This window comes from Erpetoichthys calabaricus, chromosome 9 (genome assembly GCF_900747795.2).
Source record: "Erpetoichthys calabaricus chromosome 9, fErpCal1.3, whole genome shotgun sequence".
Classification (NCBI taxonomy): Eukaryota; Metazoa; Chordata; class Cladistia; order Polypteriformes; family Polypteridae; genus Erpetoichthys; species Erpetoichthys calabaricus.
In genome coordinates this window covers 196,950,142-197,019,374 of record NC_041402.2, presented here as the reverse complement: position 1 = coordinate 197,019,374, position 69,233 = coordinate 196,950,142, and the positions used below count along the sequence as shown (strand labels likewise).

General features: G+C 53.9%; 3 protein-coding genes and 1 long non-coding RNA gene across 21 annotated transcripts; 2 read left to right on the top strand and 2 right to left on the bottom strand.

Moving 5' to 3' along the window:
• Window positions 1-5,647: 5,647 nt before the first annotated feature.
• LOC114642608 (torsin-1A-like) lies at window positions 5,648-10,913 on the top strand. The gene is made up of 5 exons (XM_028791473.2): window positions 5,648-5,858; window positions 6,354-6,619; window positions 7,193-7,368; window positions 7,602-7,729; window positions 9,569-10,913. Exons 1-5 carry the CDS (start codon window positions 5,708-5,710, stop codon window positions 9,838-9,840), a joined length of 993 nt encoding a protein of 330 aa, XP_028647306.2. The 5' UTR covers window positions 5,648-5,707; the 3' UTR covers window positions 9,841-10,913.
• Window positions 10,914-16,618: 5,705 nt separating this feature from the next.
• LOC114642607 (torsin-1A-like) lies at window positions 16,619-21,732 on the top strand. 2 transcript variants are annotated; one of them, XM_028791471.2, is made up of 5 exons: window positions 16,619-16,893; window positions 19,472-19,737; window positions 20,271-20,446; window positions 20,651-20,778; window positions 21,221-21,732. In XM_028791471.2, exons 1-5 carry the CDS (start codon window positions 16,695-16,697, stop codon window positions 21,469-21,471), a joined length of 1,020 nt encoding a protein of 339 aa, XP_028647304.1. In that variant the 5' UTR covers window positions 16,619-16,694; the 3' UTR covers window positions 21,472-21,732. The 2 variants fall into 2 exon arrangements, with proteins under 2 accessions (XP_028647304.1, XP_028647305.1); XM_028791472.2 differs by lacking the exon at window positions 16,619-16,893 and adding an exon at window positions 17,346-17,774.
• A 709-nt stretch (window positions 21,733-22,441) lies between these two features.
• On the bottom strand, window positions 22,442-64,405 carry LOC114642606 (formin-binding protein 1). Of its 15 annotated transcripts, XM_051932398.1 has the most exons (20): window positions 61,808-61,867; window positions 50,460-50,575; window positions 40,605-40,661; window positions 40,368-40,515; window positions 38,629-38,691; window positions 38,440-38,544; window positions 37,501-37,515; window positions 36,215-36,343; window positions 35,984-36,130; window positions 34,722-34,916; window positions 34,054-34,239; window positions 32,205-32,291; window positions 31,532-31,546; window positions 31,378-31,413; window positions 30,448-30,557; window positions 30,211-30,343; window positions 25,193-25,317; window positions 24,959-25,095; window positions 24,686-24,844; window positions 22,442-23,650 (listed from the first exon to the last, which is right to left on the bottom strand). In XM_051932398.1, the coding sequence occupies exons 1-20, from the start codon at window positions 61,850-61,852 to the stop codon at window positions 23,643-23,645; spliced, it is 2,016 nt and encodes a 671-aa protein (XP_051788358.1). In that variant the 5' UTR covers window positions 61,853-61,867; the 3' UTR covers window positions 22,442-23,642. The 15 variants fall into 15 exon arrangements, with proteins under 15 accessions (XP_051788358.1, XP_051788362.1, XP_051788356.1 ...); XM_051932402.1 differs by lacking the exon at window positions 61,808-61,867 and adding an exon at window positions 64,194-64,405 and having other exon boundaries at window positions 22,442-24,844; XM_051932396.1 differs by having other exon boundaries at window positions 22,442-24,844.
• On the bottom strand, window positions 51,839-53,111 carry LOC127529261 (uncharacterized). Of its 3 annotated transcripts, none has more exons than XR_007935935.1 (4): window positions 52,994-53,111; window positions 52,682-52,743; window positions 52,308-52,431; window positions 51,839-51,963 (listed from the first exon to the last, which is right to left on the bottom strand). It is a non-coding gene; the product is annotated as an uncharacterized LOC127529261 (long non-coding RNA). The 3 variants fall into 3 exon arrangements; XR_007935934.1 differs by having other exon boundaries at window positions 52,308-52,369; XR_007935936.1 differs by lacking the exon at window positions 52,308-52,431.
• Window positions 64,406-69,233: the final 4,828 nt, after the last annotated feature.

The following is a 69,233-nucleotide window of genomic DNA, read 5'->3' as shown; positions in this document are numbered from 1 at the left end:
TGTGGTCCTCTTTGTGAAGAAGAACTTCCTAATGTTTGTGTGAATTTTATCCTTAACAAGTTTCCAACGGTGTCCCCGTGTTCTTGAGGAACTCATTTTAAGGTCACCGTCTCGCTCCGCTGGACTAATGGCCTTCATCATTTTAAACACTTCAGTCAGTCAGGTCTCCTCTTCATCTCCTTAAGGCTCAGCTCTTTTACTCTTCCCTCATACCTCACCCCCTGTAGCCCCCTGTAATCAGACGAGTCGCTCTTCTCTGGACCTTCTCTTGTGCTGCTGTGTCTTTATGAAGACCCAAACTGCACCCAGGACTCCAGACGAGGCCTCACCAGTGTGTTATAAAGCCTGGGCAGACCCTCCTGTGACTTGTACTGCACACGTCAAGGCGCTATATAACCTGACAGTCTGTGAGCCTTCCAATGTTGCCATTGCCAGCATGTGCCTCGCGTGCCTGTGCCCCTGTCCTGTATCACGGTGTCCCAGTTGGGTCGACCTCCACAGTTTTTAAATCCTGATGCCCTTCTTATCATGGAAGATTTCTTATGGCAGTGGAGGGATTTTAAAGGTTGGCCAATTCCTGAAGATAATGGCACCTTGGTGCCTCACCACACTTCTCTATTGTATTTGATTCCTGTATATAACAGAATAGAATCGAATAGAAAACATGCATTTGATTCTTCACATCACACATCAGATGCAGTCATCTCATGCAGTGAACGTTCATGAAGAGGGCAGGCATGGCAGGATGGCTGGCAATCACAACAGCTTATGATCGGGACTCACTTGTATGCCTGGTGACATGGCACAGATGGGCATGTTCACAGCCAGTCCCCAAAACATGCCCGCTGCCCCTCTTCTTCAGTTCTGAGTGCTGGATGGTGTCTCCGCACTTCCAGGGCTACACTTGCATGGCACACGTGAATTGGAGGCATCGCCCACCTCCCTTCTGTCACCTGCCTGTGTGTTCAGACATCTTCAGGATTTGGCATGTGGCATTTATGTCATTGCCACCAGTAAGTGGAAAGCACCTGGGCACCAGTAAGGTGGCAGCATCCACAAGGGGATACTGCCACAAGCACAGAGCAGGATGAAGGTAACGGGCACCAACCAATCGTGGTCTTCAGCTCTTCCACTATGCAGTAACACTTGAATTACTGTGTGATCAAAGTGGAAAAGATGCCAAGAGAAGTCACCTGGTTTGTCATGGCACGTCCTCCACGTCTGTCTCACGTTGGCATTGGTGTTCTTGGGCGGCCTCAAGAGTTCATTTGGAGGAGCAGACACAACATGAGGGTAGAAACCCAAAAGCAAATCCAAGGATCATTCAAAGAGGCAAACGCCACATAAAGCCAAAGACCAGTTTATGGGAATCGCACGCCTGTGATCATCTAGGGAATAAAAGGGGTGCAGTCTGTGCGTGTGCCCATCGCTCTTCACAGGTGTGCCCGTTGCCCTTCTCTCCTCCTAATGCCTCTCTAATCGACACACACTCAGCGATGTTGCCATCTTCCCCAAATGTGTCATTTTCCAATCACTTCACATCCTGACCCCCCAGTATAATGTCAAGCTTTTTGGGGTCCCCCCTATTTTTGGCTCTCCAGCCTCATTTTTAGGCTGTTTGTAGGCCAAAGGAGACCCCAGTGATAAAAGAGCAGACCAACAGGTGTCTTCAGCAGAAATGAGCAGAAGGACCAAATCGACCGACCCCAGGGGGGTATGAGGGGTCACAAAACTTAAAAATAAAAGACGTGGGTGAGCGGTTCGGGCCTGTAAAATGTCACTTGACGCCGATCACGGATGTGATGTTTAATATTCAATTCTTTACACCAAATGACAAATGCCAGCCCCAAGCCTGTGGGGTACCGTCAAGGTCAGTGATTAGGGTTAGCGTGCGATTTGTGTCCCTTTACTAGCCCCCTGTGACAGAGGATGACAGATTTCGATTACAGCGGAGAATATTTAGACTTTAAACCAATCCCACGGCTTCATATTTCAAATCGACGTTTATTATGCACTTCTACCGCGTCATCACCTTTCTTATGAACAGCCAGGAGTAGGATGGCTCACTCTAATGGAGACATTTTCATTTTAAGATGGAAGCCCACCACGTCCCATAAGGTGGTGCCGGGTGTGCCAACAAGGCAGCAACTAAATGCCATCTTTGAACATCTCTCGGCTGCCATGCCACCCTTGTGTCCCGCTCGGACACTCAGTGACTTGTGTGGCTCGTCAAACCCCACAATGTGCTCGTTTTGTGCCAGTCCTCTAATGTACTGTGCCACACAGAAGGAGGCCACTAAGTCCCCCAAGTGTAATAAAAGCTGAATGTCATTAATTTGTCACAAACCATCGATGCCGTTCAGCATGGCAGCGGCTCTCGGTTTCCTTATTTCTGACAATCACCTTCCCTCATTAGCCTGCTCAGATGGCACCCCACGTATCCCAGGATTCCCTGAACTTGGCTTCATTTCCAGCTCTGACCTCAAACCATCATGTCAGTCGGGGGGTCCATCAGCAGTGGGGTCACAGAATCCTCGTGTGACGCCCAAAGCGCCCTCTTTCAGTCCAGAGTCATTTCCTTGTCTCCAGACCCTCGTTTCTGAGCAGCATTTTTACTGCCTTGGCCTCCTAATCCCCCCCTGTGGTCAAGTGTAGAGCAAATTGCTTCTGCCCTGGGACCCTGACAATGGGGAATGCACTGAGATGAAAGACCCCAGAGTCTGGGCCACCTGAAGGGCAGCTTCGCCATGATGGCAGCCCCGTGCTCTCCGAGGTCAGTCACGGCCATCAGGGTGATGTAGAAGACTTGCATCTCTTCATCTGTCTCTCGTTAGGCTCACCACATCACCCTGGAGGGGCACTACTGCTTCTCCTCAATTGCCAGGTGAGCCACACAGGACCCGCATCACCAGTGCCAGGCTTAAGCTACCCAGACGCTCTCATGCGACAGCTGCTGTTCCTCAACTTCAGAGAAGACCACCGTCCCATGTGACTGAATGCCAGCGAGTGCCCTGCCAGCTGAAGCAGCAGAGAAATATCATTATTAGAATGAAAGAGGAGGAGATGACCTGAAGTTACAAAGCCAACAAATGGTGAAGTCTGACCACAGTCCTGTGGAATCCCCTGAATCACTGACCTTGATACCTTTGACCCGCTGATGTCATATGGCGCACATGGCCTAAAAACAGAAAGGAACCGTCCAGCGAAATTCAAAAGGGCGCCATGGGGAGCAGGGTAGTGCCAGTTCACACCTGACCAGGACTCACTCCAAGTTCAGTTCACACCCATTCAAGTGAATCAACTCCCCTTCATAGGTCACCATGTCATCTTTCACTTCATTTTGTGACACTAAATGACCTGCGACTTTACTTTTTTCAGTTCTGCATGCCTTATATTAGTCTATTGCAGTGTCCTTGACTAAAATACAATAATTAGGAAGACTTTTTAATTTAAATACACTTTATTGAGTTGTACCCAGCAACACACAAGTACAACCGTATATGCTAATATCCTCCTGGTCAAAAAAGAAATGAAACAGATGCGAGTACCCATCTAAATGACCAACCGTGTGACACAAATGGTGGCTGCTGAACCAGCGTGTAGGCGAACTAATGCATCACACAAAATTCACGTCACATACTGCGTGTCCAACGGGGAAAATCTAAAGTGGCCTCGTGAAGTCCAATGTTTTCCTAAAAGCGAAAGCGGAGCTTCACCGCCTGCTCATGCCAACGGGCGGGGGGGGGGGGGCGCAGTGTAAGCACAGGCGGGCAGACACAGACGGCGCCCATTTGATTTGATTTGATTTTTTCTGAATACAAATAAAAGGCAAACAATTCATACAAAATAAACATTTATAGAAATGCACTATTTGCGCGTATCTGAATACCATTTGCATATTTGGCTCCACCCCTACATGACGGGGCAAAGCAAAACGCTTAATCTGAGCCTAAAGCAGACCCTGAGTGTCACCCACAGCTCACCCGCTCACCTTCACGCTCTTCACTCACAAATACGTTACGTCGAGTTCATCGTCCTTAGAAAGATGAGCTTGAGCAGATCTTCAGGAGTTCATGCGCCACACCGATGCTACGACAAAACACTCACATCACAAACTGACTCCTACGCTGCCCTGCATGGAGGATTTCATTTAAACTGCAAGGAAAGCGCAGAAAAAAAATAAAACCTCAATAAAGCAGCTGACCATAAAAGCGAGACACTAAGTCAGGGTCCCCAGCAGCGTCACTGCTCCAATCTAATTCTGCACTCGAGAGCTGGTGTCACATGTCCCCACGCCTCCTTCTCACCCGATCATCAATGGTGCCACCAGACAGCAACAGGCCTTGGCTAAACTGCCTTGTGAAGGCCCAAGCCCCAGGATGCCCACCTGACTCTCACAATTGTTGGTGGGGGTCCCTTCACCATCTGCACCAATGCGCGTGATGAGAGACTCTTATCGACTTCGGAAGGGCAGAGAGATAAATGTCACCCATGCAGACTGATGTGTGCAAAGCCATTGGTACTTCCTGTTCTGGACACAACAAGGAGGCCAGGAGATGAGGAAGAAGATGAAAGACGAGGTCAAAGCCAGGAAGTGCAAAGACCAAGTCACAAACTGACCTGCGGTCGTCCCGTTAGCCCTACTTGGTAAAGAAACTCACCACCGTCAGGGTCCAGCGAGGAATATCGATCCTGCAGAGCAAACAAAGGTGACAGTGACGTCACTGATCCCGAATGCCACAACAAAAAGCAAACAAGGAAAACAAAACAGTGACAAAAAACAAAAATGAAAACTAAGGACTGAAATTAAACCCTTACAATAAATAACCAGTAAAAAAGACAAAAATGCCCATCTGGGGGCGAGTCGGCCTGTGCCAGCATTACTCACTAAGGGCTCCTCTGCACTGCTGCTTTTCTGAAGGCTTTTCAATTCCAGTTGTGTGCGTGTGCCGGGCCGCTGGGCATTGGGCATCTGGCACAGGCAGTGTTTTTAAGTTGGCATCGCTCAGGGTTGAACATTGGAGATGGCAGCTTGGCACAGCGGCGACACACCAAGTGGCACTTTTACACACCATACCAGTTCACCTCCAGTGAGGCACAATCTGAAGGACCCCGAGTCGCTAACCTTCTTATCTCATCACCAGTCCTAGTCTACCAGAATGATAAAGTGAGGTCGTTTAACGCCGACCTTCTGCAGCAAAGGAGGTGCCCACCGCGGCCACCATACTGCCATTTTCGTCATGTATTTGACAGCTGGAGCGAAGCCCCGTTACGGAGGGTCATCCTTGGTGTTTAAAGTCCGGCGCCTTCGCCGCTTTACCCGCCCGCCAACTACCGCCCTCCTCGGCGCGCCTGGCGCTTGTGTGACGTGGCAGCCTCTCATTGGTCTCTGCCGGCGTTGTCAAGCAGTCCGAGGTCTGCGCGCCCTTTTTAAGACGCGAGGAATTCAACAAAGAAACTCAGAAAGAAAAGTTAAAAAGGCAGCGGAGAGAATGGCAGCCCGACCGCGGGACCACCACGACGCACATGCCGGGTGGGTAAGCACGCCGTCGTTCAGTTCAAAATGGCAGCATGTCGGGCCGCTTCTGTGCCCCGTGACGCCAACGTTGACTCGTGAAGCCGGTTTTCGTCCTCCTCCCAGCAAACACTCGGCACGCCCAGCCGGTGTCTGCCGCCGACTTCCTGCTCCATCTGCACGGACTGCGGCATGAGGCTGGATGGAGGCTTGGCGGCGGCGCTCTTAGTCTTCTGCTGGCTTCAGGCAGCCGGCAGGTCGGGAGCCTGGATGTTCGAGGGTTTGCGGAGCTACCTCGGGATGGAAAGCTGCGACAACCAGTGGATCAGTTTTAACAGCACCGGTAAGACGCACCGCCGCCAGCGACTGCGTATGAAGCTGAAGGAAGCCGCCCTTCCTTGTCGGTCCCTGGAGAGGTCGGGTACCTCTTTGACTTTATAGCGCCGTCACATGAAAGAGTGGCTTTGCAGTGACAGAAGGTCTGAACCTGTGGCACCTTGTGGACGAAGCCACTGCCTGGTACATTCGTGTAAATGTGGCTGCCCCTCTTTAGCCGTCCCCTTTGTCATTGCATGGGTCCTGACATGTCATTTCCCACCTCATTCATTCAGGATGTCAAAGACCACCTGATGTCTCGTGTCCTACTTTTACTGCTGTAAATTGTAATTTTGTAGACTACTAAATAAACAAAAATTAGTAATTGTTCAACGATAAATGAGAATTTTGTCACTTGCACTTGCGTCATAAATATTTGATGTCGGGTGACACACCTTTGAATTATTTTTTTTTGTTTTCACGCCTTCAGTTTTTCCAAGTGATCATTATGCCCTTTCCTCAGGACTCGAAGTGGAGTTGAAAGAAAAGCTGTTTGGACAACACTTGGCGAGCCATGCCATTCTGAAGGCAGTGACCGGCTTCTTGAACCGTGAGAACTCCAAGAAGCCCCTGGTTCTGTCTTTTCATGGCTGGTCGGGCACAGGCAAGAACTATGTTACCAAAATGATTGCCAACCATCTGTACAGGGAGGGCATGAGGAGCAGCTTTGTGCACCACTTAATTGCCACTATTCACTTTCTACATGTGGACAGGACTGATTTGTATAAGGTAAGCGCCATCCCCTTGCCCAGTTTAGGCCTCCTTCTAGACCTGTGCTGGGAAGTGTCGTGCAGGTTGTCTGTTCGCCACTTTGAGTTATTTTTAGATTTGCAGCTCATCTTCAATAAGACTAGAAGAGCCCAACTGTTCCATGATGATGATGATGATGATGAGCCCTCTTGTTGTGTCATGGAGTTGCCTGTCAAGCTAAGAGGACAGCTTTGGAGTGCAGGAGAAATCCTTGAAAATAGGACATTGCACGTTGTTTCTATCTAGCTCCTACAAATCTGAACCTGCACGACATGGTGACCCATCACGGTGACAAGTACTTTAATGCTGGTGATTGCCTTCATATATGAGAAAAGCACTATATAAATGTAATGAATTATTATGTATGAAGATTTCGGACATCCAGTGAAGTGAGTCTGATGGGCTCTTGCTGAATCCTGATGGCATGTATGATGTCTGGTCTCTTTTGGAATTACTAAAAGTTGTTGGTCTCAAATCTTCACTCCCACCGACTCTCGGTGATCCAGACGGGGATCTTCTTGATGGCTGCTGAATTTCTCTCCTTTGTTTCAGGAGCAGCTGCAGCAGTGGATCAAGGGGAATGTCAGCAGCTGTGCGCGGTCGCTCTTCATATTCGATGAGATGGACAAGCTGCATCCCGGCCTCATTGACGGCATAAAGCCATACTTGGACAGCCATGACCATGTGGACGGAGTGTCGTATCGCCAGGCCATTTTCATCTTCCACAGGTGAGGGCTGTTCGTCTCTGAGCTTACTGTTTTCCCGTTGCACCCTGGGCGTACATTTGTAATCCAATCTCCATACTGCCATTTAGTTTACCTTTTGATTTCAAACAGTCTTAAGATTTCCTTTTATCTTCTGTTGTGATGTGGCCTCATGTCACAGAAGGGCCGATTCTCCTGCTGTGACCTCCCATTGCCTTCCCTCCTAAGTGACGTTTTCGGTGCGTTTTCTTTCTCAGCAATGCAGGTGGAGAGAAAATCAACAAGGTGGCTTTGGACTTCTGGAAAGATGGCAGACAACGTGAGGAGATCCAGCTGAGTGACCTTGAGGCGGCCGTGTCGCTGGACGTCTTCAATAGCAACCAGAGTAAGGCGCCTGCTTTCTTTCTACGTTACGTGCACAATTATTAGTCATGCCAGTATTCTGACTTTTTATGCACATTTTATAAAACTGAATGCTCATTGGTTGTGAATTTTTAGGTCCCTTCTATTGGGTTAATGAAGGAGGGTATGGCGTCAAGTGCTTAACACCTAATTGGGCAGCTTTATTACCTCATGTAAAAGAATTAGGACACTGAAAAGTTAAAAATTGTAAAATGCAGATGAATTCAGCACTCTTGAAATTTCAAACTGTTTGTCTTGTGTTCGTTCCTCAGTAACACAAAAAGTGTAAATAAACTACAAAGTGCTTTAAAAGGATTAAACGTGAAGATACCAGGACCCCATTAGCCTCCAGTGCCACCATAGTCTACAGGTGTACCCCACCTCTGGTGTCCAGGATTACAAGGTGACAAGTGCTCAGAGGTTGAAACGCAACCCCACTGAATAAAATTCACAAGTCGGAGGGTCAGGATTGGTCCAATGACCCCCCCCCCCAACCAAACTCCAAGGCTATATGAACAGATGAAATAAGAGGGGCACTTGATGGAGCAGAGACAAACCTCCGCTTCTCCTTTAAACATCACATACTGTTGTCCTAATTTAGAACAATCTGGACGAGAACTGACCGTTCAGCCAGTGCTGTCCACTAAATTCCTCCATGAGAGCATCAAGTTAAGATTTGATGACCCCTAAAGTCTTCAAGCCCTGCTGTTTGTGTAGAATTCCAGCGGTCACCCCCCGACCCCCGTGTCCTTTTTAAGGTCACCATCTCAGTCCACTGCACTAATTCCCTTCATAATTTTAAACACGTCAGTCAGGTCTCCTCTTCGTCTCCTTTTGCTGAGCTCTTCATCTTTCTTCATAACTCATCCCCTGTAGCACAGGAATCCGTCGATTTGCTCTTCTCTGTTTTTATGGAGACCCTCTGTGCCCCCAGGACTCCAGATGAGGCCTCACCAGTGGGTTATAAAGCTTGTGTGACTTGTACTGCACGCGTCAAGGCGCTATATAACTTGACAGTTTTAATGGCTTCTGAACTCTGTTTGACACTTGATAGTATTGAGTCCACCGCGACTCCTAAATCCTTCTCTTAAGGTGGACTCTCAATTTTCAGACCCCCATTGTGTATTCAAACCACCTCTTTTGACTTCCTACATGTAGTTTTTTTTTACATTTCCTGACATTAAAGTTCATCGTCCACAAATCTGCCCAGGCCTGTCTGCTGTCCAAGTCCCTCTGTGATGATTCAACGGATTCTTGATTATTTGCCAGCCCATCTAGCTTGGTGTCATCTAATAATTGTGCATGCAGTGCAGTTGTTTTGTGCCGAACCCCACGTCCATGGCACAGAGGGTCCAGTGTGTGGAAAGCCCATGACCTCCAGTGTCGTCGTGGCACAGTGGTAATGCTGCTGCCTTGTAGTAAAGAGACTGAGTTTGTGTGTGGGGGTCCTCCCTGTGTGGGGTCTGCATGTTCTCCCTGTGGGTTTCCTCCTGTTGTTCAGGTTTCTTCTGGCTATCCAAAGACCTGCAGGTTAGGTGGATTGGTGACTCCTAATTGTCCTGTGTGTGTTTGCCCTGTGATGGACTGGTGCCCTCTCCAGGGTTTGTTCCTGCCTTGCACCCTCCTGCGCCCATGGTTTCGATTAGGCAGGTTAGAAAATGTCATGGTGTAAATGCCAGCATGTGCAGGGCTGGTCACGTCCTGCTTTAACAAGCCTTCTGTTGTGGTTCTGAAACTTTGTCCCCCAAGTTTTGCATTTGGGGGCCCCTGCTAGTGACCTTTTCAGCTTGTGCCATCTCTCTTCTTTCCCTCCCTTTTGCAGGTGGTCTCTTTCACTCCGACATCATTCAACACAGCCTGGTGAGTGTGTTTGTGCCATTCCTGCCTCTTGAGATCAAACACGTCTGCCAGTGCGTGAGAGCGGAGCTCGGCTCCCGTGGCAGGAAAGTCAACGAGAAGATTGTGAGTCAAGTGGCCAGAAGCATGAGCTACACTCCCAAGGATGTACGTGTGTTTTCTGTTGATGGCTGCAAGATCGTGGAGACGAAGGTGGACCTTAACACTGATGAAACGGAGCTAAGAGATGAGCTCTGAGCAGCATGGACCACCGAGGCGCAGCACTCTGGTATGTGTGGGGAGGCTGCCATCTGCTGCCATGTGCCTTGTGTGTCATTTGAAGCAGGTGGAATTTTATTGGCATTTCTGCCAATTGGCACCCACTTCCACCAAGTGCTTTGGGAATGGGATAGCAATGCAGAGTGGTGGCCTGCTGTGGCAGTCGGGCACTCGGATGGGGGGCTTTGCAGGGTCACCTTTGCACACCTGTATGGCGTTGTGGTTGGCACTTCTTTTACACTCTGGTCTCATCTGAGCCCCTGTTGCTTTTCGACTGGTTGTTTGCTACTAAAATGCTCCAAGGATCTCTTAGGGTCGTCTTTTGCCTTATCTGCTGTATTCCTCCCTGATGTCCTTCTCACTGGTTGAGCTCCTGTTCACATCGGCGTTATTAGCTGTCCGTTTTATCCTTTATGAACCCACTGTAGAGGTGTGTTTTTAATTTCCTGCTAATTCCAAATGTAATGCGGGACAGGGCCACACCGATGTTTCTTACCTGCTCCTCGACTCTCTCCACACCTTTTCCCAGTCCATCCTACTTCGACTTTGACACATCTGCTCATCATTTGTCCTACCAAAGTGAAACTTAACAGTTTTAGTCTTTGCATCCGCACTCTTCTAAAACATGGAGAATCGTGGTATAGTCTGGTCACGTGACCCGCCTGGTCCAATCACTTTGACACCCACAGTTCTGTCCTGATCACCCAGACAGGCTTCACCCCACGTTGTTGTGCTCAAACACACTTGCTGATTACGTCAGGTTATCCCAGTTAATGGTGGTGGTGGGGGGGTAGTTAATGTCCCCCATGGCTGTAATATCCCCTTGTAAAGTCGCTTTTCAATATTAAATGACTCGGGCAAAGCCAGATGTCCTCACTAAGATGGGGCTTATCGTCCAAGTGACGAGGCCTTGTGTTTAAAGCCACTGCCACCTCTTTCTGTTCTGTCTCTCCTTCCTGTACCCCTCCATGTTCTACTCATCCCCATCATAACTCTGCTCCCTTGTTTAATGTTTGTTACTTGTAGCATGAAGGCGGTGATTCTGCATGTGTTCCTCATTTTACTTTAAATGGTGACATGGAATTGACGTTACTATGCATGTTTATTTTTACATGTTTGTTTATGTACTCTTCTAAACCCCCTACAGTTTAAACAATCCTCAACTGACCTCCTCCCACACTTTGATGCCCCTCTGTTTCATCTGTAACCCACCACATCTGCTCCAAAAGGAGTTCCAATGCCCCATAAACGTGTACCCTGCTCTCCTGCACCAAGATGTGTGCCATGCGTTAAGCCTGCTAATCTCCTCAATCTTACCTGGACGGGCATGTGGCACCTTGTCAGTTCTGTCCTTCAGCCTGGCACCTGCCTCTTTAACTGTGGATAGCAGATCTGACACAATGAACGGGAATCGCGTGGCCGCCACTGAAGACATCTGCACCAAGAGAACACGTCAGTGACCCGAACAGCAGAACGGGGCGGATGCATCATGAATACACACAAGAAAACGAGATTTTCTGTTCACTTCACTGTCCCCCTGCCTGGAGGCACTAAAATGCCAATACACCAAAAAAGGTTGGTGCAGGACTTGTGGATAATCCGAATGTTCCATAACGTTAAACCAAATTTCATGGCAAGCTTGTGTTTTATTAATCCCAATGTTTGTGTGAGAAATCGCATAATGCAGTTTTCATCTACAAGACTCCAGGATTTCTGGAACAGATGAGGCAAAAGTAAAGTTCTGAGCTCACAGCACCAGAAGACGCGTGCAGCAAAACCTAAAGAGAAGGTTTAGTTGGAAGAACCTGAGTGCGGCTGTAAAGCTTGGTGGTGGAAACCCTTGGGTTTGGGCTGCCTTGCCCTATCTGGGCCTCCATCGCCACCACAGAATCCACAAGGAACTCTTCACTTCAGGACAATGGGGGACCACCCGTCACAAGATTTAAGCTCAACTGCAAGTGGACTTTTGCAGCATGACGACACATTCCAATAACTCCCCCACCGAATGGCTGAAAAGAAATGGAAAGTTCTGGAATGGCCAAGTCAGTCCCCCGGATCTGAGGTGCTGTGGGGGGATTTGAAATGAGCCGAATGGCCAAGGTCCCCCTCAAACCCTACCCTGATGCTATTCTCAGAAATGACTGCATGCGTTTATGGCTGGTAGGACTGACTACTGCAAGGTGGCATTCACTGGAAGTTCAAAATGTTCTTTAGTTAGCTTACCAGTTAATCCAAAATGCTGCTGCCAGAATTATTACAAGAAGAACGAAAATCCAACCCATAACTGCAGCTCTTAACTCCTTACACTGGCGCTCAGTTAAGTTTAGGGCAGATTTCAAAATCCTCCTTTTAACAAATAAAGCCTTAAATGGCCGAGGTCCGGCTTACTTGTCTGAACTTATCATGACTTACAAACCTGAGCGCACATTAACATCTCAAGGTGTTGGTCTGCTTATCATTCCAAGGATTAATAAAATAACAGTGGGAGGTTGAGCTTTTAGTTACACGGTCCCCCTAAACTGTGGAGTGGTCTGCCTGCTACCATAAGAGATGCCCCATCGGTCTCAGCCTTCAAATCTCAGCTGAAGTCTCACGCCTTCAGTTTAGCACACCCTGACTAGAGCTGCTGATTAACTGTGCAGACTGTCATTAGCACTAAAACATAAGGAATATGATTATTTAGAATTTTTTACTCACCCTCACCTATTCTGTTTCTATTCTCGGTACTCAAATGTGCCACTTGGTGCCACGGCCCACCTGCCTGCCTAAAGTAAAGTCATCCCTGATGGAGGATCTCGGGAATTGTGGGGTAGAGGGGTCCTTTCATTGGATTGGCTGGCCCAGCAGTGACTCGGCTATGGAATGGCCAATAGGGGGCGAGGTCTCCAGGACTCTGAACAAATCCAAATCCTCACCAACGCCGCTCTGCACTTGTCATGTATTGTATTGAGGATGACTTCTGTCCTGTTCTGGGTATCGTGTTGTATTAACCCCCTTTGTTTGACACCAACTGCACGCCCAGCCTACCTGGAAAGGGGTCTCTCTCTTTGAACTGCCTTTCCTGAGGTTTCTTTTATTTTTTTTTCCCTGGGGAGTTTTTTCTTAGAGTCAATGCTGGGGGCTGTCAAAAGGCAGGGTCTGTTAAAGCCCATTGCAGACCTCCTTGTGTGATTTTGGGCTACTGTACATAAAAATAAATTGTATTGTACTGTACCCAGCTGCACAGAGGAAAGCAAAGAGCCTTCTGCCAGTTAACACCACCTTTAGGGGCGATGCCAGCTGTGAGAGCCATAGGGGGCACTTACTTTTTATTCTTTTTAAATTTGCCTTTTTGTTTTTTTTAATGGTCTACACACTCTGAATGTGGCCGAATGCCTGCTGTACTCCATGACCTCGATCTGTACATCCTGTTTAAATGAACAGCAAATCCCCTCGAGTTCACAAACAACAAGAAAGAAACAGCACTTCATATGGGGGGGCACTTACTTTTTCACAAGATGCCACTTCCAAACCCAAGCACACATTGAGAGCTCAGGATGCCAGCCGACTTAGGATTCCAAGCTTTAATAAAATAACAGCAGGGGCCACAAACGGGGGGCTTGAGGCTGCGGACTGACCTGCGTGCTCATATAGGAGAAGCCCCTTCAGCCTGCCATGTCTGATTGGCATCTCCGCTTGTTCAAGATGGTCGCCTTTTATATACAATCATCTTCATGAAAACAGAAGAGCGAGACAATAAAACAAGAAAAGGACCTGCAATGAGGCACCAATGTCAGCTGGGTGGGCACCTGCTGCGTGCTGTGTCCTGCCAAAGTGTCAGCACAATTGAGCCACACTCGCTCTGCCTGTCATTTCTTGTTTGCCCATGTTTTGACTGCCTTCCCTTGCCAATCACTGATGGCAGCTGGAAACGTGCAGCTGTTGCCACCCAAAGCTTTTCATCAGTGATGGACGACAGTAAGACTCTGACCTGGACAAACAAAATCTCACCCTCCATAATTTAGAGTAGTGCTTGTCTGGGCACACCTGACCCCCTGTGCCACCCACTTCAACCTCCTTGGGCATTTTGCCTTCATGGCAAACTGTGAGCCAGTGACACAAGTGTGATGGGCTGTGTACAATCATGCAATACTCTGACAGGATAGGAGGTAGATGTGCTGCGCTGTGAAAAATGTCAGAACCTACAGAGAATGCAATTTGTTGTGTTTTACTGAAACGTGGCTAACTACCACCATCCCAGATGCTAACGTGGAGCTACCCGGGTTTAGCACAGTTAGAGCGGACAGAGACGCAAGTACCTGCGGGAAGCACAAAGGAGGAGGACTCGCTCTCTATGTGAACACACGGTGGTGTATCTCTGGACATGTTAACGTCAAAGTCTCTTCTTGCTGCAGGGACATCGAACTGTTGGCCGTAAGTTTGCGTCCCTATTACTTGCCCAGAGAGTTTGGACACGTCATTGTTGTCATCGTGTACATCCCTCCTTGGGCAGACATGGAGACAGCGAGTGACATCATCCACTCAGCTGTTGCCAAACTGCAAACGCAGCACCCCGAGGCACTTGTGCTAATCGCTGGAGACTTTAACCATGAGACGCTGGACAAAACATTACCTGCCTTCTCCCAGTATGTGGATTGTAACACCCGGGGAAATAGGACTATTGACTTACTGTATGCAGACGTTAAAGACGCATACAGCGCCACCCCGCTGCCTGCGCTTGGGAAAGCAGATCATAACCTGGTTCTGCTTCAGCCTCACTACAAACCAAGAGTGAGGGTCCAACCTACAACCACTCGCTCATTCGGGAAGTGGACCCCTGAGGCAGAGCAGGCACTGAGAGACCAGAACTACAGACTGGGATGTCCTGCAGGGGTCACATAGTGAGAACATTGAGGAGGTTGTTGACTGCACTACTGACTACATCAACTTCTGTATGGACATTGTAGTTCCAGTAAGAACTGTACGCTGCTATGCTAACAACAAGCCATGGATTACAAGTGACATCAAGGGCCTTTTGAACCAGAAGAAAAGGGCTTTTAAAGACGGTGATCAGCATGAGCTCAAGCGCGTGCAGATAGATAGATACTTTATTAATCCCAAGGGGAAATTCACATACTCCAGCAGCACCTTACTGATACAAAAAACAATATTAAATTAAAGAGTAATAAAAACGCAGGTATAACAGACAATAACTTTGTATAATGTTAACGTTTACCCCCCACGGGTGGTATTGAAGAGTCGCATAGTGTGGGGGAGGAACAATCTCCTCAGTCTGTCAGTGGAGCAGGACGGTGACAGCAGTCTGTCGCTGAAGCTGCTCCTCTGTCTGGAGATGATCCTGTTCAGTGGATTCTCCATGATTGACAGGAGCCTGCTCAGCGCCCGTCGCTCTGCCACAGATGTCAAACTGTCCAGCTCCGTGCCTACAACAGAGCCTGCCTTCCTCACCAGTTTGTCCAGGCGTGAGGCATCTTTCTTCTTAATGCTGCCTCCCCAGCACACCACCGCGTAGAAGAGGGCGCTCGCCACAACTGTCTGATAGAACATCTGCAGCATCTTATAGCAGATGTTGAAGGACGCCAGCCTTCTAATGAAGATAGTCGGCTCTGTCCTTTCTTACACAGCTCTTTAGTTTAATATTGTTATTATCAGTATGCTGCTGCTGGAGTATGGGAATTTCCCCTTGGGATTAATAAAGTATCTATCTATCTATCTGAAAGGTTCAAGCCCTCCCATCTGGGCCACCTACTTCGACCCACAGTGCCAGGTGGAGGACCATGCTGCCCTCTCAAAGGAATGGACAGCCCCAGACATTTGATTTGGCTCTCAGGCCAACAGAAGGGCACGCTTAGTTCAGGTGAGCATTAAATGAGAGCAGGTCTGCCATGACCCTGGCAGAGACTCTGGGCAGCATGGGCTTGGGGGGGGGGTTGGGGGCACCTTATGGCCAGGGCCTCATTGAGGTGAAAATGGCACAAGGAAGAGAGGCCAGTGACAAACAAACAACAGCACTAACGATTCATGTCTTGTATGGCCCAAAGTCACACAAGGAGTGCCACAACGGGCTTTACTGGCTCTGTTTTTGGACAGCCCCCCAGCCTTGACCCCCAACAAAGACAGGAAAAACCTCCCAAAAAATACCCTTGCAGGGAAAAAAAAAAGAAGAAATCTTGGGAATTCAGAGAGAGACCCCTTTCCAGGTAGGGTGGGTGTGTAATGGGTGTCAAACAATGGGGTAAATACAACCTGGAAAATAGAGCAGAAACAAACCTGACAGACTGACATTGATTTTATATAGCGCCTTACCCTACTGGACTCCATGCCAAGGCAACTTTACAGGTTCAGACATACAGGGCAGCTGCTGTATTGGGTTGCTGGAGCCCAGGCAGGTGAAGGGGCATACTTGGGGGGGGCGCAACTGAACAAACCACCCTTCTGGACAGATGCCCAGAGAGTTTGTACTGATTGGCTGGAGTTCTATTTATCTGGCACTTAGGTTGCCCCCTCTGCTCATCCCTCCCCATGTTGTTGTTTAAGTTTTTGCCCACCCATGAGGGGCTGCCACTGAATATTCGGCCAATATGAGCCTTCCCAAGGGTCTCCATTGCCTGCCAGCCACCGACGGGGTGCCTTGGAACCCTTGCTAGCCCCGCCCCTTCACTTATTGAGGCTCCTTTCATTCGAATGGCCAAAAACTCCCGACGGACGCTGCCGATTGGCTCATCCTTCCGCCGTCCCTCGCGGTCACGTGTCTCTTAACAATCGATTAGCGGGAAGTCGCGAGGCAGGCGGGCGCCGGTGCGGCATCACTGGGTGAAGAGCGCGCCTTCAGAATGGGGCCGGGGCGCCTTGCCGCCCTCGCCTGGCTCGTCTTCACGACGCTCTCCTCGACTGCGGCCATCGAGCCCATCAGCACCAGCATTGCCGTGGGCATGGCAGCGGCGCTCACCGGGCTGCTCGCCGCCTACCCCAACCTGCTTTACTTTTTCCAGGAGTGCTGCCGAGACGAGTGGGTCTCGCTGAACGCCACAGGTAGGATGACGCGGCGCCGGCATCCGGACTTTGTACTGCCGCAAACCGAAAAGTTATGTTGGCTATCGGCCCCCGGGGGGGGGGGGGAATACAGCGCTACGTGCTGATTGGCTGTCCGCACTCGTCAGGGGGCGTCTCTCAATGCGCGCACACCGGGCGGACAGGCGGCTGCCTTTCAGAGTCGCGTGTGTTGTCATTTGGAGCTGCTCGGCCGGTGAATGCCGTGCGGTGTCGGAGCACTGTCAGCTCACTCAGTGTGGTTTGCAGGACATCCCCGAGCCCCCGAGTGACAAAACGCTTCGCTTCAGAATTTGTTGTCCTTTCATTTCGTGAAGATGAGCCGCAGTCCCAGCGCTGCTTGTGCCACGGCGGGCTTTCCGATTCTCTTTATTCTCTCTGCTGACTCGACGAGACCTCGCTGGCCGCGTTCACTCGGGGCGGCGTTGGCGTGCAGATTGAGTTCGGTTCGCTTCGCACGTGAGGACTGCAGAGCCGACCGGGCCGGGGAAACTCGGGGCATACACTTGGGCGACGCTCCCTACGAGCCCGGCGTCATAACTCTCGCCACTTCCGGCTGCTGTTTTCTACTTCCGCGTTCGCTCTCCCACCCGCGCGCCAGACGACCGAACCGCCCGAACTGTGAGGTGCGCCGACCCGGGAGAAGGCAGGCAGGCGCTGGACGGCCATGAGGCTGAAGGGCGGCGTTACCGAAGCCGCTGCGCTGCTCTTTCTGGTCCTGCGGCTTGACGTATCGTACGCTTTTGAGCCCATCACCACCACGGTGGTCCTCGGAGGCCTGGGGGCTTCGCTGCTCTGGGGGAGCGTGCAGAATTACTTCAGGGAGGGCTGCAACGCCAAGTGGATCGAGTTCAACGGCACCGGTAAGGCCGCCTCGGGCTGGACTTTGGCCTGTCGTGTCACTGCGTGCTGGCGAACAGGGCGCTTTGCGAAGTGCAGAAATCCAAAGGTCGCGCGTGACAGTGGTGTGGCCGCATATGGCACCTGAGACAGCCGCCCCGCGCCTGGTCTGTCTTTAGGTCGTCTTCCATGTTAGACAGTTTGACATCTGTGGCAGAGTGACGGGCGCTCAGCAGGCTCCTATCAATTATGGAAAATCCACTGCATCCACTAAACGGTGTCATCTCTAGGCAGAGGAGCAGCTTCAGTGACAGACTGCTGTCACCGTCCTGCTCCACTGACAGACTGAGGAGATCGTTACTCCCCCAAACTGTGCGATTCTTCAGTTCCACCCGGGGGGGTAAACATTAACATTATATAAAGTTATTGTCTGTTTTTTACCTGCATTATTATCAATCTTTAATATTGTTTTTTGTAAGGTGCTGCTGGAGTAAGTGAATTTCCCTTTGGGATTAATAAGGTATCTATCCATCTGTCTTATCTATGTTAGTGCCAGGGGGCCCATTCGGTCAGGGTGCATCACTTAAGTGGCACAGGGGGCGCCCCACAAGGGCATCAGCCCAGAATCTTGTGGGGTGCCCCGTCACGAGTGTAGGGGACTTGGTGACGGGGACACAGTTTCAGTCACACAGCTGCCCCACTTTCATGACAAATTACCGGTAAGACAGCGAGGTGCCAAGCTGAGGGGCACAACTGACCAAGTTTTGGTCTCTAGAAGTGCCATATGAAGTCTTAGTTTGTAACAGGCCCCCTCTGTTGCCAGTTTACCCGGGTTTCATTGTTTCAGGCGTTCACTTTCTGGTGTGTTTTTGCTGAGCCACCTTTGCCCTTTTTGTTTCAGACCCCCCTTACTCATCACCACCTGCTGAGACGTGACTCGAGTGTCGTGTCCACTGCGATGCTCCTCTGCAGGACGCATTTCTCAATGGCGGTGACGTCACGGCTCGCTTAGCAGTTGTTTGCACCCGTGTCTGTGCATTGCTAATCATCAGCATTTGGATTCAATGACAGAAGCAGACTCCGCAGTAAAGGGTGAATTAAGATGGTGAGGGCCGAGGAGACGCGGGCGTTCAACACTGATGGGCTGCTTGGGGTTGACCAAAAACTGAGGTCAAGTCAAAGAGCTGACGAGAGCTGAAGCTCAAGTTGTCATCGTCACATCACCAGGACACGCTGGAAACGTCAGGTGACTGAGAAACAAAGCGTGGAGGGCGTCATGGTGGAAGTGGCGTGGCACAGCGGTCACTACAGCTGCCCAGCCTGCTCACCTCCTGGTTGTCTCCTGTACGGCCCTGAGGTTTGGCGCCATTTCGGGTTTAATTGATGACGAGGTCCATCGTAGGATGGCATGGGCTTTTCTAGTCACTAGCAGTTTTGCTATGGCGGTGACATGCTGTCACTTTAAAAGCTGCCATCTCATTTACCCCATAGCAGTCCCCATTTGGTCTTGGTGAAGCTAAGAGGTTCCTCCGTGGTGTTTTTCCTTTACGTCTTCTCCTATTGTCACTTTTTTCCTGGTCATTGGCTGTTCTCGCCTTTGTGACATTTGGCTGAGGATAGGCTCTGGCCAGAGTGACTGTGAACAGGCGACTAAACGGGTCTCGTAGTGGCTGGGTGGCGTCGTCCCTCCTGTGTCATCGTTTCTGGTTTGCTCTTTTAGGACTGAAGGTGGACTTGGAGGAGAAGCTGTTTGGACAGCACTTGGCGAGCCGCGTCATTCTGAAGGCAGTGACGGGCTTTCTGAGCCACGAGAACCCCAAGAAGCCCCTAGTTCTGTCTCTGCATGGCTGGTCGGGCACGGGCAAGAACTACGTGAGCCAAATGATCGCCAACAATCTGTACAGGAAGGGCATGAGGAGCGGCTTTGTGCACCAGTTCATCGCCACGGCCCACTTTCCACACGCTGAGAACGTCGACGTGTACAAGGTGAGGGCCGCCGTGACTTCACTCGAGGGTCCGAGGCGGTGGGACGCGACAGGGCAGGGTGGGTGTCACTCGGCAGGTTTGTGGCCTTTGCAGTCGTGGCGCCACGTGGTGGCTGCGTTTTGGTCCTCCCAGTCAGTTTGTCAGCTAGTCGTTTTACTCTGAATTGTCACATTGCTGTCCTTAAATAAGGAGGCCACTTCATTTAAGGACAGCAGTGTGACAATTCTAAGGGGATAATGAGAAATAATTGCGCGTATGTCCTGGTCTGAAGTTCTTTTGTCGTTTTTCCTGTTAATTTCACTTTTTTCCATGGAGTTTGCCCCCCAATTGTATCCTAGCAGAGCAGACATGCGGGCAAACGATACTGAGGGGTGAAAGGCGGCACCATTGTGTGACGCTGGACTGACTGGCACAGCACCTGAGAAGTTGTGGCAGAAGGAGGATGATGAAGCCCTGGCACTTGGCAGTAACATTTACTGGCGTCGGACCCTCCAGCAGAACACCCGCTGAATTTCTCTCGTCGTCTGTTTCAGGAGCAGCTGCAGCAGTGGATCAAGGGCAACGTGAGTAGCTGTCCGCGGTCGCTCTTCATATTTGATGAGATGGACAAGCTGCATCCCGGCCTCATCGATGGCATAAAGCCGTACCTGGACTACTACGAGCACGTGGACGGGGTCTCGTATCGCCAGGCCATTTTCATCTTCCTCAGGTGAGGGCCGCTGCTCTTGTCGTGTGCCACGTCTTACCTGGGGCCTCTGATGTGTCCTTTTGATGGCATCGTGTGTCCTTCTGAGTTGACGTGTTGACCTTTGGGTGCTCCGCCTTGTCTCACAGACTTCCTTTATGATGTGGCTCCATGTGACAGAGTGGCCGATTGTCCTAAGTGACGTTTTCTGTGCTTTTTCTTTCTCAGCAATGCAGGTGGAGAGAAAATCAACAAGGTGGCTTTGGACTTCTGGAATGATGGCAGACAGCGTGAGGAGATCCAGCTGAGTGACCTCGAGGCGGCCGTATCGCTGGACGTCTTCAATAGCAAGCAGAGTAAGGCACCCACTGAACCCCCCATGCCCACCGACATCATTGATTTTGTCAAAACACACGCCAGCCCTGCAGGTGGGCGCTGCCCCAGGTCTGTTGCCATAGCCTCCATTTTGTATGCGGCCTCATTTTATTCTGTTTGTCATCAAGATGGCCAGTAACCCCCCCCCCCCCCCAAAAAAACCCCCCACCCTCTTGGCACAGTTGCTGTCTGATGTTACGGCACCCTTGTGTGGCAGGAGTGGCACCGAGCGAGCGTCCCGAGATGGTGACTGCTGAGCTCAGGGTGACACGCCAAGTGTCCATAAAGGTAGACCTTTGAGAATCCTCTCCCTGTTTAGATGCCCAGCGTGTGCCCGGTCGTCACCTGAGTCTTGAGGCCGTCGTGACGTGGGTCACGGGGCAGATGGTGGCCTGCTGCTGAAGCCATGCCCTCTCTTTGCAGGTGGCTTCTGGCACACGAGCATCATCGACAAGAACCTGGTGGACTTCTTCGTGCCATTCCTGCCCCTCGAGTATAAGCACGTGCAGAAGTGTGTGAGGGAGGAGCTTAAAGTCCGCGGCAAGGCGGTCAACGAGGACACGGTGAGCGTTGTGGCCAAAGAAATGACCTACTTCCCCAAACAAGAGCGCGTCTTCTCTGACAAAGGCTGCAAAATCGTGGAGAAGAAGCTGGACTACTACTTGGAGGACTAGCCGGGGGGCACGGGTGAGGAGGACTAGCCAGGGGGCACGGGTGAGGAGGACGGGCCCAGGCTGGACTTACGCTTTCGGGACCGCTGGTGCACAGCTCGAGTGGACCTTCAGCGGCCCGTTGGCACACACCGCGGGGTCGAGGCCACAGTGATGGAGGACAAGGTTGGCTCCTTGGTGGCACAGCGTCGAGTCTGCTCGACTTTAAATGGACGCCAGTTTGATTTAAGTATTAAAGTTGGACTTGGATTGGCGATTCTAAAATTGGCCCTAGTCTGTGCTTGGTGTGTGGGTGTGTTTGTGTGTGTGTCCTGCGGTGGGTTGGCACCCTGCCCGGATTGGTTCCTGCTTTGTGCCCTGTGTTGGCTGGGATTGGCTCCAGCAGACCCCGTGACCCTGTGTTCGGATTCAGCGGGTTGGACAATGAATGGATGGATAGTTGGGTAAACACGAGGCAGCAGTGGAGGGGTTGTGTGCTTTGTGTCCGACATGTCGGGTGGCATCCTTTCACCTTTTCTGCCCTTTGCAGGTCTGCTCCCGCTGCTGGAGCTCCTGCCTCACATGGGCCGGGCTGCTGCCAGGTTGGCTTACATGGCATCCTTCAAGGCACCCCTGGCTGGTGCCACCTACTGTCCAAAATTACAAGCCATATAGAAGGGTGAATGGCAGCGCAGCCTGCGGCCCAGGGGTGAGTTCTGCTATGTGGGTCTGCCAGTTACGCAAGGAAGACGAGATGCCAGTCTGCAGCCTTTTCTCACTTGAGTTCCCTCATTTTGGCAGTCCACGTCTCCAATGGCTGCCATTCCCATAGGGTGCCCACACTTGGTGTCTGATACTATGGCGCCCTGTTGTGGTGGGAATGCCTGCATGGCAAGGAAGTCTTGTACCATCTGTATGCATGGTGGCAGCAGGTGTGCCACCGTGTGCGCTGGGCGACATGGCGTCATAAGGAAAAGATGGGCACAGGGACGTCTTCTGAAACATTTGACATTTTATTTGCTTTTTTTTGTTTTTCACAAAGCAAAGCATGACGTGCCAAGCAAAGGCTGCCGTAACATTTAGACGGGCGGCGCATTCATGCGAGTCGCTTGCTAAGCCACTTGCAACGCACTCGCCCCCCCCCCCAGCCGCTGCAATGTGAAAGGCACTATATAACGTCGACTGGACCACGGCAGAGGTCCAGCGATGACCCGAGTGCCACCGTTCGCACACTCTCCCGTCTTGGGGGGGCCGTGCAGAGGCCCACCTCCGTGCCAGCCCACCTCCCACACTGCCAGTGGGCACGGTTTGTACCCAAGGATGTTGTCCTCTTGCGCTCGCAGAGTCCAGTCCACTGGTGGGATGGCCGCGTCTGCTCCTTGGCTGGACCCCCGAGGGGTCTTCCTGTGACCCTCACTGTCCCTCCGCGATGGCCGCTCACTTGAGGGGGCCGACACTTTTCACCTTCACATTTTGGTGACCCTGGAGGATGGAAGGGACAGGAGAGGCGCGCCGATGGCAGCAGGAAGATGATGAAGATGACGATGATGGCAACAAACTCCATTTATTCAATCAGCCGGACTTTGAGGTAACAAAACGTGTAACACTGTCGCAGAATAGAAATCTATATATTAGATATTTAAAGAGCTTCTTCAGAGTCTATCGGACCCCCGTGGCATCAAGCACACTGAGGGGGAGGGGGGCAGTGTCGTGCCCGGGGAGATTCTGGGTGACAGCTGTGCTCATGCATAGAAAGTCCAAACAAAGAGACACAACAAGAAAAACGAACAAGCAGCACTCGGTCGGGGAGCCCAGATGGCAGGCGGGTGGCAGAGGAGCCTCCAGTGAAAGTTTGGCACAGGCAAGGTGGCAGAGCGGGCACGCAGTAACGACTCGGGGGCAGAGGCCGGCCGGCCGGGCAGCAGCACCACCGCCTGCCGGCTCCAGCTAGCGTGGTGTGCCCGCCTGGTGGCAGAGCACAGGGAGGAGCGTGAAGCGGCATGCCAGACAAACACTTGACGGACAAGAGAGAACACAGGAGGACGAGCGCCGCTGGCTGGGGCTGGCAGGGCGGTTGGGAGCACCGGGTGGTCGCCACCGTCTCCTCTTTCATGGTTCTAATCCGACGGATACGGGCACGGGAGTGTGTGTCCAGGAGCCGCTTGCCCCAGGAGTCCTGTCTCGGCCTCGCCCCTTTAGGAATCTGCAATCAGAAAATGACAGAAAACACGAGAGCAAATGTTAGACTGGCACCAACGGGCAGGAGACGTGCTTGTGCCTACCAAAGGTGGCACCTCCTACAGCTCTGTGCCTCTCGACCCACCCATTTAGACAAACTCCCCCCCCCCCCCCGGTGCAACGTGACCCTTGGGGGGGGCACCATAGGTGCTTGCCGAAGAATGTAAAGCCCACCTGCAGAGCTTTGGGCAGTTCAGTGGACCCTGAAATGACAAACGGGCACAGGGCACCTGGTGTATACAATAACTTCAAATGTGCCACTTAGTGCCAGCCACCCCCCCCCCCCCCCATTATTATGGGGTCAGTCGTGATGTTTACATGTGGTGGTGGTGGGGGGGGGGGGGGTGTAGGAACTCTTCTGAGTGACTGTGACGTGTGTGTCACTTGGGACAGATGACGACCGTGAGTGTGAGGTCCAGCCTACGCGTGTACAACTCGCTGATATGAAATAGGGGGCACCGGCTATGCATGTCTTTGATGGCGAGGTGGACACGGGCAGCACATGCAAACTCCACACTGTGCCCAAGTAATAGTAACCACTGTGCCCCCGAGCCACCCAGTTCAAAATCAGCTACAGACACAGGGAATACAAACGCCAGTCAGCTGGCGCCCCTCGCAGCAGGACGATGCTGAAATGGCCGGGGTTACCGACGGGCACGAGACTCAACTGTGGTTCTGACGCTCCATCCGGAGAAATCAAACCTGGGGACCCCAAAGGAGCAGCGGCAGCCGTCTCACTTGAAACCCTGGCAGGGGTGCAGTGTGGCGCTTAAGTGAGAAGCAGTGGGCACTGGCACCCCTCAGATATGTACGGTGTGTGTGACGCCAACCTCTCATCTGGCTGTCCTTGCTGCCCGATGTCATCTGGGAATTACACAGGACGGTCCCCCACGCCACAACTATGCCCTGGATGGCACCAGGCCCCTCGCTGCACACCCCCTGCCACCGCCAAGCAGTGGCACTCGTGACAGGACTTGAGACTAAATGTAAGTCATGGAACCTTTGGCATCTTTGTCCAAACAGACTTCGACGTAAGAGGAGGGCACGTAGCCCTCCTCCTCCTCGTTCCTGCGCACGCGGGTCCAGCCGTCTCCTTTGTCTTCTTCGATCACATACAGCACTTCGCCTTCGGCCACAGCGATTGTGCCCTCGTTTTGTCCTGAGAGACAGGGGGAGAGAGAAGGGGGTGTCATATTGCGCCCGCTGGCCTGGCACACCTGAGGAGGTTAGCAGATGGCTGGGTGCCACGGGAAGACGTGCAAGTCTAACGTACCTTCAAAGGGGTAGAGTGCTTTACATGTGCCAATGGTAGGCAGAGGCTCCTCGTCATCGAACTCGTCATCGAAGTCGGGGACAGGCACCTTAAGCTGTGCTTCTGAGCTCGGGTCCTCTGTGTAGCTGCCATCAGGGCTGTGCCAACAACAAGAAATGCAGAGGGCGATTAGTGCAAACGGGCAGGCTGAATGATGCCAGCCGAAGGGTCAGCCAAAGAGGAGTCGCTCTCTACCTCTCCCGGTCCTGGGCACAGCTGTTGCTCACCGGCGTGCTGTTCTGCCCGTCATACAGACCACTCTGCCGCCGTGGAGGGTCACTCCGTGTTGGCATCCGTCCCTCCACCTCAGCAAGCCAACCCTGCGGAGGGAAAATGGAGAAGGGCTGTTAAGGGGGCTTGGCACGGGCTGACAGCCTGGCCCTGATTGGTGGTCCTCCTGGTGGCTGCTCATGGGCATTGCCTGAAGTGCCTGGGGTGGTCAAAGGTAGGTAGCCCACCAGTGAAGACCCCCTGCACTGTTGGCAGTTCTGCCTCTTAAGTATCTGACTGGGCATGCGGAGCTTGAAGCCACGTCCTTCATCTTGGCGTTGGCAGTGTGGCCTCATCGTGCAGTCCTCCGTCATTCAGGACGTAGACCGCGAAGTCATCAACCCCCCCCACCCCAGTGCACAACAGGCCCCCCTGTCCTGTCACACGTCACACCTTCACGCCTAACAAAAGGAATGGCGTGTGCCACCCGCTCAGTTCTGGACCTAGTCCTTGACTAACAGCGAGTGGCGTCTCCAGCGGTGGGCGGTGCTGCATATAGGGTCAAAGTTCAACTGTGGCTGACCCTTTGGTGTGCCAGCATTGGCCCTGAATAGCCTTTAAGTGGCCCACAGCCAACAGAATGCCAGTCTAAACGAGTGGCAGAGGGCATTGAGCACTTCAGCTGTAGACGAGTGCCATGTAGGGTGGGTGTAGCAGAGACACGGGGGGGGGGGGGGGGGGGATCTGGAAATCGCCAATAATCTGAGATGAAATGTGCATAGCTGGCATTTACTGGGCATGCCCAGGGTAGGATAAACTCACATAATCGAGCTGGGGATCATGGGGGGGCAGGACTGTCATGCCAGGCCAGTTTGGGACCCAGCTGGGAAGTGGCCGACCTACTAGTCAACCTCCACGTGGACAAAGTGGGCACAAGACCTGTGCCACCATGCTGATGTACAGGTAGGTGGGGCACACAAAGTGTAAGAATGGTGTGGCCTCACGTCCCCCCCAAACCGCTCGCTAGTCCCCGATAAATCTGACATCGTTCAGATGCCACCAGAACAGCGAGTGGCACTGAAACAGTTGGCACAAGACGAGCCACTCGGTCCACCGCGTCACCTCACTTCTCCAAGAGAGCTGGGGGCCTCGGGTATAAACGGCAAGTAGGCACAAGGATGTTGTGAACACCACTTGAAGATTTACGAAAGCGAAACTTGGCATAAAGGCGTACGCACGCTTCTGCTTGGCTTTGCTAAGTGGCGGCCCCCCAGTGTCACACCAGTGCCCCTCTTTCTGTGTGGTCTTCCTTGTTTCAGATTCACATCGGTGACGAGCAATTTATCAAAGACGTCAACGCTAACGGCGAGTTTAAGGCATTCGATTGCCATCCTTCTGTGACAATCTGATGGAGGACACGATGGCCAAACGGCTCCAAGTGCCACCGCTGCCACTGTGTGTGTGAGTGAGTGTGTGTGTGAGTGTGTGTGCGCCCGCGCTCAGGGGGACAGCAATGCCGCCAGCATCACATGACCTCCACTCAGCCGAGTCGCCGTCTCCCACCCGGCAGACCCTCCCCTACAACTGGGACCGCTGTACGGACCACTGGCGCTCTGCACTGTGCTTTCATATTTTAAACTTTTCATTGTTTTATTGTATTATTATTATTATTATTATTGTTGTTTTATTGGAAAAGAAGTTTATGGATGATTTGCATACTGAATCTCATTACAAGAAGGACAATGGAAGTGTGGCGTATTTACAGACTGGCGTCCGAGTCAATTTGGATGCCCATGAGCTGTTCTGTTGACGAGTGTTAGGGGGCACACTTGCACTAAAGTGTGTCTGTTCCATTGTTCTTCGGGCTCAGACTGGCGCGTATCACAAATATATTTCAAGGGCGTTGTGAAGGGTCCGGGGGTTTGCCATTTATTACAGAGCTTATTGCGTGGCGATTGGTTATACAGACAAAGAAAATGGAAGGACACGAATCGGGGGTTTGCCAGACACAGCACGGCTGCAGTAAGTGAGCCCACTGAGGGTGGCGCCAGCTTGCCGTGCCCATGTTTAACACACAGGCTTTAGCGTTTCATCGGGAGGTCGAGTGCCCACCTTAGTGTCCTGATGTTAATGTGTGGGGTGTGGCGATGCCTGCCTGCCTGCCTGCGCTGGGTGTTCCTGGTGGCGTACGAGAAGAGCGTAGCGATTCACACGCATTGGCCGCGCCACGTTAGTTACGATGGGGTCTGAGAAGCTAGTTAATGAAACGGCCGTTTTAAGACGAAGCTTCGACGACAAAATAAACTACGAGATTAAAGTTGGCGTTTGGACCTTTTTTGTTTTTTCTGTGCCCACTGACGGTGGGCTGCGTCTCACACTTCCACGTCTGGCCACTTCTCGTCATTGACTTTCTGAACTTGAACTTTGGCGTGTCCTTCCGTCAGGCGCCTTTTGACGTTTATACCGCTGCCTAAGCCACCGAACGGCCCCCACTTCTCAGCTCGTTGTCGACTTTTCACAAACTTTAGGGGCTATCGATATTGATTTGCATATTCAAAGGGTGTGTGTGATTTGTGGAGTTGGTTTTGTGCGCATGCCGTGTTTTAGTGCAACTTCTACGCTCGCCGTTCGTTACACGAGACCCCTGGTGACGAGCTGTGAAGGTCCCCGAGGTGCCCACTCGCTCCATGTGTCTGCATGACGTCCTAACGTTTGTGTCAATGAGCTGTTCCTCCTTGAACGTCTCGACCCACGGGGTCATTTGGAACGCTTCCACATTGTCCCCTCTTGACCTCCATTTGCGTTGCCCCCTTCTGGGTGGTCCTGTACTCAGCCCTGCTGCTCTCCTCCCTTCCTTCTCTAGCGCCAATATGGAGATGAGCCCATAAAGCTCGGGCACAACCTCCCTTGACCTGTGTGCCCCCCTAGCAGGGCGCTATATAACCTGACAGCCTTCTTAATGGCCTATGTGCACTGCCTGGAGGTCAGCACTGGTGGTCCACCATGACTGCCAGGTCAGACCCCACCCCCCTTCTAAGGCCTTCCATTTACTTTCTGCCTGAAATGTCATTGTCCCCAAAGCTGTGCGGGTCCCTCTGGTCTCCATTGTCTCTCTACTTCTTTTTGTTTGACCCCCAGCCCCTCTTATCACGCACCTTGTGACAGTCCCCATCCATTCCATTCGCCTTCCCATGATGCATGTCTCTGGTCACCTTTCCTTGAACCGTCACATGATGTCCTGAGCACCTTCCTCTGCGTCCAGTGATCTCTTTATTTATTTATTTTTAAACCCCACCCAGGGTTCCACCTTAAGCCCACCCTGACAGATGTCATCTGCTCCTGCGCCCCTACACTTCCTTACTAGCCAGTCTCTCGCTCACGTCGGCTCTCGGCTTCACCTTCTCTTTGCTGCTCTCCTGCCATCCCGTTGAAGATGAAACCCAACGCCGCTGTCATTTGGGCCATCAGCCTCAGTCACCTCCACCAGCCGGCTGGACGCAAATCGCGGCCCCCTGGTACTTAGTGACCTCTTCGTCCGCCACATCCCACTTGCCTTCTGCTTGTCTCTCTAATTCCACAGTCGGCCACATTGTCTTCTCAGCTGAGCTCCCTGTCACCGTCACCGCCTGGCACAGTGCTGGTCAAGTGACAACGTGCTTGACAGTAAAGTGAAAGCCAAAGCAAGTTTGTGGCCGCCTGAACCAGAGGCTAAGGCCTACCACTCGGGTACCCAGATGAGCACCCCCGGAGGTGGCAGGAGGACACGTCTGCACGTCAGACCTTCCAGCTGGCATGTGCGTGGACCGGAGCCCCCCCGACTGCATTTGGGGGCCGCCCCCCCAGGTTTAAACCCTACTGGGGTCTCCACGTTCTCCACATTTCTGTGTGGGGTTTTCTCTCTGACCCTGCCAGAGGCCTGTGCCCGCTCAGTGCTGCCAGGATAGGCTCAGGACCCCGCTGAGGCCCTCAATTTGATTAAGAGGGTCTGAGTCTGAGCTGAGTGTGTGGCAAGGTGAAGAATCCGGCCAGGGCAGCGAGCTACAAGTCGGCATAGACAAGTGGGTGACGGGCAGTGAAACAGGGAGACGCTGGGGCTGGCAGCCTCTCCCTTCCTGTGCCACTGGCAGTTTCATCGATGGCCCGGTAGGTTCGATTTGTTGTGAGTTGGGGGTGACGTTCGTTTTTCATTTCACTTTCTTTCTGGTGTTTCCTTGGCTTATGGATTCCCAGAGGCACTCGCTCTCTCTCTCGCTCTCTCTCTTTCTCTCGCTCTCTCTCTCTTTCTCTCTCTTTCTCTCTCACTCTCTCGTTCGCTCTCTCTCTCTTTCTCTCGCTCTCTCTCTCTTTCTCTCTCGCTCTTTCTCTCTCTCTCTCTCACTCCCGAGTGCCAATGTCTGCTGCCAGGCCCCTTTGTCCGACTCTGCCCGCCGTATTCCTCGTCTCCCGATCCTCGACCCGTTTCTGTGCTCTGAAGGGTCTTTTTTCTTTTCATTATTTTAGAAAAGGAAGAGATCTGCGAGAAGCCCCTTCTGCCCCAACGCTGACGGTCCCATCCCAAGTGTGTCACCTCGGAGCCCCCCAAGGGGTCTTCTGCGGGCTTCGCGCCTTTGTCCGTTTCTCACATCTGCCTTTTAGCCAAAGGCCTGACGGTAAACGCTAAGCTGGCGTCGTTCACGGGCGCAGTACTCTGAGAACGCACCGGAGGGCGCTACTCGACTAACGTCACACCCCCCTGACCACCCTAAACAGACGCACCAAGATGTGGGGCTTTGTGAAGACCACTCTGACTCGAGTTGTTCAAAGTACAAAAGCAACACAAAGAGGTCACGGGAGTCAAAATGATGCCAAGGAGGAGTGCCACGACTGGCATCAGGTTGGCATGGCCCAGCTAAAGCCACATTGCGTTTGAATCCTCACTTGCAGCATTTGAGAAGTGGTGCCCACCTATTTGCGCCCCTTTCAGTGGGACCCTCAAACCTCCAGATGCGGGGCTCCTCACTCACCTCAAACTTCTGAGCCTCGAAGCGCAGCTTCTCAATCCGCTGTGAAATGTCAGCCAGCTGGGGGTCTACACTGCTGGGGTCTCCCATCTGGGGGTTCTTGATGTAAACATCTCTCATCTTGGTCAAGGCGTCCCTAAGGAGACAAAAGCAGAAGTTGAGGCGATGCCCCCGAGCCGTGACGGGTACCAGGCCAGTGTCGACTGCTCGAGTCCTCGACTGCAGCCCCCCGAAGCCCACCTCTGGTCCAGCTCCTTCTGGATCTCCTTGGTGAAGTCGTCGATCTTCTGCTGCAGCTTTTTCCTCCTTTGCTCGGGCGGCAGGTGACTGAAGTCTTCAGGCCCCGACCCCTGCAGGACAGAGCAGTGAGCGGTGAGTTGGCACCTCATGCGGGCACTGCACAAGCACTCAAGCTGCTGCCATGCAGAGTGGCAACTCCCTGCGAGGTGCCGACCTTTACTTTTAAATGACACCCACTTGATGCCTTGCACTTGGCTACCCGCCTTCTCGGCATCTCTGTGGTTCTTCTGATGGTGACCTTGGCATCACCCACTGCAGTCTACCACTATCATCTCTCTCACGTGAAACGGGCACCTCAGTCTGTCCTGCACTGTGAGACGCCACACCTGATGGCTCCGCTGCCCTCCCTCCTGGCTCAGTGGTCTGCAGGTCACCACAAGCACCGACTGCGGGCCGTGGCACATTCCGTGTGACAAGTACAAATTAGTACCGGGGTTATCATTCGAGTTAGGATCAGATTAGTCTCGGCGGTGCCCTCAGGTAACAGGGGGTGGCACACCAACAGATCACGGGAGCTCACGGTCAACCACACAGTTAGGGTGGAGGCGAGGCCTTGTCGTCAGAGTTAAGAGAAAGCGCCCGCCGCCACTCGAGGGTATCTTCACTGTGGCGCATAAGCAGGGCAGCGGCTGCACCCCCTACTGAGTGGCACAAGTCTGCAGGCCCACCGGAGCAGTGACAGCCAGATCTGGCCAAATGGGTCGCTGCACTGTAGAGCTTGGGGTGGGCAGGAGGAGGAGGAGGTGGCAAGCCTTTACTTCATCTTAACTTGACCCAAAGCCTCGCAGGGGTGCACCTGTGCCCCAATCCCCGTGCCACCCCACCCAAGTGAGAGAAAAAAAAAGGCAAAGATGAGATAATGCTGATCACCTCCATGAGAGTCCGCACCTGAGCATTCAACGTAATCTGACAGGACAGAGACGCAGGGCACAAAAAAACAAGCAGAGAGACAAGAGGTTGGCACACGGAGTTCTCTGGACATTCCAATGAAAGTTTAAGACGGGCATGCGGCACTCATGCTTACCAGCTTGAGAGAAAGCTTCACGTACAACCGGTAGGAGCGGAGGAGGGAGAGAGAGAGACAAGAAAAACAGAAGCACGTCAGCATCAGCTCTTGGCACCCATGAACACCCACCCACCCAGATGCCCACCCACCCAGATATGCCCCTCAGCAGTTTGGCTAATCACACCACAGACACTGAACAGTGATGAGGCATCGCCAGCCAAGAGGTCTCCTGGCACTGCCACAGCTCCCCCCAAAGCGGCACACACAGTTCCCCGGACACAGTGGCACAGTGAGAGGATGAAGGCGCTCACTTTGCATGAGTACCCCGCACTGGCATCTCCCTGGCACACCATCCCTTCAGCGGTCTCCGCCAGGCGAAGGAGATCCACTGTGGCAGACAGGCAAAGTGAAAAGCGGGCCTGCTGAAGTCATGGGGTCTTCAAGTCAGCAGGTCCACTTGCCCAGCGTGACATGTGACACACACACACACACATGAAGGCACAGCCTACTCTACCCTGAAGCTGCAGTGACGCATGAGGGGACATGACAGGGCCACTGCTGGGCTCACAGGCACTCAGCCCACGGCCAGGCTGCGCTCTACAGCTGGCACACCCCTCACCCCCACCCCAATCCCACCAGCTGGCAATGGGCTCAGCGCCTGTGCCCCCGACATCACTACACGTGGACTTACGACGTAGCGCCTGGCCTCGTAGGCGTGGGTGGGCCTGCCCAGCGTCCTCTTCATGAGCTCTTTTTGAAAGCAGTAAGAGCGCTGCTGCTGCGGCCAGGGTGGGAGAGAGCACAGAGCGGGTTAATGGAGGCAGGAGGTGTGCCGGTGGGGGGCAACCCGGGACCACCGGCTCTCTGAACAGCAGATGGGGTGGAGGAGCGGGGGGAGACCGCAGGTGGCCGGTGACAACAGGAACCCAAAGAGTCCTGTGTGACAGGTGTGGTGGCCGATGATGGATGGCGGCTCTCCTTCCCTTCCTTCCTTCCTTCCTTCCTACCTTGAACTCTCTCTTACTACACAGACAGGCCTGTGAGGAAATCCGAGTCTCCTCTGGTGGGCACGGGTGCCACCGCCTGTACTCAGGCCTCGCTTTACTGGCCTTTCCTCTTCCTGCTTCAACTCAAACAAAGCGCAGTAGCGTCTTCTCCCCAGGAGGTGGCACTCGGCCTTCCCAGGTTGACGGGTCATTGAGAAAAACCCACCAAGGCAAAGGCTTATGGCTGAGAGCGGGTCAAAGAGCTCACCAGTGGGCATAGTGCATGCCAGGCCATGCCACACAGTGCTGAAAATGGCATCAGACAACTGTGATGGCACATAGAGGTGGCAGAGGTGCAGTCTGTATGCAGTTGGCACGTGGGCCCAGTCAGGATTACATGGATGTGCCAGCTTAAAGCAGGAATTAGGCACAGTGGAGGTCTGAGCAACAGCCAGCCAGATGTGCCAACGAGGAGACCGCTGACCACTTACTGACCCCCCCCGTATAACAAACCACCTGAAAAACAAAACCACATTGAAACAAAGACACAGAAATGCATTCCCAAAAAAAGACGAGGAGAGGCCAGGCACACCACAACACGGAGAGGGCACACCTGGGCATCGCGCCAGCTTTCACCTTTCCTACATGTCCTGTAAGGACAAGTGACACCGAGGCTGCTCGTTTAGGACATTCCTGATAATGTCACTTGTATGTGGGTGTCACCGCCGAACACCAAAGCTTCCCTCACCTGCTGCGGGGGTCTACCCAGTGGGATTTGCTGACGTCTCCTCTGGTGGCACAGTGGCCCGGTGGCGAGGGCCGCTGATCCTCTGGTTTCTCCTCCCACATCCCTAAAGTCATGTGTGTTTGAGGTGGGCCCTTTGTGGGTGGGCTGGTGCCCCTCTTTAGGGCTCTTTCCTGCCTGGTGCCCAGTGCTGCTGGGTAGGCTCCGTTTCCCACGCGACTTTGACTTAGTGGGTATATCAAATTTTTTTTTTGAAAAGAAAATGAAAAGGAAAGCAGCTGGCACTGGTAGGAGTGCCGCCACAAATGCAAAGTGTCCCCAAAATGCCATCCCTGGTTGTTTAAATTTATATAAGAAAACAAAACTGGCAGAGGCTGGGGGACAAAGCTGCACTGCGGCCCACCTCTTAGAGTGACAGCCGTATGAAATTTTCCATAGCGTGAACGCAGATGCTGGGGCAGTCCTGAAAGCGCCCTACAGCGGGCACTGCCCTCACAGTGTAGGGGATGTCACCGGCCCACTAAGAACAGATCGTCCATTCCCACCCACTGCCTGCCAAACCCTGTCCCACCAGGGGCGTCCAGTTTGTCTCCCAGTCTGACAGAAGGAGGGTGGCACTGTGAGGGCACACTGTGAGGGCTCATCTGCTGCTTCTCAGCCTGTCTAGCGTCAGCCCCCCCAAAGGTTTCCCCTTTGCTGAAATGAGACAAGTCCTGGCCCTACGGCTGGACGGACACCAGACGGTCATCAGACGGACACCAGACGGACACCAGACGGACAGACAGACAGGCGGCAGCAGCAGCACTTACCCCTCGCTTCAGGCTCCGGAAGCAGTGCATTTTGGGTTTGGACGTCATGAACTCGTTGAGCCGATGGGACAGGGGCTCCTTTTGCTGCTTGGGAGACTGGGGACCGTTGGGAACAGCAGAAGGTGAGGCAGAGGCTGGGGGAGGAGGTGGGGGTGGCTGATGGGGGGACGTTAGGAGGGACATGAGCTACCAGTTAGGAGTGAAGGAGGAACAAAAAGAAAAGAAAAAAACAAAGGATAAAAGAAAAGACAAACGAGAACATAAGGCTCAAAAATGACTGAGGCAGCAGCAACAACACAACATCAAAGCAACATCTGGGGCCTGGCATCAGAAAGGGGGCACCCAGGCAAGCCAGCGCCAAAATGGGAAGGAAAGAAAGCAGAATTGTGTCAGAGTGCAGCATGCGGGGCCGCCAGGCAGGGGGCAGCACTTGGACATCCACCGTGGCCTGAATGAAGTCTGTTCAAATCCCGGGCCTACCGCGCCCCGCATCACCGGCTGGCACCCACCATGCATCGCCCGCGCTTTCACCTCCAACCCCACCCAGTGGAATTACAGAAGCTGGATGCCAAGTCGAGTGGAGAGAGTGTGTGAGAGGAGCGAGTGGAGGTGGTGAGAAGGAGGGGGTGACATGGAGCGCCGCGCCCCCCCCGCTCCCCGGGCACTACCTTGTTCTTCTTGATGAAGGGCCACAGTTTGCCTTTGCCTTTGCCGCTGCTCTTCTCCGGCTTGCCCTCTCCTTTCGAGTTGGACAGGCTGCTCTCGGAGACGGTGCGCTTCATCGCCTGGCTGTAGTCTTCAAACTCCACGTCTCCCGGGGGCTCAAACCCCGACTTGTAGGCTTCTATCACCAGCTGCGAGTCCTGCGATTCAGGGGAGAGAATGAGACAGGCGGGCACCTCTTCACTTTGAGGACATCAGAAGCTGCCCGTCACAAGGGACCACACCTGACAAGTGGCACCTACCTAACCGGGCACCTTGTGTGAGGATAAACTGCGTAGATCAGCAGGGAAGTGGAGAGGTGCCAGTCTACCCAGCACACCCATCTGCCATTCTGTGACACATGAGAACAAACGGGCGGCGAAATGTACCCAAGAATCGCCACACGCGAAACTGGGCAGCCTGCAAGTAGATAAACCTCCAAATATGGATCGGCAGAGAATCGCAGCAGTTCAGCCTCGCCCACTGGCAAAGAGGCACTCCAGATACTCCTTACCCACAGCTGGCATTTCTCTGTCCCAGGCCATTTCTCACTTTAGAGAGCTGGTTTATGTCAAAGCTCCTCCTAGAGTGCCGTGCACTGGTTAATGCCAGTCGGTCATGGCACCCAGTGAGTTCTCTTCGTCTGTGATTACCAGACGCACGGCTCACTTGGGCTCAAGGCTTCTAACTCGAGGGCTGGTGACATCACTGACGAGATACCACGACACAGGCAGAGGGACATTAGTTGGAAGAGGAAGTGGGTACTGCGGGCACTGAGTGTGCTGGCAAACAAGCAGAAGCTGCGTAATGTCAAACGCGCCAAAGTGACACGGCGCTCATCCCAAAGAAGGGAAAAGAAGGAAGTGGGCACTGGCACTGACACTAAGCACCACGATGATGACGCCCATGTCAGAGTGCCAAGAAAGGGAGGAACAAAAAGAGTGGCAGTCTGAGCAATGACACAGCAGGAGAGCCAACAAGCGGTGGTGCTGATCGGTGCCTGGGGTTTGGGGGGGGGGCGCGTGGGCCAGGTGGGCAGCACTGTGGCACACTGGTTTGGGCCATTGCCTCTTGCTGTCAAAAAACAACTTGCAGAGTATAATCCAGAACGCTGCCCGCCACCTAAGGACCACCCTGACCACCAACGCTGGCTTCCTGCCACACCTCTGTGTCATCCTCATCATCGTCAGGCGCTGGCACACTTAGCTCTGCTGTGCCCGATACTCACACTCTTTGGCTCGATGGACTCTGCTGCCTTCGTGATTTCATCGAGACATTTGCCCACAATGGGGATGACCTGGCGGTCAACTTCGGCGAACGTCTTCATGGATTCTCCCAGCCTCAGGATCCGCCGCTCCTCCATATCTTGGATGCCCTGCGGGGGTAGACAGAAGGTGGTAAGGATTGGGGGGTCCGGCCGAGCAGCGGCCCAGGCAGCCAGGACCCTCTCAGCTCCCACCTGGAAGATGTGCGGGATGAGGGTGTAATAATGCTCGTTCTGCTCCTGGTTGAACTTCTGCAGGCACGCCGTGTAGTCCGCTTTACTGTCCGCGGCCATCTGATGCCGCAGCTGGGCCTGCTGTCGTGCCTGGGGAGGACAGAGAGAGACGAGACACTGAGATGGGCACTCGACGGCGTGCAATGCCAGCTGCAGCCACAAGGAGGCAGGCCTTCTCACGTCTGACATGGCTGCAGTCCACCTTAATCATCAGCGAACAAGTCAAAGAATCCGAGGCGGGCACAAGAAGAACGTCCACGTTGTGAAGGCACCCTCTCCGCGGCCAGCGCCCCCTAGTGACTGTGCACAACATTGCACTAGCTCTGCGTCACCAGGCATGGGTGTGAGGTCGGTCCATTAGTGCAGGATGGCTAAGCCACTGGCATCAGCACAGGTGACGCCCCCCCGAGGGGCAGACAGCAACACCACACGGACATGCCGCAGCTTTGGGCCTCTGGGCTCACCCACTGGCACAGTACGTGCATCCCACTGCCATTCCGTGAAACATGGAAACAAACAAGGGCAGCGGCGCTGAAGGCATGCAGAACACTAAGACACAGAACACAGAAACTATGGCAGCCTGAGAGTGTGGGCCTCGGACCCCTGGCGCTACGCTGAGCAGCAGCAGCAAGAAGGGGAACTTCACCTGACGCAGTGTCGTTAAAATGGACTTTACCTGTGCAGTGCCCGAGACCAAGCTGGCACCGAGGGCCACCCCCTCATGTGGTCTCCCAGTGACAAGGCTATGGCTCTGTTGGTGGGCTGTAGTGAGAAACCTTCCCTCTGCTTCCCGAAGCACAAGACGCGAGACCCGCTGGGTCACGCCAACTAACGCTAACTGAGAGGTGAGACGTCCAGGTGAAAGCGAGGGTCCAGGTGTGTGCTTGTTGCTGCTGCCCTGGCCCCCCTTTGGGCACGCTGCGCCTCGACTCCATGCCCGCGCTCTTCCCTGGCTTATTCTTTTATCAAACTTCCCGGAAGTTTCTGGAAGCTGCCAGCCCCAGGTCTAGGCTTTATTAACACTGGGCGGTTGAATGGAGCACAGGGCAGTGCCATGGAAACAAGTGCCCACCAGCCAGCAGCCTGAAGGAATGAGTTCTTGCTTTGCACCCATCTGCGTGCTTCAGCTTTCCTGCCTAGGTGGCCATCTGATGCTCTCCTGGCACAGAGCAGTGTTGGCAGTCATGATGTGTGATGTGAGGACAGCAGGACAAGCAGACCGGGTTGGGTGTACAGGTAACACCTACCTTTGAGAAGGCTCGCTTCAAGGCGGGCAGAGAAACAAATAAGGCAGTTAGCCAGGGCACACAAGCTGAAACAAACGTCAAGAAAATCAGTAACCGGGACAACAATTCACCCGTGGGCCCTGAGACAGGCAGACACACGTGAGAGGAGCCCTGGCGGGCAGGCGGGCGCTCGGGGGGCTTAGCAGAGCTCGGTGCCCCCACAGGGAGGGATCTCCGGCAGTGGGCCACACCCCTGCAAGCAGCAGCCGACTTGTCGAGACCCGACACTTAGGCACCCTGCCAGCTTAAAACCTCACAGTGCCTTACTGTGGCGAGACGTGGTGTACAGTGTACCAGGGCAGTCACTGACAGGTGCCACCCTAAACTGGAGCCTCCCCCACTAAGCCAGGCCAGACGAGGTAACCGCTGCTGTGATGCAGACAGCATTGTGAGATGCCAGCGAAGGTCAAGCGTTTGGCAGGGAGGTGGCTGGACATGGCACTGGAACTTATGTATTTACACTGGCAAGTGGTGCTGCCCGTCGCTGTGTCCAACATGGCAAACATACCAGCTGCCCATAGGCTAAACTGAAGACATCAGAAGGTGGCCGTCCTCCCTTCCCGCCCTAGAACCAGGAAGCCACTACCATGCCCAGGTAATCTAAGGAGACTCCATAAACAACTACTGCCCGGTCTGGGGGTCCATGTGCCCAGTCCAGCTGAGCGATGCCAAGCCCACTGAGGATTAGGACGTGACACGTGTACACTGCTACTCTTGCTCATCTCCAAATGTTCCCAGTTGTGGCTGTCAACTGTTTGGCACTTAGCTCTGCTATGCCGATGCATGGGCAAGGTGCCCACACTGAAGGTGGCAACCCTGAGATGTACCCGCAGTGCTCTTAAAGTGTCCCAAAAGCAAATCCCAAAGCCATCCCAGACAGAACCCTTCCCACTGACTCACCTTCTCCACATCTGCTTTCGTCACGTTGATGTCGTTGTCCATCTTCTCGAAGTACTGCTGTGCCCGGTCAGCCTCTTTGCAGTCTCGCTCAAACCTCCTCTTGCACTGCAAAGGGAAGCAGTAGGTGAACGAGAGACGCAGGTGGGCATCTCACCTGAATGAACAGCCCGGCCCCTGGGAGCCACTCACCGCCTCCAGCTGCTTCCATGAGTTCTCAATGTGCTGCTGAGCCCTGCGGCCATCGTGGAAGTGCTAGGGGGACAATAAAGCAGAAGGACAATCAGTGAAGCCACCACACTCCCTGGACACAGAACAAGCCAGTGGCGCCCACTCTCTTAGGTAACCTTGGAGTGCCCAGTTCAGAGCTTCGTGCCCACCCTAGCAGCACCCCCAAGGTCCGCTGCTCCGTCAGTTCTAATGGGCAGTCAGTTGTGCCACCTGTGCTTCATCCCAAGAACGTCGACGACTACGCTCCCCAAGTATGGCCTGGCACCACCTGCGTGTACTGCGTCTGCCTTACACGGGTCACTCCTGCAGGCCCTCATGGTGTGCCACTCATCCTGATTTTGGGAACTGCAGCTTTAGCTTTAGTTTATTCCTGCTCTCCTCGGATCTTCAACCCAAGAGGGGATGGCCCAGGTGCCAGAAGATGGGCACAAGCTGCCAATTTTGAACATCGTTTTGGTGACGTGTGACACCCCAGAGCACAAGTCTGGTCCCTCAGTCCTCAGTGGTCCTCATCACTGCGCCCATTTAAGTGCAATCACATGTCAAGACAACCAGTTAATGCCAACAGTGTAAACTGCAGAGCCCTGGCACAGGCCATCTTTGTAGCACGTCTTTGTTGGCCTCTGATTACTCTGGTAGCTGTCTGAATGGCGAATGCGGGCACGTCAGTCAGATTACAAGATGGGCTCTGTAGGGACACGGGGGTCTGGACACACTGCCAAGGGGCTCTAGTGTGGCCATCATCATCATCAGAGCTTCCCTCCATGCCTCATGACCCCACGCCACCAGGCATGGCAAAGCCAATTCGATGTGAGCCCGAGACTGGAAAACAGCAACGTGACCGTAGGTGACATGCGAGGAGGTGCATCTGAATGTTGGCTTAGGGTTTAGCGCCGCATCCCCCTGCTCTATGGGCACGGGGCTGTTTGAACGTCACTTAAGAGGAGGCAGTGACAGAGTGATGGCTTCATGCCACCACTGTGGCAGTCGGGGCTGCAAGGACTTATAAAGCGCATTATGAGGAAAGGCGCCATCCACAAAAAGGACCATGTGCTTAGCGCGAGAGCAGCCACTGGGTGACAACGTCACAGAGAGCGTCACCTCCCAGCCACGAGTCACATGACGCTTGTCGTTTGCAGGTCCAACCCTTCCGTGCTGGCCATGGTATGGAGGACAGTGGCACTTGGACACTTTCAAAGGATCAATGACGTGTCGTCCCGATTGTTTAACGAGACGAGTCACAGAGTGGCTTTTCAAAGGGACACCACAGAGTGAATGATGAGCCCACGGGTGGGCCGAGCTGAGCCCCGCCTGTGTGTCAATGTGCTCCGAGGATGAAGCAGCGCAGTAGTCATCATCAGCAGCTCTTCCTGCCTGGTCCTGCACCCCCTTTGGGTTGTGCTCGGTTCGTCTTCTTCGGTCTTCCTCTTGACCTCTGACCCTCCCAGCCACCCTCTGCCAGTTTTCTTATCTTCTCTGCGCCGTCTTTCTCTCCGTGGCACCCCACATTCTCATCTCTGCTCCGTGTTCTGCCTTTATTGGTCATGCCCCATACCCCCCACCACACGGCTTTCATAACCGCTACCCTTCGATGCCAGGCAGACTCCTTTAGGGAATTCAGGAAGCAGAAGACAGAGCACCTAGGAGAGCCCACATAAACACCGTGCCAAGCTGCCACCTGCAGAGACGTCCTCACTTACGGATTTGCGCTCCTGCTTGAGCTCCTGCGTGTACCGTGCCAGGTCGCCCACAATCTGCGAGGTCAAGTTCTCTGCGATGACCTCGTGCTGCCCAGCATAGTCATTGAGCTCGTTGAGCGTTGCCAGGAAGGCTCGACATGAGGAGTACCTGAAGGGCAGAAGAGATGTTGTCAGCTTGGCACAATGTCACAAACGACTTGCCACCCCTTCTTGGTAACCCCCCCCCCCCCCCCTTACTTGTGCTCCTCTTCCTCCCTGGAGTTTTTCTTCGGCTGGTATTTCTTGGACAGGTTTCTGTGGGCAGGAAAAGACAAGGCCTGGTTAAAGGGGCACACAGCTCCTCCCTGTCACTTTGGCAGTCGGGCACTCGATGAGATGGCAGAACACTGGAGGAGGCCACTAAATCCCAATCACCTGGACTGGACCTCCACAGGCCCAAAATTAAAACACAAGCAAGTAGTAGGTCACTGTGCCACCTAATCGCTGCCATCGCTGCTGGCTGTTTACCAGACAAGGCACCATCTGTGGCAAAACAGGGGAATAAGCAGAGCTTTGGATAAGCGGCCCAAATAACGAGGCCTCGGGAGAAAATTCTTTAATCCTCGATGCAAATCCACCGCTAAAACGCTGCTGAGCCGTGACAGGCTGCCCTCTGCCACAAAGGGGGCAGGGGGCACAGAAGACTAGTGAGCATTCTAGACTGGCAGGATTGTACAACTCGCTGGCACTATATGCCACATTGGCACTCCTCAGTGAGGGCACGGCTACTACAGCTGTGCAGACAGAATCACAAACCCCCCCCCACAGGTGGCTCTTCAGCCCCATGCCCATGAAAAGGGTGGGCAGCAGTGCACTGGGCTGACCTCAGGGTGTTTTTAGACGACCGTCATGATATTCATTGTGGGCATGTTCACTGCACCTTTGGGGGGCTCTGCACATCTCCCACCCGGGCTGACCCTGGACCACCGGCCCATCTTGGAGTGCAGGCTTATTTCTGAAGTCCCCGGTCCACTGTCACAGTCGCGTGCGTCTGGGGGTCTCACGGCCTGCTTCCTTACCTCTGACCAGAAGGACTTTTAAAAGGCGCCAACGGGCACTGAATGAACCCGAAGGGCCCGGTCACTGAGGTGGCTCCTTCACGCCTCCGCTGGTTTTGAGAACTTCATTTACTTTTTGAAAGTCACGAGAGTCCCTGAAGTTCAACTCGGAACATCATTTCCACATTTCTGTGGTCAAGCAAAATGCGGGTGACCTTCTGCTTCCAGTTTCGCCTCAGCAGTTCCTCTTCCTCAGCCGAACCCGGCTCACTCCATCGACGGGCGACCTACAAGACCATCTGAGCCCAACTGAGACTCCAGCCGACGGCCACGGGCTTCCAATCAGAAATTAGGGTCCTGTGCAGCCTCTTGGCAACAACCATGGGGGGTTAGTCACGTTCAGGTCGACTCATCGGGACATTTGGGTCTCCGCAACAGAAGGGAATGCCCTAACGTTTAGCCCCTCACTCCTGGCTGACAAGCGCCAGGCTATTCTGGGCACTACAAGAGCCTGAGAGGACAAATAAAGCGTTTACATTCTGCTGGCACGAATCAAGCACATGTCGTAAGTATGGTGGGCTTGCTGTCTTTCACGGAGAGGATGAGACACACACGGGCAGGCCAGATGGGCAACAACAGGAAGGACCAGCAGATGAACAGAGAAAGCCCACCCAACAGGAACAGGAGGGGGTCTAACGCCAGGATGGCCCGCCAGGTCGTCTCACCGAAGCCCAATCAGATTTCATTGTAGCCATTTATCAGCGTGGACCCTGCTGTGAATGTGCTGCCATCTCTTATAGAATCATGATGGGGCAGTGCCACCAATCACAAGACCAGCTGTGCCAACAATAAAAAGTGAGCCACGGCGACGATGAGAGAGCGAGTGACACATCATCACACCTGAACCAAACTGCAAGCCACGGGAAAAACTGTGTCGAGGGCGGCCCACCACTGCCAACAGATCATGAAAAGGCTGCAGCGGGACCACCTAACACATCAATGGTGCTGTGCTTGTATAAGGAGAGCCTCCCCACCGCCACTGCAAGGACGTCACCAGTCAAAGGGACTTCAAGAGTCACGGGGGAGCGGACAGAAGGAAGAAACGAGACACACAGACGACAAATGCTGCTGTCGTTCAACGAAAGGACCACCACTGTGACGCGCGCCAGCACGCCACTCCGGAGGGACCCTTCATCACCCGCGGCTACTGCAGAGCGGCCCTGGCTTATGTGTGGACCCCTTCACCGCTGGGGACTTCGACGGCTCTCATCCACTTGTCACTCTCTGCACTTCCTGTGGTGTCACCTCGGGCCAATGACTCGCACACGGGGGGTCACAGCCTTTGGTACTCGTCTGTCACTGCAAACATTAACATCGGGAACATCGGGAATGCGTGTGTGTGTGGGAGGGGGAGGGTGAGTGTGCGTGTGTGTGTGTGTTTCACTGTGTGTGTGTGTGTGTGGGAGGGGTGAGTGTGTGTGTTTGTCAGTGTGTGTGTGTTTGTGTGTGTGTGTGTGTGTTTGTGAGTGTGTGTGTTTGTCAGTGTGTGTGTGTTGGTGCGTGTGTGTGGGTGTGAGTGTGTGTTTTAGTGTGTGTGTGTGGGGGGGTGAGTGTGTGTGTGTGTGTGTGTGTTTGTGTGTGTGTGTGTGTGTGTGTGTGAGTGTGTGTGTGTGTGTGTGTGTGTGTGGGTGTGAGTGTGTGTTTGTCAGTGTGTGTGTGTGGGAGGGTGAGTGTGCGTGTGTGTGTGTGTTTCACTGTGTGTGTGTGTGTGTGGGAGGGGTGAGTGTGTGTGTTTGTCAGTGTGTGTGTGTGGGAGGGTGAGTGTGCGTGTGTGTGTGTGTGTGTGTTTGTGTGTGTGTGTGTTTCAGTGTGTGTGTGTGTGTGTGGGAGGGGTGAGTGTGTGTGTTTGTCAGTGTGTGTGTGTGTGTGTTTGTGAGTGTGTGTGTTTGTCAGTGTGTGTGTGTTGGTGCGTGTGTGTGGGTGTGAGTGTGTGTTTTAGTGTGTGTGTGTGGGGGGGTGAGTGTGTGTGTGTGTGTGTGTGTTTGTGTGTGTGTGTGTGTGTGTGTGAGTGTGTGTGTGTGTGTGTGTGTGAGTGTGTGTTTGTCAGTGTGTGTGTGTGGGAGGGTGAGTGTGCGTGTGTGTGTGTGTGTGTGTTTGTGTGTGTGTTTCAGTGTGTGTGTGTGTGTTTGTGTGTGTGTGTGTGTGTGTGTGGGTGTGAGTGTGTGTGTGTGTGTGTGTGTGTGTGTGTTTCAGTGTGTGTGTGTGTGTGTGATTCTTCATCCTCTCCTAACATATTCATTCTTCACCTACTGACCCTTCATCTTTGACTAGTTGATGTGTTTTTGTCCGTCGACTGGACGGTTGGTAAAGAACTGAAATGCAGCGGCCAAGTGAGGACTTCACTCCAAACAGCCAGGGTGTGTACCTCGCTGTCACCCAAGACTGAGTGTGGTTGTGACAAGAAGACTACAGAAGTGGGGACTCTTTGATGACCACAAACGCTCTGCTTGTGTTTTGGCAGGACATGTAAGAATGAAATTCACTTCTTCTTCTTTGTCTTCTTCTGCTTCTTCTTCATCTTCTTCTTCTTCATCTTTTTCTTCTTCTTCTTCTCCTTCTGCTTCTTCTTCTTCGTCGTCTTCTTCATCTTCGTCTCCTGCACTTCTGCGTGGGGCTGGCATGCCCCCGATGGACCTTCTGCACTTCCTCCTGCCCAGTCAGACCCTAACTACTTTGAAGCCTCACTTTCTCTTCCTCGTGTCCATTGCTCTCTCGCCCACGTATCCCACGTCCCTCCTCATCATGTGTCCACCCCACCTCCGTCTCCTTTCCTGAACTTTCTCTCCCACTTTGGTGGTACCCAGGGCCATCTTAAGGTAGTGCATCAGAAACATTGTGGGCCCCCAGGCAGTGCCCATTCATGAAGGTGGCCCTGCTGGCACCCCAGATCATCGTCTCTTTCTCTCCTTCTTTCTAACTGCACTCATCCATCCCAGCACTCCCAGTTCTCCCTGTACTGCTCCACATGTCCTCGCTGGTCTTAGACACCTCGCCCGTGTCTTCAGTCCTCTGACCACCAAAGCCCATTTCCATTCCCCCAAGGAGTTGCTCTTTCATCCCACCTCCTGAACCAAACAGGTAAGACCCCTGACAACAGCGTCTGTCCCAGGTCGTCACTCTGCTCCACACAACGCCAATAACCCTAAGTGAGCCCTCAGAAACACTCGAGACACCAGGGCCTGAACACCCCCACCTCACACCAGAAGGTCAAGCCCCCTTCTATGTTCTGCGTCCCACCTCCCTACTGCAGGCTGCGCTCATTTCGAGGGCAAAATTCAGCACGACTGCCCGGCTCCACCTGTTGGAAAGCTGCAAGTATGTTTGACCTTCGTGAGTCCAAATATCTGTCCACTTTCAGACCCCCTTGGTCTCGCGCAGGGTGCTGGGCCTGTCACTTCTATGCCTGTCCTCACCCCTAAGGACTCTAAATGACATGATGGCTGGGTGGCTGGGAGTGGGGGTACAGAACAGTGACGACGCCACACGACTCCCCAGTGTCAGCCACAAGCAGGTCCAAGAATGACGGCACGTTGAGCTTTTTTGGATGTTGCTTGTGACAAGGGCCACCGTGGGCTAATGTGACAGGACGTGCCACCTTCTCAGCCAGGACTCGTCCCATTCAGTTCTGCGTCTCTGTGGTTTGCTTCTGATTCTTTTCTTTAGTTTCGGTTTGCTCTGCTGTTTGCCTATCAGTTGCATTTGCTGTGTTCCATGTGTTTTATGGGGTCACCATGGGCTTCATGTCACATGTGCCCGGTCAGTTGCTCTGCCTTGGCTTGTCCTCGCTGGCAACTGCACTTTGCTGGCTGTGCCCTCTGGGGTTTCACGTTCTTACAGACCTTTCTATTTTGTGACGATCTGGGGGCTGATGGTGGCATCCCCCTCTAGTGGCCATCACTGGAAGTGCTTTGGGACTCCTGGATCGGCGACAATTCAGGCAAGGGTCAGACGGTACAGAAAGTTGCTCAAGTGGCATGGTGCCACCAGAACTGAATCCCTGCTAGCAGCCATAGTGGCCTCAAAGGACATCCTGAAATGAAGAGAAAGGGCCGAGGATGTCAAACGCGGCTCATCCCTCATTGTAAGGGGCCTAAACTGGACACTTGTGTGAAGACTTAGCCGTGCTGTCACAGAGAAGAAAATGACAGAACATCCAGAGTGACGGCAGGCGCGGGGCAAATATTTGTATAAAGTTTAAGGCAAGTCAAGCATGTGAGGGCCCTGGCACTGACATTGTTGGCACGAAGCTCCCACCTTCTGGCGTCTCCACGTCACGTGGCTGCCTGGTGACACTGAGTGTGGATATCAGTGGCACTCCTGTCCTGTGCCTACTGCTGCCTGGGTTAGGCCTGCTCTGCCACCCTGCAGGGCACTAATCGGGCAGGAAGAGTGAAAGCCTTAAAACTTTCAGTAAAAGCGGATCCTTATGCTGACCTGGAAAACAAATGAAAAGTGACAGAGACGGCCATCACAGGTGACGTGCCACTGGCTTCAGGACAGATGAAAGCGAAGGTCCAAATGATGAAACCGTCACCGAGGTGCCATAGAACAGAAAGGTGGCGTGACTGGTCTGCCTCACTGACTCGGGAGTGTGACGACACGGTGCCACCAAGGGGGACACTAGACAAGGTCTTCAGAGGGGTACGAGGAACGGCACAAAGCCCTTCTGCCCATCCATCTTCAAACCACCAGCTCTGGATGGGGTGCCAGCCTAACGTCATCAATGAACTTAAAATGACATCAGCGACTACCTCAGCCATTTATAACCAGTGGGTGGGCACAACCAAGAGGAATACGAGCAAAGTGCAAGGGGCCGCTCAGCACGGCCCGAATGCCAGTGGTCTCCACTCACCCCAGTCACGTTTCTAATCTCGTTGTGCTGCTTTTGTCCAATTAGCTGAGACGAGTGGAACATCGCACTGAACTTCAGGGATCCCAGCGGGGTCTCCAAATTCTTAACGATGCGAGCAACGATTTGACAAGGACCGGCCTCGAGGGGCACGGCTGGGTGTCTCACCCCCTGTCCTCAATCCAGTTTGAGTGAAGAAGCCCCTCGTGGTGAGCCACTATGAACACTTCTGTCATGGCACCGCTCCTCCAGTCTGCCCCTCCTCAGGATCCCTGCACTGCCACACTGGGCCATCGGGGGGGTCACCACACATCAGTGTGCCACCCTGAAACACCCACAACACCACATTTAAGTGGAAATGGGCAGGCACATCTCAGGACAGGCCCTGCCTCTTAGTGAAACGCACCTTGGTGACGTAGTGGGCCGACGGCTCTAAATGAATAAATGATCAGCGCTGAAGGAGGGGGCACGGCGGTGGGGCGCGTTGTGGGCATCGGTGTTTCTGCACTGAAGTGCACAGGTGTGGGTCACCCGTGTCTGTAATGGATACTGAGAGAGTGAGAAAGTGAGAGAGAGAGAGAAAGAGTGAGAGAATGAGAGTGAGAGAGAGAGAGCGAGAGTACAAGGGTGAGAGAGAGAGAGTGAGAGAGTGAAAGAGCAAGTGAGAGAGTGAGTGAGAGTGAGAGAGAGCAAGTGAGAGAGAGAGAGCGAGAGTGAGAAAGTGAGAGAGAGAGCAAGTGAAAGAGAGAGAAAGACTGAGAGAATGAGAGTGAGAGAGAGAGAACGAGTGAAAGAGAGAGTGATAGAAAGAGAGCGAGAGTGCGAGGGTGAGAGAGAGCAAGTGAGAGAGAGAGAGAGTGAGAAAGTGAGTGAGAGAGAGAGTGAGTGAAAGAGTGAGAGAGAAAGAGTGAGAGCGAGAGTGAGAGACAGAGTGAGCGAGAGTGTGAGTGAGAGTGAGAGAGAGCAAGTGAGAGAGACAGCGAGAGTGAGAAAGTGACAGATAGAGTGAGAAAGTGAGAGAGAGCAAGTGAAAGAGTGAGAAAGTGAGAGAGCAAGTGAGAGAGAGAGGGAGAGTGAGAGAGAGAGAGTGAGACCGAGAGTGAGAGAGTGAGCGAGAGAGAGAGTGAGTGAGGGTGAGAGAGAGAGTGAATGAGACAGAGAGAGAGTGAGTGAGAGAGAGAGCAAGAGTGAGAGAGTGAGAGTGAGAGCGAGAGAGAGTGAGAGTGACAGAGAGAGAAAGAGCAAGAGAGCGAGTGAGACAGAGAGCGAGTGAGAGATAGAGAGAGTGAGAGACAGCGAGAGTGAGAGAGTGAGAGAAAGAGCAAGTGAGAGAGAGAGTGAGAGAGAGAGGGAGAATGAGTGAGAGAGAGTGAGTGAGAGTGAGCTAGTGAGAGAGAGAGTGAGCGAGAGAGAGTGAAAGAGTGAATGAGAGAGAGAGTGAATGAGAGAGTGAGAGCGAGTGAGAGAGAGAGCAAGTGAGAGACCGGGAGTGAGAGAGTGACAGTGAGAGAGAGAGAGAGAGAGTGAGGGTGAGAGAGAGTGTGAATGAGAGAGAGAGAGTGAGAGAGAGAGAGCGAGTGAGACAGAGAACGAGTGAGAGATAGAGTGAGAGAGAGAGCAAGTGAGAGAGAGAGCGAGAGTGAAAGAGTGAGTGAGAGTGAGAGAGAGAGAGCGAGTGAGACAGAGAGCGAGTGAGAGAGTGAGAGAAAGAGCAAGTGAGAGAGTGAGGGTGAGATACTGAGAGACAGTGAGTGATAGAGAGAGTGAGAGTGAGTGAGAGAGTGAGAGAGAGAGAGAGCGAGTGAGACAGAGAGCGAGTGAGAGATAGAGTGAGAGAGTGAGAGAGAGAACAAGTGAGAGAGAGAGAGTGAGATAGAGAAAGTGAGAGAGAGAGTGAGATAGAGAGAGTGAGAGAGAGAACAAGTGAGAGAGAGAGAGTGAGATAGAGAGAGTGAGAGAGAGAACAAGTGAGAGAGAGTGACAGTGAGTGAGTGAGAGAGTGAGAGACAGCAGGCAGCTGGAAGCTGAGTCCTGAGAGTGTTCGCCCGACAGCTGCTGAGCGCTTCAGAGCAGCCGGACTGACCAGGACTGTGGACGGGAGTCAGGGTGGCTTTGGAGAGTGAGCGCCAATGTGAGCGCCAGTGTGAGCACCCTGGTTGCTGGGTTGCCCTACAGAGCCTGGGGATCGGATCATCGGTTGCAGCTGCAGGCAGGGAGAGCCCCCCTGCTGTAAAGCCCGTCGGGACAAGCAGACACTGAGGGGGCGTGCAGACTCCACGTAGACCACCGCACCACACTGCTGAATTAGTAATGAAGTGGCTTCCATTTTCCAAGACTGCGACGCTTCAGCAGGGCCAACGGTAATCAGTCAGTCGTCACCAACACAGACGAGAGTGACAGTCGAGGAGACGCGCATTTCAGTTCACAAGGACAGTAAAGTAAAGGTCACCAGCACATAAAAAAGACGAAGAAGATGAAGACGAAGGTGGTGTCAGCTGAGTGTCATTCAGCGGGTGTGATTTTTCTCTCTGCAGCCCCCTCTCCATCTCCTAACAGAGACCCCCTCTGACACACTGGAGGACGCCTGCCACGTGGCGAGCCTGGCCGCTGTGCCAAGTTAAAACTGACTGCCCCTCCGCTCAGTGGGCCTTCCTGCAGACTTTCAGACGGTGACACTTTGAGTTGTCCTGGTGTCACTCGTTCACAACATGACGCCCTGCTTTGTTAACTTCCCCCATTCAAGTGTCCTCTGCAGGACTGCGCCAAGTGACAACAGGGGACGCCTCCTCACTGTCTAACGGATGCGCCATCCTCACGCGGCCTCTTTTTCCGCTTCTCGTCCTTCCCCTCTAGCGTCACTTTCGTCAGTTACGCCTGTCGGGTATCGCCTGCCCGTAGATACACTGAGATTCTTACACTCAAGACGGTGGGTGAGCTCATAAGAAGAAACACGGGCCTTCACACATGGCAGCTGGACAAGACCGTGAAACTAACTGAAGCTCCGCTCACCGGCGTGATGCATTATGGGAGATCTTCTGTAACATGAAGAGTCACGTGCTAAGTGAAGCACTAATGTGGACTCACAAGAGCCAGCCGGGCACACCACCAGTTCACCTAACATGTGGCAGGACACGGAGAGAAGGCCGGTGGGCCCGTCAGGCAGCAGCAGCACTACACTCTGCACCACCCAGTCCACAAATGCTTCTCTCTAACAAATCCACAATAATCAATTCATGGGAGCCTGGCATCGGTGAAAGGCCTGCTGCCCAGGAGTTCTGAAGCTTCTGGAAAGCCCCAGATCACAACAGCATAAAGCACAGTGGGCCGACAAAGTTGGAGAGCCGATAAAACGATGACGGAGGCTCACGGGCCATTCGACGAGTGACTGCACTTTGACATTTTGTCACAGAGCACCGATTAGACTGGCAGCAGCCACCCCAGTAAGTGTCTGATGTTCACACCCAGGCCATCATGCAGTACTTTCGATGACACACCTTGAAAAGAGCTGCTTGTACATGCCGCTGCCATGAATCAGTTACCAGGACAGTCCCAGATTCACAGGGAGTCACCATGACAACAAGGGACATTAAAGGGACAGAGCAGCACACACCAGTGAAGAGCGCAAAACGTCCAATCCAAACATTCCAGAACATCTGGCAGGGAATCCAACCGACGGCCTCATACGCTGAATCTCAGACCTGAGCTCTGCCACAAGTAAGACGACAATAAAACAAAAGATGGGGGCACGCAGACCCCGCTGGCACATTCTGTACCTGCCGGGACGTCCAAAGCACACCTGTGAGTGGAACTACGAGGACGTACTGCGCCCTTCCCACTGGACGCTGTGAGGTTTGACCGCACAACCCAAAGCTCTGGTGAGCCACTCGTGCCAACCAAAGCATTGTGCCCAGGACAGCCAAGATAAAGAGCAGGTGACCAAGGCAGGTAAAACAACACAATCGGATCTTGGTGGGCTATCGTCACCAGTGAGGGAGGGAGTGACACACCTTGACCCAGACTGGGTGTCGTGCCCCTCACACTGGCACCATTCCTGCTCCCAGAGAACATACAACACTTGGGCCCTTCATGGAAGACCCCAAGGAGATGCCACCTGCTGCCCACCCACCAGCGAGGACCCCCCCTTACCTGATCTGTTTCGCATAGTTGATCTCAATCTCGCACCTCTCCTTCACAAACTTGGTGTACTTGTCAACAAAGTCGATGCCCCACTGCGTGTGCTTCTCCAAGTTTTCAAACTGATCCTGTAAGAGAAGACCGAGAGCTGAAGAATTCTGGGCGGGCAGCTGTGCACCAGGACACAGGACAGGACCCCCACGCTCACCCTGGGGCGGCTGCGACAGACCCCCATCGACGCGCCACTTGCTGATGATACAATCACAGAATGGCGCTGGCTGCAGGATGTGGCTTCATCCGACTCGCTCTACCTTGAGCTTCACCTCTCGTGTGACTCACCAAACATCACAGACATTTCAAGAGCGAGCAAGCACTGCACCCCAGCTCCGCCCCAAAGCGGCACCGCCGCCACCACACTCGGCAGCCGTGCCAGCGGTCCAACGTCGCAAAGAGCCTCTCTGCACGCCTCGGTCACGGGACCCCCTCAGCCACCGCTCTCGCCGGGTGCTGTGATACTCAAGGACACCACAGGAGGCGGCCTTGTCACGCCACGTTCATAAAAGGCTGCAGCAGAGGAGAGTTCGGTGACAGACGGCGAGCGAGCGGACCTATGCCAGCCGCCAGCCCAGCGACGCCAGAGACACGGTCACCACAAAACCCACCGGGGGCCACGGCTTCAAGTGTGACATCGCTGGCATGTTGGCGAGCCACTCATGGAGTGGTTGGGGTCCCATGACATGACTCCAGGGCAGTGTGCCGGTTCAAAGGGGATTGTGCCCCCCACCCCCCCAAACGCTCACAAATGAATGGCCCTGCAGCGGGGTGTCTCAATGTGGACGTTCTTGTCCCCTGCCACCCAGTGTCTCCAGAAATGGTGTGAGAATCTAAGGGGCACAGACAGGCTTTGGGACGTGTCCTCGGCACGCGAGGCCTATGGCACTCTGATGAGGCAGCAACACGCCACATGGGCACTTCATGCCCACTACCTACAGTCTATGCCACTCTCACAAGTCAGCGACATGCCACATGGGCTCTTCATGCCCACTACCTACAGTCTATGCCACTCTGATGAGGCAGCAACATGCCACATAGGCACTTCATGCCTGCTACAATACGCCACAGGGGCTCTTCATGCCCACTACCTACAGTCTACGCCACTCTCACGAGGCAGCGAAATGCCACATGGGCACTTCATGCCTGCTACCTACAATCTATGCCACTCTGATGAAGCAGCAACACGCCACATGGGCACTTCATGCCCGCTACAACACGCCACATGGGCACTTCATGCCCACTACCTATAATCTATGCCACTCTGATGAGACAGCAGCACACAACATGGGCACTTCATGCCCACTACAATATGCCACAGGGGCACTTCATGCCCACTACCTACAGTCTATGCCACTCTCACAAGTCAGCGACATGCCACATGGGCACTTCATGCCCACTACCTACAGTCTACGCCACTCTCACGAGGCAGCGAAATGCCACATGGGCACTTCATGCCCGCTACCTACAGTCTATGCCACTCTGATGAGGCAGCAACATGCCACATAGGCACTTCATGCCTGCTACAATACGCCACAGGGGCACTTCATGCCCACTACCTACAGTCTACGCCACTCTCACGAGGCAGCGAAATGCCACATGGGCACTTCATGCCTGCTACCTACAATCTATGCCACTCTGATGAAGCAGCAACACGCCACATGGGTACTTCATGCCCGCTACAACACGCCACATGGGCACTTCATGCCCACTACCTATAATCTATGCCACTCTGATGAGACAGCAACACACAACATGGGCACTTCATGCCCACTACAATATGCCACAGGGGCACTTCATGCCCACTACCTACAGTCTATGCCACTCTCACAAGTCAGCGACATGCCACATGGGCACTTCATGCCCACTACCTACAGTCTACGCCACTCTCACGAGGCAGCGAAATGCCACATGGGCACTTCATGCCCGCTACCTACAGTCTATGCCACTCTGATGAGGCAGCAACATGCCACATGGGCACTTCATGCCTGCTACATTATGCCACAGGGGCTCTTCATGCCCACTACCTACAGTCTACGCCACTCTCACGAGGCAGCGAAATGCCACATGGGCACTTCATGCCTGCTACCTACAATCTATGCCACTCTGACGAAGCAGCAACACGCCACATGGGCACTTCATGCTCGCTACAATATGCCACATGGGCACTTCATGCCCACTACCTACAGTCTATGCCACTCTCACGAGGCAGCGACACGCCACATGGGCACTTCATGCCCGCTACCTACAGTCTATGCCACTCTGATGAGGCAGCAACATGCCACATGAGCACTTCATGCCCGCTACCTACAGTCTATGCCACTCTGATGAGGCAGCAACACGCCACATGGGCACTTCATGCTCGCTACAATACGCCACATGGGCACTTCATGCCCACTACCTACAGTCTATGCCACTCTGATGAGGCAGCAACACGCCACATGGGCACTTCATGCTCGCTACAATACGCCACATGGGCACTTCATGCCCACTACCTACAGTCTATGCCACTCTGATGAGGCAGCAACATGCCACATGGGCACTTCATGCCCGCTACCTACAGTCTATGCCACTCTGATGAGGCAGCAACACGCCACATGGGCACTTCATGCTCGCTACAATATGCCACATGGGCACTTCATGCCCGCTACCTACAGTCTGTGGAGTGGCGCAGACCATGGGAAGCCGGGAGTCTCCGCTGCAGCTCCTTTGTTCACCCCTGTCTGTGAACAATGGGCCTTCACAGGCACCCAGACAGAGTTGCCTTGTCCGCCACGCTCACATGCCATGTAGGCAGTCAGTGACACAGAAAAATATTTTGAATAAAATGCTGAATCCCCACCCGCCAATACATTGGGCCGTTGTGTAGCGGCCGCCTAGAACAAGGCCTCCCACACGGGCCGCACACAAATGTTTCTCTTTGCGCATTAGGGGTTCTGTGTGGGCACCAAACGAAGTGGCGCACGGAGGGCATGGGCACAATGTGGCAGAGACACAGGACAATAGCGGAGGGCAGGGCTGCGAGCAGGTCATGGGAGTGGGCCGAGGGGGGCAGCTGATGAGATGGACCCGCCGAATGACCGAGTGACAGCTGAGGGACTCCCAGACCAGCCGAAGGACGCAGAACGGAGGACGAGGGGGCAGCCCGGCCAGCGGCAGTGCTGATCGAAGCGGACCCCCTGCCGTCTTTGTTTTCAGACCCTTCAGCAGGCGTCCTTTGAGTCAGGAGGATGAAACGTCTCCCCTCCTCTTCCTCCCTGGCCTGGAGGACTGGATTGCGTCACGCTGACTAATCCGCTCCGCAGGAGGCACTTGGGCAAGTCCTTGCAGGGCGGCTGACAGCAGGAGGAGTAAGCTGCCTTTCTGGTATTGCTGGTTGGAGTGCCCTTCCTCCTGGGCTGGTGCTGGGAAGAAACCCACGGCACAACCCGCCATGGCCTTTGGCAAGGGCCCGATGCTCTTCAGGAAGGTTTAAAGTTTCGAGACTGGTGGGCTGGCACCTTCCTGATCAGCACCTTGTGACAGCAGCCCAGGCCCTCGTCCTCCTTTGGTCAGTTTCTGTTTCCCAGGTGACATTGTATGTGTGCCATCCTTGCCAGAGGCCTCAGTTTGGCAAGCCCAAGGGGCACCAAAGCCAGGCAGAGAGTCTGTAGTCAACTCATTCGAATGACACCCTGCTGGCGCGCGTGTGGCACGACTAACTCTGACTGGCACTGACCGGTGGCCTCCTCTCACTGACAGCACGAGGCCAGTTGTGACCAGCAGCTCTAAAGCTCCTCCCTCCCTCCCACGCCACGAGCTAACAATGAGCAATTGTTTCCTGCCACAACTTCCCTTTGGCCTGATCTTCCTGCGGGTTTACAATAAGTGAGGCCTCCAAAAAAGTTTTGTCAAAATGGCCGCGCGAGTTTACAGGCTGGCAGGTGTCGTGTCCCCAGCGTTTACCAGCGGCGTGAGCTCTGTCCTTAAATCAGCGGCACACGGTGCCAGCCCAGGCTGAGCTGGGGAGGAGTGATGCCACTTCAGCCCTAGCACAAGTGGGGTTCATAGGACAAAACACGAGCCACTGAGCCCTCGATCAAAGTGAAACCACACACTGGCATCAGCACATCCTGGTGACACCGAAACAAAGCCAAACAATGGAGAGAGAGCTTCAGTATCTTTAATAAGACACCAGGTGGCACGGCACCTCCGCTAAGATGGCTGCCCTCTCACGCTCCTTCTCAGCGTCTCCAGACCGACCACATCGCCCCGCTGGCCTCTTTCTCGTATTGACCCGCTGTGACGTGCCCAACAGGACGTCCAGTCGGCACCTCTGGGGCGGCCAGCTGAGTGGAGCGGCTCACGTGTGTGCATCCGCAGGGGGCCACATGACGGGTGGGCACTCAGCGCAGCGCGGCCTTGTAAACACGCAGGTGGATCTCCCCGCGGGACGTCCGCTCGGCTGCTTAGTGCCGCTAATCTCCTTTTGTAGTCGACATGTCTGTTGGTTTTTTTTTTTTATCGACTCAGACACCACGCAGCTTGTCATCTTCTGAGTGCTGAGTGGGCTTAGTGTGTGACATCCGAGCAGGGCAAATCAATAGAAGAGAGCGAGCGAGGGGCCAGTGGGTGGCATGGCCTGGCGATTTAACAAGATCAAACACCGGCCTGCCAGCATGGACCCAGCTCCTCAGTCACGATGCCCAGGTACCCATTACTTAGTGAGCCGCCCTTGGGCTCTGCACTCTGGCAGTGCCAACGCAGGACTGAAGCGGCCGAATCGTTTTCTCTGTCAACTGCAATGCATTAACTGCTTCCAGGAATTCTCGAAAGGAGCTGCGGCATCTTTCAGAAAGGAGTTCCTGGAAACGCGTGAGCTGCCCGCCCGCCTGCCTGCCTCGACCTTAGCGTGGCACCGCACCTCGCCTATGAGCACATACTACGTGTGTGAGTGAGTCTCTGCGTCTGCCCGTTCCTAATGCTCCTGCTCTCTGAGTGTTCCCAGCATTTCTTATGAAATCAATCAGCAGCTGTGAGATCATCGGGTGCCAGCGGGCAGCACCTACTCAAGTGGCCACCGACTGAAAACGTCCCGTTTTCAATGTGAGTGCCACTAGAATGTCACAAGGATGGTGGGCTCAGCCCTACAAAAGCCCCTTTGAACAGTTCACTGCCACGACACACCCTGCAGTCATCTCACAAGGCTGGCAGGAGAGGCTCTCCTGTGCCCGATCACCCGCACAGAGCCTCAACACAATGACCCAGGGTGAAACGTTAACATGCAAGTGTGTCCTGATTGGCAGGGAATACAAGCCAATCAGAGGCTGTCCTGCATACCTCCGCTTGACCTTGTCACCTCCGAGTGGCACGACGGGACTTCAAGAGGTGACAAAATCGAACCTTAGCCTCCATCCCACTTCCACTTTGACTCACAGAAAATCACTTGGCTCTGTGCCACTCGAGGAATGGCAGCCAAATGTAAACGGATGGATGAAGTCACCAGAGCACAATGTAACTACAGCCGGGAGTAAAAATAGCACGCAGCGCTGGGCACAGGGGACTCCGTCCACAGCGGCGAGAGCCAAAGATAGCGAGCGAGGGGCCTGGTGACGCTCCTCTGCACGCGGGCCACCGCCGACGCCACACCGCGGGCTCCTCTTCATGCGCGTGACGGGCCTGAGACAAAGAGGAGCTCGATGAAATGATTAGGGGGCAAGCGGACCGATCAGAAGACGAGTTCACTCAGAGGGGTGCTGGGCAAGGTGGGCTCTGAATTTGGCCAAGCAACCTCGGCGGGAGGGACATCCGCATGTCACCGCAGCCTGCCGTTGTCATTTGGTTTAGCAGACCAAGGCCGACTTCCCCACATTCTTGTTCATATTTGTCCTGTTATTGTTGTTTCTTTGAAATGTGCCAGTTACTCAGAAAGAAAGTGGCACTGATGACAAACAGGAAGCACCCATTGAATTGAAATTGCACCCGTGGGCTCACCGGCAGGCAAGAGGGTTAGGGTTAGGTGACAACAGGTGACAGCATCCAACCCACACAGAAGAGGGGCAGCAGCCAATCAGGAGGCTCACTCAAATACACACCTGCGTGGGGACGGAGAGGACACGGCAGCTCTGGACGAGCTGTGAGGGGTCCGCATCTCTCCTGACAGACCCCGACGGCAGACAAGTGAAGCAGCGCGGTTTGCACAAGCAGAGCCAAGGTGAAGTGCAGAGGGCGCCATCTTGAACCTTCGGCGGCGTGAGGCCTGCTGCTGAGGTGGGCACCGTTTTGAAGGAGCAGTTGTGGCTCCACAGAGGCCTTTAAAGGATTCGTCTCAGGTGTTTGACAAATTAAGTGGGGGCCCAAATACAAAACCCCATTGTCCGTCCGTCCATCCGATACCCAACCCACTCTATCCTAACTACAGGGTCACGGGGGTCTGCTGGAGCCAATCCCAGCCAACACAGGGCACAAGGCAGGAGACAAACCCTGGGCAGGGCGCCAGCCCACCGCAGGGCACATACTAGGGACAATTGAGGACCGCCAATCCACCTAACCTGCATGTCTTTGGACTGTGCACGCAGACACGGGGAGAACATGCCAACTCCACGCAGGGAAGCAAACCCAGACGGGTCTCCTAACTGCGAGGCAGCAGCGCTATCACTGTGCCACCGTGCCACCCACAAAACCCCATTGTGCTGTATGAATGTATGTGTGACGCTTGTGGTGTGAGCCCTGGTGGCACGCAGTCAGCACTGAACAATGATGTGCCATCTGCACTACCCGCCTGCACCATACACTCTCTTCACTCATCTCTGCACATGGCACGGTGTCTGATAAGGAGGCCATGCTGCTGGCACTTGTCACTTATGTCTCAGTGTCTATTCACATCCGTGGCCATGTGTCATGTCATACGCAGGCATTGGCTTTAAAACGTCACAGTCCAGTTTATGGACCCAATCTGGATTTGGACACTGGGAGGACATGAGAACTCCATGCTTTGGCACCGGGACACTGGCTCTGGGGGGCAGCAGCCCGAAGCACTGGGCCACCACATAAATGTGACGCGCTCAGTTCACACAACATTTCTTTTTATAAACACAAGTAAGAGACGAGCGCGCCACCATTGTCTGACTTCCCCATCTCTAAAGCCAGCGAGAGATGGCTGTGCTGTCTCTCCACACGCACGTCGTCTGTGTGGTTAGCTGGTGTGAACAGAACATGATGAACATGATGTCCACAAGCGATGACAAAAGTGGCCCTCGGACTCGGCCTCATTCAGTTTCACTTTCGGATCAAGCGTCCGTCTCACTTCTACCTGATATGACAGATAAGAATAAGAATGACATCTTAGACGTCGTCTTTACAAACCGGAGTTTCCTTAATTGGCCGCTTTACTCTGAGCAGAAGGCTCATGGAGCACAAAGCACGCGTCCATCCCGTAGCCCCTAGCGGAGGGAGCTGGACGGGGCCCCTCCTGTTTGTCCTCCTTCTTCACAGAAACGTCACACATAACTCAACATTCTCAGGGCCGAAGCCCACCAGACCCACCCAGAAGACCCTCACGCAGAGCTGAGATTGGATTTGAACCATCTGTGAAAGGGCCCACCCAAACGAACCAACAGCAGACATGACATAACAGACCTGCAAAGTGTAAGCGATACGTTTAGAAAGGCCGGCGTCACCTCCAGGGCACCAGGGAGTGGGCCGGGGGGCACTGCCAATGATTTCTTAATCAGAAGCCGTTTTACTGGCTTAATGTCCTTTCAGTCTTGTGTTACGACAATTAGCAATGGGACCAGTGGCCATCATAAGGTGGTGTGTTAATCTGTCACGATACGCAAAACGACAATCTAGCCACCCATCCACAGGGTCTGAAATGTCTGATGTGACAACTGCGATGAAATGAAAGGCCGACGACGCCTTTTCTTTTTAACTGTAACTCCCTTCAGCAGACGTTCCCAGACGTCGTTGTCATCGTTTTACGCCATTTGCTCGTCGCCGCCCTCAACACTTCCACCGGGTCGTGCGCTCATGTCCCCCACCCCCCCTTCTACGGACTGTCACTTACCGCTCAGCCGGCCTCAATATTGACGGCATCGCTGTTTGGCCACGCCCCCCGCAGTGGCCGGCGGCTTCACCCCCTCTCGCAGCCGCCTGTACGAGCCGGATATTGCGCAGGCGCACTGCACGGCGGCCCGGCGCTGTTTGTTTATTCTCGCGAGTCAACAGTGCGCACGCGCGGCTTCTCGACACCGGCGGGTCATTCTAGGAGCCGCGAAGAGGGCGACCTGCGCAGCCGAGGAGAGGGCAAGGCGTCCATTGGCACCTCTGCTGGGGGGCGTGCTGATCCCCCACGATAGTCGTAAACGGTGGCGACTGAAAACTGCCTGCGACAGTCGGGGTTTTAGTCTGAGGGTACACACCCGCCAGTGCCGTGAGGGATTTAAAAGGAGCTCCTTTATAACGAATTAGACATACAAAGGTCGCGGCACTTCAGTGACACAAAAGCCACCTACTCCAGATCGGTTCATTGTCACTCGTGTCCACTTCTTGAGAGCAGCGGCATTATGTGTTTGTGTGGTGACAAATCTGTGCCACTTCTGTGCCTGGCACCTGACGTGCTACCTGCCCCAGGGGCACCAAAGGGCTGAGACACAGTAAACTATAAGCCTGGCAGGGTCCTTATTTCTCAAAATGAGCTGATGCTGGCGAGGGGGTCACCTTAATACAGGTGGGCACTAATGCCAGGGAGAACTCATGGAGGATGAACAGAAGGTCACAGGCATTCTTGCAAACTAACAAGTGGCAGCAGGTGATGCCAGAGCCACTAAAGGATTCCTGAGGTCCCCATTCCTGACTCCAGGTTGAGGTGGGCAGTGAGGGTCAGCAGGCAATATGGAGACAGAGAAGGGGAGGAGCCGAGTAGTGGCTGTGGCACCATGCGTACGGACAGGGGACAAGTGGCTGGGACTCTGGGACCGCCAGCGTTTGCTTTGGGGTTCTTTAACTGGTTTGTCCCTTTCATCGTCCCTCCCTTGTTAATTTTGTAAACTAAATCATAATGGTTTACTTTTTTTTCGTTTTTCCTGAATTCATTTGTGCCCCCTAACAGGATGAACTGGACCCTCGAATTTGGATGACAAGAAAGTACCCGCCGTCACCGGAATGTAACAGTGCCAGGCGCTGCAGGCCTGAATTAAGATGGCGGGCCAGTGGGTGAAGGTTTCAGTTTCACAGCATGGCTGCAGGTTTTCATCCCACCCAAGTTCTGCTTTTAATTAAACAAGCAGGCGATTCCCAGTTTGTATGTTTGGATGTCATTCTAGAAATTTCCAAACTGGCATCACTAAATTCAGCTGGTACGTGTGGCATGCAGTGTTTTGTCTTGTTGATTTTTATCATTTTCATCCTCCTTATAAATCTTCTTTTCATGTGTTCTGCATTTCATCCATTATTTCCTAGAGACCACCCTAGTGGGCTAGACACTGCCGCGTCTACTCGTCTTGCTGGCATTACCAGGGTAACTGGTGAATTAACAGAAGATGACGAGAGAGCTACGAGCTGGCACAGCAGCAATGGGGACGCATTTGTCTCATCGAGCGATGGCCAACTGTCCAGCAGACATCACTTTAACAAGCGCGGCCCACCAAGTGTGAAACCTTGCAGCAGTACCACCTGTAACCACAAGGGGTGAGACACAGAGAGGGGGAAAGTGGCAGGATGGCACCACAGACCCCAAAGACAGGAGCCAAGCCACATGCTGAGTGGTCCACAACTGCACTAGCGCTTAGTTAATGAGCTGAGTGGGACCACTAAAGTGGCCTTCCATTAACTTGGCAGTCGTGCCAAAGCGTGTGACCACCCGCACGTACGCACACACACACCATGGGGGGCACGGAAGTGTGAAGAAATCAAAGCACGGGCACTGAGAGGCGTCATAGTGATGCAGACCTGAAGACCACCTCAAAGCTGGGCCTGCATCTCCTTCCTCGCTCTACAGGGGAGAGGAAGAGGAGCCGATTTGTGGTTCGTGTTGCTCATCCTTACCCCCCCCCCCCTCTGTATTTAAAAGCGTATACCCGTCTGACCCACAAACATGTAGCCACTGCTCTGGCATCCCGGCTGGCGCATCGCACAGGGCTCTCCCCAAATGCCAGGCCTCATTCCCGACCCGCTGTGCAAACTCCATGCCAGCCGTTTCAAGTCATCTCGATCCCCAGCACTCTCAAATTCTACAGCAAAGACTCTGATGGGCTGATGTGTCGGGCATTTTGTGGCGTGACTACCTGTGAAGCAGGGCCTCGCCCGCAGCTTCCGCCCGCTCGTCACGCTCCTCACTTCCGCTGCTCGTGGCTTTTCACTTCCTTTTCGTTTTCTGCTGCACAGGCTGCCTGCTACAAGCTTCCTGGCAGAGACTCGTGGCGCTCGGTGCTCCACAGTTGGCTTCTTCACTCGTGTCTCATTCATGGCTGGCAGGGCACCAGTGACCTTCACACCCGCCATTCTTAGGCTGGACTGCAGTGGGCGCAGCTAGGAGCCAGCGAGGGTGGCACCTGAAACGAGGGGTCTCCAGCAAACAAGGCGCCAAAGGAAAACGGCCGAGCTGTGCCATGGACAGAGCGGTGGCATAAAGTGAGCCCTCACAGAAAGTAAAGCACGTCGCAGACATCCTGAAAGAGCAGCCTGCAGGTCCACCGCGAGCTGCAGGGTAACCACAGGAAGCCGAGGAGACAAAGAGTGTCACACGGGCGCCAGTCGAAATGATTCACGTGCAGGAAGAAAGGCGCCAGAGAGGGGCTCAGGGGGAACGAATGGACGGTGGGGCGCTATAAATATGTCTGAGAAAAGGGCATGTTTAGTGCCTTTAACGGTGAAGGGCAGAGGGTCCCTCCCCTACCCTTGTGCCACAGCAGGGACGGCTCTTTTTCCCACCACTTGTTGGCATGCAGGGCCACAAGCAAAGGTCCCCTCTGGAGTCACCTGCGCTTTCGCTGCCCATGTCTGCTGGACATCACGTAGGAGTGACTGGCATGCCCTCACATGACATGAATCTCCTGACAACCCACTGTGTGCCCTCATGTGCTTGCCATCCATCCAGCATGTGTGTCAATACCCGGCTGCCAGTCGGTCCCCCCTAGGCAGCGGCCGAAGGCACAGCAGCACAACCAGACACTCCATATCAGTAAAATAAGGCCGGGTCCTCGGCGCCCCTGATCTCCCCTCGGTGGCATGCTGTGAGCCGGGGGGCCCGGCAGCTCCTGTGGCTCCACCCCGGGCGGTGACAGCCAACTAGAGGGGGCGCCCCAAGCCGCCCCACCCTGCCCAGCACTCACCCTCAGCAGCTGCACCTTTGCCAGGCACTCGCCTCTCTGCTCCATGTCACTCCACGCTGGCGCCCGAGGTCTCCCTGTGCCTTTATAGCGCTGCACAAAGTGGGAAGCGAGACCTCCATGTAGAAGCGAGACGGCTGCGGCCACCGTTACACGAGGTGGGTGGGCTTTCGTGTATCTGCCTGTTCTTGGGGAACAGAGAGATGCGACTCATCAAAGTGAAACTGTGCCGTCTGGGCGGGCACCCATCGCCAGTTACGCTACATGGCTGGGCCTAAGTGGACACAAGGCTGACCGGCGGGCTGGTCCAAACCACAGAGCAGGGAGCGTCTCGGCACATCTGCCAATTTCGAGATGCTAAAGAAGCTGCGACTACGGATCAGCAGTAGGGTGCCAATACCAGTTCAAAGGTCCCAGGCCTGCCTTTGTGCAGCTTCCCTTCGCCAGTCCTCTGCACTGAGGGCACGGCCGTGTCGCTCCTAACAGCCAATGAGTTTTCCCCGACTGCAGGTGCCAGCGATGCCCAATGTGACTCGTGCCGACTCCCTGCTGGCTGGTGACCCCAGGCGCGGCCCGCTACTGCCGCTCTCACTGCTAGCACTCTCTCCATTTCAACAGGTGTGGCGGTAAGCACTCCGGGCCATGGGCGGGGCAGCTGCCACCCTGCTTTTGTGCAATGTGCCCACATTAAGCTCCCGTCTCTGTGTCTGCACGCAACGCTGGCTGCACAGGCTGCTCTCGCGCTTGTGAAACTGCTGACTAAGGCTGCCTGCCAGGTAGGACGAGTGGGGCACCCCAGGGTCTGCCCGGCAGCGGGCACTTGAGATGGCATTTATGGCCTCCAGCCCAGAGGGGGACATGAGGATACCCAGGACAAGGTGTTTCAATGAAAGAAGAGAGTGCAGCATGCCAACTCCAGTGGGCAATCACTGGGCACTGCCAGCAGGTGCACGGGTAAATATGGAGCTCGAACGTGGGAGAGGAGCGGGTCCGTGTGCGGGTGACACTCCCTTCTCGGCCACTCTAGGGGGCAGCTTACATGAGCTAGCAGAGGGTGGCCTGCCGTGCCCTCTTTAATCGGGTGGCACTGTGCTTGTCTGACTACAAGTCGGCCCGTCCTCCCGTCTCTCGCTTCCCCTGTGCTTGGCGCCAGATTCCTCTGTCGGTCTGCTCTACTGAGTCGAGAAACTGTGGATGGACCACCGAAAACCCTGAATGGGGCACAGTGACAGGACTGTCACCACAGCCAGTGACACCCAGTGCTGCTGGTGGGGAGTTCAGGGCAGGATGGAAAGGCTGGCAGGAGGCAGCATGGCATCAAGTCTTTAAGGGGTACAACAGGTCACCCTGGCAGGTACTGAGTGAGACATGTTGGCGACAGAAGGCTGGTCAGTATGTGTGTCACCTGCACAGCTCCTGGTCATCTATCTTCTAGACTCCAAGTGACAAAGGGCACACGCTGGCTGAGGTGGCACATTGCCTTGCACCTGGCAGCACTCAGTTGGCACACAGTACTACTATTCTGTGCTCCTAATCGAAGGAGAAGTTGCTGTGTGAGCGCCATCTGCTCCCCCAGTCTGCTCGGCGGCTGGGCACAAGACACCAGTCCAGCTGTGCCACAAGTGGGTGAAAACAAAGAGTCGTTCACTTTTCACATGAGAGCCGTCACTCTCGGAAGAAGCTGGCACACTCATGCAGCACAAGGGCATTGTACCAGTCTGTCATGTAGCTCCGTAACCGGGGCTGCCTTCTCACACATCCATGCCAGTGGGCCCAATGCCGCATTCACCTGCCAGTTCCGCACAATTCAAACCTGCCTGCCCACAAGCCACACGTAAACAAGCTCCTGCCAGCATGCTAATCGAGTGCAATGATGCCATGTCGCACGGTGCCCATCACTGCGTGGGTAGACTGCTCAGCCATACCGATTATTCAAGCATGCCTGTCAGCTTGTCACATACACTGACCCCGCAGGGCCACCTTCGTCACCGCCAGTCACATGGAGGTCACATGCGGCCAGCTTTCCACTCACCGACTTGAGTGACCTGCCGTTGTCGACCACGGCCAGCCGCAACCATCCCCCCCACCACCCCCGAGCTTATCACACACACACACCGCTGAGCCCCCTGCCGTGCCAAGTGCGCACGACTGCCCGTCGTCCCAGAGGGCACACCTGTCACCGCTCGCACCTACGGAAAGCTGTCACCCTCGTCCTCCCGACCAGCCCTCGTCGCGGTCCACGGGCGTGAGAAGCAGCGAGCGCCCTCCGGGGACGCCGCGACACGCGTGTCCTTTTCGCGCCGAGGCAGAGGCGTCCCTTCCGACGGACAAAGACGCCATGCGAGCGGCTGGCGGGTTCGCACCGTTATCCCGCGCCCGGTCCACTCACCCACAAGTCCGTCCCCCAGCTCATGGTTTTCGGGCGACGTCCTCCTCCTCCGCCTGGTCCGCCGTGTGCCGAGATGCAGGCAGGCGCGCGACTGGCCGCTGTCACAATGCGATCCTCGTAGCGGATCAGCGCCTCATTCCGCCCGCCCTCCTCAAAATGGCCAGAGAGCTGCAGTGAAGAGCGAGCGAGCGCGCGAACGAGAGAGCGAACAGGGCGCGCTCCCGCCGAGTCCTCTGACAGCTGAGCGGGAGCGCGTGCAGGAAGGGGCGGGGCGTCATGGAGTAATAACCACACTAGACTCCCCCCACTGCCCCCAAAGAGATCAGGGATCAGTCATGGCAGACCCCCCCCCCCTCCTCCCCGCGCCCCATCGCACCTGCCTGCCACGACTCGGGCGGCCAGACAATCGGGGGGCTGCTTAGAACGAGAACACGGGCGCGTGCACACTGGGGTTGTCAGTTCGCCGCATCCTCCTGCGGGAGCGCGCAGCACACGAATTTGCCTTTTATGGGCAGCACCCGCGGACCGCTGGAGCAGGCGGAAGAGCACCTCTAAAAAGCGGGGCGTCCGACGTGGGCGCAGCAGCCGAGGGGGGCACCGGCAGCAGTGTCGGGGGCCGGGACGCGCCCTGGCTTTCTAGCCCCGGAGCCGTGCGTTTCTGCTTGGGTGCTGCTGGGGGACTAGCGCCCCCTGCTGGAACGACCTCGCCTCTGCTGACGTGACGCGCGCCCGCGCTCAGGTAACGGCTCCTCATGAATAAGACATGGCGGACTAGATGGCGTTTAGCGGACAAAGCTGCGAGTGCGGGGGCCTATCGCTTACCTGCTGATGCCACCACAACCAGGAGCCTGGCTGTCAGTTCATAATGTGCCTTTCGCGGGTGCTCTTGGCCAGTCTGACCAGTTGATGATGTGAACACCAACACCAGAGGCAAGGGCGAGATGAACAGAGAAACACTCTGCACTATAGCGCCTTTCCAATGCGACTGTTTAAAATAAAGTTGGAGGTCATGGAGAAGTCAGCACACAGCTCAGGGCTGAAGAACCAAAGGCAAGGTCACTGGGCAGAGCGTGGGCCTCTCAGACACAGCAGACGTCAAACCAGGGGGCACAAACCAGGGATCTCAGAGGAGACAAAGGGTCCTCAATGGCTCCGAGATCTCAGAGTGACGCGGAGGAAACTCGGAACTTCACCGAGAGGGCCAGAAGATGGCGTTCAGGCAGAGGTTAGCACGCACATCCCAGGAAATGTTGGAATTCTTTAGAGACGACAGACAGCAATGGACTCGAAAATGAACTCGATTTGACAGAGAGGCGCTAATTAATATTCATAACGTTACGTGGCCGTCAGTGTTGGTAACGTTACGTGTAAAGTGCAGCTTAGCAATAGCGAGGATTTGGGTCTGTCACTGCCAAGCATTTCTTGAGGTTCGCACCGAACTTACGTGTGACATGTGACGTGTGACATGTGATGTGTGCGCTGTCCCCACCACTCATGTTAAAGCAAGCCGCACGTCAAGGCCGCTGCCCCAGGTGCGGAGGAGCACACGTGTGTGAATCATGAGAGATGTCACAGGTGCCAACCCTACTGTAGGGGGCAGCACATTACCTGAAGATGGGCGGGGCTGGACGGGTGATTGACAGCAAAGTGTCACTCAGGTGTTACACCTAACAAGCCAGTGGAGACTCCTGGGCCATTGAATACACAGAGAAGATAAGGGGGCACAGCGGAAGACGATCGGGACCCTGGTGGAGTGAACGCGACCTCAGATGGAGTTAAGCTGGGACTTCACGAGGCGTTTTCCGTTGGCGTAACAGCATCTGAAAGTGCGGCGGTGGATCCCAATCCCTCTTTCCTTCCATCCATTATCTACGGCCGGAGCAGCCATCGTTAAGTAAACGTTAAATCTCATTCAGCGACGATTCTGTGCAGCTTGGTGTCACTAATCCTACTTTATTAGGTTCTTTTTATTATTATTATCATTATCTTCGACTTTGTGACGCAGCCTTAGCTTTAGTGTCATCGTAAGTTGCCATCTGTGGCTCGGAGTCTCAGGAGTTTGTGACATCACTCATCCTCAGCCGTGAACGTCTACCTCAGGGTGGCTGCAGGACGCTTCACGACTTCTTCACATCTTCTGACAAGTTCAAGTCCCGGTGCGCCTTTCAGTATGTAGGTAGGACGCTTGGTAAAATACGGGCACAAAATTCATAGACAAGATACAGGGGATGAGAGAAATCAAGCAGTGTGCCCCCTAGTGGTGGGACAGGTAGAGTGTGAGGTCACAGATTAAACCCTGAGTTAGAAGTGCCCTCTGCCCGCCACGTCCACCTCAATCCAGTTACACGTCGCCACTTTCAGATGACCGGCACATCATGGAGTCCCAGCTCTGAGACATTAAGGAGGCCGCCATGTGACTCCCAGGTGGCCGCAGACCAGGCGAGCACCGTGAATTCAGACTCCTGAAGATGGACGGGACATCAGCGTTGGGCAGACAGCTGAGGTGCTGAGGGGCTCCATTAATACCTGGAAAAGAAAAGTGTAGGAACCCCAAGTAAGAGCCGAGAAAGAAGGGCAAAGCAGGTGGGCAGCAGGCCTGCCAGGGCACCCCAGGAATCCTCAACTGTCCAAAAGTCCTGAGACGTGACATTTTGAGCAGGATGCCAAGCTGGGCCCCCGAGAGAGCCCACCAGAGGGTTTAGGTCTTCTCGCTTTGAGGTTACCTGGGTGTTGTTGCCCTCTCCACTGCTTTACCCGTTCTGGTAAGTGCCCCAGGACCGGGCACAATGGAGTCAATAAGAGCAGCACTCGTCTGCCCAGCTGCACCTCCCGCCTGCACCAGTAGTTTGGTATGTCAGCCACAGTGACCTACATAAGCCATGAGACTGATGGCCATCTAAGGTGGCATTAGCTGGTCACTCTGCTGTGGTCACGCTGCTCTCACATGGTGAGTGTGGCTGCTTGATCAGGTGCCACTGTCCATGCGTCTGTCCTTGTCTTGACTGGATGTTCAGATGAGGCCTGAGTCTCCATGGTGGGTGGCACTCCTGGGCTCCACGTTCACTTCACTTTATTCTTCATTTATACTTCATGCCAGCATGCTGCACATGGCAGAAATCCAACAAAGAATGAAGACAGGTGACCATGTGACATGTGACCAGTAATCAACAAATTTGTCACAGAACAAAGAGAGACCAATGAGAGCCCTGAGTGACCAGCAACAGGCTGGCAGCTCCACTCACAGCTTAGAAATCAGTGGGCAGCAAAGGTCAGCGGCACTTAAGAGGGGAGGGGTGTGATCAGCTGACTGGAGCCAGAGGGCATGGCTACAGCTGGCAGGAGCTGGGCGAGGTAAACAGACACTGACCTGATTTGGGCATTTTGTTCTCCTCCCTGCAAGTCCAACTGCCCACCCCAGGACGACGTCCTGGCAAAGCCACTGATGTAATGTGTAGTCACGGTCAGCTGACAAGGGGACGCTTATTCGATTGGCTACTTCATGAGAAAGGGGGCTGTCCCAGGGGAGTAAAATGACTGAACGCGATGTGTGGCACTCGAGGCTCACCTGAAGGGGACATCTGGGCATCGAGGAGCCCACCAGAAGGCCCTGCTGTTGGCCTACAGCAGTGAAAGGGGCAGTCAGAGGACGACGTGTCCTTGTCTTAATGTCACTGCAGAGGGAGGCGATGGCTTTGTGGCCCCACCCAATGACCCTGCTTTTGTGTTTTCTCTTTGTCTTGCTCTTTTTCCACACTCCCTTCTTTATCCCCATTTGTTCACTTCTTTGTCATTTTGTCACCAGAGCCTCCTGTTTCTGGTCCCCTGATTGCCGCAGTGCCACACAGTGCCAGGCTGAGCCGTTTGTTGTTCGGCTCCCTCCTGGTTCTCGTTTTGGCTTCTGTAGCTTTAATTGTTACTGGCTTCCTGTTCGTTATTTTATTTGGTATTTGGTGTGCTGGTTTTCGAGCCTCATGCTTTGTCCTTAAATGTTTGTATTTTGAGTTTTGTTACTTCAGCATATTGTTTTCAGTTCATGTTTAGTTTTCAGTTTCTCTGCTGATTAGCTACGCTTCAGTATTACACCTGTGATGGTCTGTCGCCCTGTCCAGCCTCGCTGCCCGGACAGGCTCCAGCCCCCCGTGACCCTGCGCAGGACACAGTAGGTCCAGAAGATGGGCAGATGGATGGATGGTCATCAGGTGTTCATCATTGTGCTGATTTGCACCAGGATTTCTGGAATTCCCTAACTTTTTGCGGGTGTAGGCCTTGAGGCCTGCTTGGTGTAGTTGGGTCTTCTTTGCACTTTGGGTTGCGATGCTTAAAAACAAGAAACTGCGCCCCCTGGTGAATGTATCTAAATATGAGCGACAAAAGGAGGTCCATAGCCAGACTGAAGGAAGAAATGGAATTACGGGAAGAGGAAAGCAAAATTCTGATCCCAGAATCCATCTGCCCCGAGTCGTCCACTACTGGGGTCCGAAGTGGGGTCATTCAGATTCTCAAAGATGAATTTGTTAAATTAAACAGCAAATCACATGTGCGAGGACACCTAGTGGAAGTCAAGGGGAAATGCATTTAAAACGCAGAACCTCTTCACAACAGATTTGTGTAAAAAAGCCACATGGAGTCTTGGAGTTGAAATGACAAATTTTGAAAAGTACCTTGAGGACACATCAGGCCAAATGGGCACAATGGACTGCGGGGGCTCCTCTCGTCTGCCAGGCTTCTTGTGGGCCCTCGTGAGTGGAGCCACCGTACCTCAATGAAATCAGGCAGAATAAGACAAAGGACGGACTCCAGGATTCAAAGCCAGGAAGGACAACCCGACTAAAATGACAGTCACATCAAGTGTCATCGCAGGACGCTGTGATGAGAAGGAGGATGGGACAGGCGTAGTGACAGCCAATCACAATCACTGAGAGTACAGAATGGGTGCAGTGACAGCCAATAAGACAATTAGTTCAATTCATTAAAGCCAATGTGAAGAGCGGCAGGATAGGTATGGCGGACTTACGTTGTGCCAAAGTACCGGCGGGCTGT

Bases quoted from the DNA above. Each gene is read 5' to 3' on its own strand.
- LOC114642608 (XM_028791473.2), top strand. From the start codon at position 5,708: ATGAGGCTGGATGGAGGCTTGGCGGCGGCGCTCTTAGTCTTCTGCTGG. The intron at 5,859-6,353 runs GTAAGACGCACC...CCCTTTCCTCAG, and splicing joins GATCAGTTTTAACAGCACCG to GACTCGAAGTGGAGTTGAAA. The intron at 6,620-7,192 runs GTAAGCGCCATC...CCTTTGTTTCAG, and splicing joins ACAGGACTGATTTGTATAAG to GAGCAGCTGCAGCAGTGGAT.
- LOC114642607 (XM_028791471.2), top strand. From the start codon at position 16,695: ATGGGGCCGGGGCGCCTTGCCGCCCTCGCCTGGCTCGTCTTCACGACG. The intron at 16,894-19,471 runs GTAGGATGACGC...TTGCTCTTTTAG, and splicing joins GGTCTCGCTGAACGCCACAG to GACTGAAGGTGGACTTGGAG. The intron at 20,447-20,650 runs GTGAGGGCCGCT...TTTCTTTCTCAG, and splicing joins GCCATTTTCATCTTCCTCAG to CAATGCAGGTGGAGAGAAAA.
- LOC114642606 (XM_051932397.1), bottom strand. From the start codon at position 61,852: ATGGAGCAGAGAGGCGAGTGCCTGGCAAAGGTGCAGCTGCTGAGG. The intron at 50,576-61,807 runs GTGAGTGCTGGG...CTTCTCTTACAG, and splicing joins CAAAGGTGCAGCTGCTGAGG to GATCAGTTTGAAAACTTGGA. The intron at 24,845-24,958 runs GTACGTTAGACT...CCTGTCTCTCAG, and splicing joins AGCACTCTACCCCTTTGAAG to GACAAAACGAGGGCACAATC.